Below are 72089 nucleotides of genomic sequence, written 5' to 3'. Positions count from 1 at the left end.
AACCATCAGATCTTGTGAGAACTCACTGTCACGAGAACAGCATGAGGGTAACCATCCCCACGATTCAATTACCTCCCACCAAGTCCCTCTCACGACATGTGGGGATTAGAGAACTATAATTCAAGATGAGATTTGGTTGGGGACACTGCCAAACCATATCAATTATGATGTATTGTTAGTTTCAGATTGCTGGTACTTTTTTGAAGATTTTTGCTTCTATGTTTGATATGCTTTGGCTCCGTGTTCCCACTCAAATCTCATGTAAAATTGTAATCCCCATGTACGGAATGAGGAGCCTGGTTGGGGGGTGATTGGATCATGGGGTCAAACTTCCCTTTTTCTGTTCTCATGATGGAGTTCTCATGAGATCTGGTTGTTTAAAAGTGTGTAGCACTTCACCATTTGCTCTCTTTCTCCTACTCTGGACATGTGAAAATATGCCTTGCTTCCCCTTTACCTTCTATCACAATTGTAAGTTTCCTGAGGACTTCTCAGCCATGTGGGACTGTGAATCAATTAAGCCTCTGTTCTTTATAAATTACTTAGTCTCAGGTAATTTATAGCAGTGTGAGAATGAACTAATACAGGACATTTATTTATAGCAGTGTGAGAATGGACCAATACAGTAAGTTGGTACCAGAGAAGTGGGGCACTGTGATAAAGATACCTGAAAATGTGGAAGCAACTTTGGAACTGGGTAACAGGCAGAGGTTAGAACAGTTTGGAGGGCTCAAAAGAAGACAGGAAGATGAGGGAAAGTTTGGAACTTCCTAGAGACTTGTTGAATGATTTTGACTGAAATGCTGATAGTAATATGAACAATGAAGTCCAAGCTGCAGTGGTCTCAGAGGGAAATGAGAAATTTACTGAAAACTGAAACAAAAGTCACTCTTGCTGTGCTTTAGCAAAGATACTGGTGGCACTGTGTCCCAGCTCTAGGAATCTGTGGAACTTTGAACTTCAGGGAGACTATTTAAGGCATCAGATAGAAGAAATTTCTAGGAAGCCAAGTGTTCAAGATGTGGTCTGGCTGCTTCTAAAAGCCTACACTCATTTGCATAAACAAAGATAACTTATATTTAAAAGGAAAGCAAAACAGAAAACTTGGGAAAATTTGCAGCCTGTTCGTGTGGTAGAAAAGAAAACTCCATTTTCTGGGGAGAAATTCAAGTCTGCTGCAGAAATTTGCATAAGTAAAGAGGAGCTGAAAGTTAATAGCCAAGACAATAGGGAAAATGCATCCAAGACATTTCAGAGACCTTCAAGGCAGACCCTCCCATCACAATCCTGGAAGCCTAGGAGAGAAAAATGGTTTCCTCGGCCAGGGCCAGGGCCCTACTGCTCTGTGCAGCCTTGGGATCTGGTGGCCTGCATCCCAGCCACTCCAGCTCCAGCTGTGGCTAAAAAGGGCCAACGTTCAACTCAGGCTGTTGCTTCAGAGGGTGCAAGCCCCAAGCCTTGGCAGCTTCCGTGTGGTACTAGGCCTTCAGATGTGCAGAAGGCAAGAGTTGGGTCTTAAAAACCTCCACCTAGATTTCAGAGGATGTATGACAATGCCTGGTTCTCCAGGTAGAAGTCTGCTGCACAGGTGGAGCCCTCATGGAGAACCTCTATTAGGGCAGTGCAGAGAGGAAATGTGAGATTGGAGCCCCCACACAGTGTCCCCACTGGAGCACTGCCTAGTGGAGCTGTGAGAAGAGCACCACCATCCTCCAGACCCCAGAATGGTAGATCCACCAACAGCTTGCACCATGCACCTATGAAGGCCACAGGCACTCAATGCCAGCCTGTGAAAGCAGTTGCGGGGGCTTTACCCTGCAGAGCCACAGAGGTGGAGCTGCCCAAGTTTATGAAAGCCCACCCCTTGCATCAGCATACCCTGGATGTGAGACATGAAGTCAAAGGAACTTATTTTGGAGCTTTAAGATTTAATGACTGCCCTGCTGGGTTTCTGACTTGCATGGGGCCTGTAGCCCCTTTATGTTGGCTGATTTCTTCCTTTTGGAACTGAAGCATCCTTGTCTCAAATGAGTCTTTGGACTTGGACTTTTGAGTTAATACTGGAATGAGTTAAGACTTTGGGGGACTGTTGGGAAGGCATGACTTGTTTTAGAAATGTGAGGAAAAGATAAGATTTGGGAGAGGCCAGGGGCAGAATGATATGGTTTGACTCTGTGTCCCCACCCAAATCTCATGTAAAATTGTAACTCTCACATGTGGAATGAGAAGCCTGATAGGGGGCGATTGAATCATGGGGGCAGACTTTCCTCTTGCTGTTCTTGTGACACCATTCTCACAAGATCTGGCTGTTTAAAAGTGTGTAGCAATTTACTGTCTGCTCTCTTTCTACTGCACTGGCCATATGAAGATGTGCTTAATTTCCCCTTCACCTTCTGCCATGATTGTAAGTTTGCTGAGGCATCCCCTGCCATGTGGAACTGTGAGTCAATTAAACCTCTGCTTTTTATAAATTACTCAGTCTCAGATAGTACTTTATAGCAGTGTGAGAATGGACTAATACAACGTGCATCAGTGATATTGGCCTGTAGTTTTTTTGTTGTTGTTGTTGTGTTCTTGTCTACTTTTGGAATCAAGGTAATAGGGCCTTATAGAATGAGTTAAAAAGAATTCCTTCCTCTTTATTTTTTGGAACAGTTTGAGGATACTTGGTGTCAGTTCTTTATTAGTTTGGTAGAATTCAGCAGTAAAGTCATCCAGTCCTTGGCTATTTTGGGGGAGATTTTTTGTTATTAATTTTTTTTCACATTATTGGTCAGTTTAGGTTTTCTATGTTTTCCTGATTCAATTTTGGTAGGTAGTCTGTATCCAGGAATTTATCCATTTCCTCTGGGTTTTCCAGTTTGTTAGCATATAGTTGATCATAATAGTCTCTGATAATATTTTTTTATTTCTGAGGCATCAGTTGTAATGTCTACTTTTTAGATTCTAATTTCATTTATTTTGGTCTTTTCTCTTCTTTCCTTTGTTAGCCTAGCTAGGGGGTTATCAGTTTTTTTCATCTTTTCCAAAAATCTAACTTTTCATTTCATTGTTCATGTGTTTTTGTTTTTTTAGTTTCTGTTTTGTTTAGTTCTGCTCTGATCTTTATTATTTCTTTTCTTCTACCTGTTTGGGGTTTGGCTTGGTCTTGTTTTTCCAGTTCCTTGAATTCATGATTAGTTCATTTGAATTTTTATACTTTTTTGATGTAGGTGTTTATCGCTATAAACTTCCCTCTTAGCATTGTTTGTGTTGTGTTCCACAGGTTTTGGTATGTTGTATTTCCATTTTCATTTGCTTCAAGAATTTTTTTTATTGCCTTCTTAATTTCTTAATTGGCCTAACCATCATTCAGACTGTATCAGTAAGTGTTCTCTAGAGGGATATATATATATAAAATAGGATATATGTATATATGCAAAGGAGTTTATTAAGGAAAATTGATACATGTGATCACAAGGTGGAGTCCCACAATAGGCTGTCTGCAAGCTGAGGAGCAAGGAAACCAGTCCAAGTCCCAAAACCTCCAAAGTAGGGAAAATGACAGTGCAGCCTTCAGTCTGTGGCCAGAGGCCTGAGAGCTCCTTGAAAATCACTGGTGTAAGTTTGAGTCCAAAAGCTGAAGAACTTGGAGTCTGATGATTGGGCAGGAAGCATCCAGCATGGAAGAAGGAAGAAAGATGAAGGCTGGAAGACTCAGCAAGTCTAGTCCTTCCAACTTCTTCTGCCTGCTTTATGCTAGCCCTGCTGGCAACTGATTAAATGGTGCCCAACCAGCCCACTGACTTAAATATTAATCTCCTTTGGCAACATCCTTATGGATGCACCCAGGAATAATACTTCGCATCCTTCAATTCAATCAAGTTGACACTTGATATTAACCATCACAAGTCCACCCCTTGTCAACTGGAACCCATACACATCTCCTGGAATTACACATAATCTTCAAATAAAGATAAAAATAAGGTCATAATTACACCTAACATAATACAGCTATCCTTCATACAACCAGAAGTGCACTAATCTTCAACCTAAATGCTATTACATAAAGTTAACAACACTTAAATGCTGATATAAAGTCAATAAATATTATGTCACAAGATAAAGGAAAAAAAGAAAATGAAGATATTTTCTTGTGTAAGTGTACACATGCACGAACATATTCTTAACAAAATAAGGAGGAAATACTCATGACAATTACACTCGTCATTTCTGCAACTGGTCATAGCTGGTATTGATGACTACCTTCTTCTACTACCCATTCTGTATTCCCTTTGCCTTCAGCAAGCACTTCAGCAGGTCATAGTTTTTTACCTGATGGAGTGATACAAATTTTCATTCCTGAAGGGTTTGAGACATTTGTAGTCCTGCCTGAATTGGGTTGTTGTAGTTCCCCGTTGACCTTAATCACATGGTAATACCAAGAGGTGCCCTAAGGGATCTTCTGTATTACAGGTATACTCTTCCTTACCTCCATTGTGGAGTAGTAGACTGATTTCATCTTAATAGTCTGGGTAAATCACCCCAGCCAACACTGTAACTCCCTTCTTAGCCTGTTGACTTAGAGGTAGGAAGAGCCCAAAGTGTCCAGGTGTCAATGTTAACTTCCAGTGTAATGCAATCATTGTTGTCTCTGAATGGCAGCATTCCTCCCTCTGAAACTAAGACCTCTAGGCCAGCAGAACGTAATGTCATAATGTCACAGGAACAGGAAGCAACTAATTTGATAGTGGGTCACTAGGAGTGATGGTGAGTGGTGCCACTTCCACTTCTGGTAAAGAAAATTATCTTGTCTCACTCTTCAAGACACTGTGCTTATTCTTAGACCTTTAAAATTCCATATAAATGTCAGAATCAGCTTTTCAATTATCACCCAAAATTCTACTAGGATTTTTACTGGCATTATCTTTATTATTTCTACTTCTTTTGAGTTTAATTTGCTGTTCTTTTTTTTTAACTTCTTGACATGGAGTTTTTTTAGTTATTGGGGTTTCTAATTATTGGGTTATTTTAATCATTTAATCCTTTATTTTTGTAGCAGTTATGTTTTCTATTTTAGTAATTATTTTAAATATTAAAATATGTCAATTTATCAGTGCTTCATATTTAATGTTAACTGGCATTTTTATCCTCTTCCTGGATAATGCAGTGACCTTAGAAAAAGTTTTGCAGCCTTCCAACTTACATACTGTAGTTTTAAGTACTTTACCTCTGCTTATTGTAAATCACATGATACTTATTATTGTGCTAAACATTATTCATTATTACTTATCTCACCCTCATGCTTTTTGTTATCCTCAATACTTCTTACATCTCTTCAATCTAAAATTATAAAGAATTATTTTAGTATTTCCTTTAATGGGAGATTGGAAGTAATGCATTCACATAGTTTTTCTTTGCCTTGAATTTTTTCACCTTCATTCTTGAACAATAATTTTGCTGAGTATAGATGCCTTTTTATTAGTAGAGATATCTTGGTTGTCAGTAATTATTTTTCAGAACATTAAAAATATATTTCAATTGTCTTCTGGTTTCTTCTTTATTGTTGAATGCCAGCTGTCAATCTGTTACTCAAGTGAAGGAAATGGTTCATTTTTCTCTGAATGTCATTACATTTTTGTCTTTGTCTTTGATGTTCACTAATCTTTTCATTCGTGCTAGATGTAGAGTTCTTTAAATGTTACCTCTCTTGATTTTTATGGTGCTTCATCCATTTGCGAGTTGATGCTGTTTATCAGTTTTGAAAAAAAAATTAATATCTTTTAAAATATTGCTTCTTCTCCATTCTACCTCTCCTGTCTTTCTGAGATTCCAATTATGTGTTAGAATTTCTGGCTGGATCTGCTGTTGCTTAGCGTCTCTTCTGTGTTTTCCATGCTTTTGCCTCTCAATGAGTCATTCTGGATATTAATACTAATCTATCTTACATTCTATTATCTTTTTCAGATGTGTCCAACAGACTGTTAAATCTATCCATTGAGTTCTTAATTTCACCTTATGTATTTTTCAGCTGTAGAATTTCTATTTAGCTTTCTTTTTCAAATCTGCTATTTCTTTTTGTATGTTCTATATATTTGCCAGGATTTTTAATTTTGTCTTCTACTTCTTTGAATATAGTAAGCATGTTTATCTTAATGTTTGACTATATGTTAATTCAAACATCTGGAGTCTCTGTATGGTTTCTTTTGCCTATGGTTTCTCCTGAGTTTTGTTCACCTTGCTTTATCTCACACTCCTAGTTATTTTTAGTTATGTACTGCAAACTATATCTTTTTTTTTAAAAGTAGAAATAATTAAGGTCTAGGATGTTTTCTTTTCTCAAAGATTTTTATTTGTTTCTCGCAGTTTCATGCATTGAGATAATTAAAATCTGAGCACCTATTTACTTCTGAAAACCTATTTACTTCTAGTCTATTCACCCTTATGTATAGATGTTAGCCTTTCTACGTTTAATCCCAAACAAGAGGTGTTCACTAGGCCTTTATACGTTGGCAGTCTGTGCACTCCAATGTCTGAGCCTCTAGCCTCACAAGGCTTCCAAAACTTCTGACCAGCTTTTCAGCCTATTAGCAAGCACCTCAGGAATTAGTAGATGCTTCCAGGGGAAAAAATAGCTTCAAATAGATTTGACATTTTCCAGTTCTTGGCACAGTAATTCCTCACTGCCTTGTTAGTTTACTCATTACTTTAAGTAGACTTTAAAAAAAAAAAATTCTAAGCTTTTCTATTTATCCTCAGTGGGATATTTGGTTCAAAATGCCAACTCATAAGGAAGGGGCTCTTAAACTAGTTTTTAAGCTTTATATTTTAACTATTAATGCTAGACTGTAGTGAGAAACAAGAAAATACAATAACACTTAAAATTACTATCCATAAAATTTAACCATTGTTAAGACAGGTAATTATCACAAGGTCAGGGAACATGTAAGAGGCATGTGTTGGAACTCCCATGCCACAGATGTATGGTGAGAAATGATGGTGCTGTCTCTAGAGAAACAGTGCTCTGAACAGAAGGAATAAATGCTTAAGGTTGTTTCTTTGGAAGACTGATTGACAGCTTACAGGTGCTTGAAACCCAGCAGAAAAAAAAAGAATAAAAAAGAATAAAAAAAAAGAATAAAAGCTTATTACTGTTACTATGAAACCCCCATTAGTGAAGTCTTTTCACCAGAAAGAGGCTTTAAAAACAAACATTTTAAGTAATACCTTGAGACTACAGGAGAGTACTTACAGGACTTACTTTTATAGCCATTCCCTACAATCTGTAACCACCAAGTTTTCCCTCAATAGGACAAATGTTAGAGAATCTTTGATAAAAGAGAAGCATGGTCACACACACACACACACACACACACACACACACACAACCCATATTTTAGAATATGACACAAAACAAAAATAGGAGGTATCCAGTTATTATGAAACAGGAAAGTATATTAATTATAAATGTCAGGATATAAAATAAACATACAATTTTACAGTTTCATGCATATCAGCAGTTTATTAAAAGAAGACAAAAACGTTCATTCTTAACAACAAATAAAGAGGTAAAATATATGGAAATAAGCCCAAAAAGAAATGTGAAAACCTATATTGCTGGGGATGTCATTTCTATATCTGGCCTCAGATTAGGGACAGAACATCTTTATTCAAGAAAATATCTCCATGAAGCACTTCAGAGAAAAGAAAAACCATGAGGGTAAGGGAAGTTACTTTGATAGTTCTGCATAATAAATAGACACTTGGGGATTGGAAATGTCTGATAAACAAGGAAGGATAGCCAAAGTGTGTATGTGTGTGTTTTTTTTTTAACAACCTAGATGTTTAAGATTCAATTTCATATCCCTTCAATCTTTTAGCCAAGTCTCTTGAATTTAAGATGCCTTTTGGGAGCAGGTTTGTGTGAGTAAGTACATGAATTTGTGTGTGCATGTATATATATGTGCAAATGGGAAATAAGACAAAAAGTCCATAGCCAGGTCAGTGTGAAATAGAATATGAGTAGACAGAGTAAGATGGTAAAATGATCCAGAGCCAGAGATGACTATAAAAACACATATGGTGCCAAAGAAAAGTATTTGAGAGAAGGCCTCAACATTTCATAAATTGTAGAATTGGAATCTGAGACAGAATATATTTAGACTTCTAAAGAAAAGGAAGATACTAAAGTCAGGGTTATATTTATGTGAGGGAAAATCTACCAAACTATTGACAGATATACAAGAAACTTAAATAAGTAGAAAAGCCAGGTTGCTGAATGAAAAGACTACTAAGGAGTGTCATTTCTTTCCAAGTTAATTGTCAGACTTAATGTGTTCCAATCAAAATCCCAACTGTGTTTTAAAATATCTTGAAAACTGATTCCAAAGTTCATCTGAAATAGCTTAAGAAAACGAAAAAGAAGAGTAATAACCTCACTAGATAGTAAAACAGTATAAAGCTAATCAGTATGAAACTGATATGAAAATCAATGGAAAAATCAATAAAATGCTGTATATGACCAGGACATAGGAACTATTACATACAGATTTTTAATATATAATCACAAATCAGGGAGAAAAGGTAGAAGCACTCAATAAACATTGTTAAGACCATTTTTTAGCTATTTGAGAAATAATCTATTCAATTTTTGTGTCATTTTATCCAAATAAATTCAAGATGGGTTAAGAAATTAGATGCTAAAATGAAACAATAGAAAACAGAAGGAAATGTAGTTGAACATTTGTTTGTTCTTTAAGTAGGGAAGACATTCTAGGTATAAAAGAAATCCAAAAAATTTTAAAATATTGGCAGATTTAACACCATAAAAATATTAAATGTCCGTATTTAATTTTATTTTTTGGTTACTTAGTCATATATTTATTTATAGCATTTCCTCTTTATACACAAAAGATATATTCTGAGACCCCCCCCATGGATACCTGAAACCACAGACAGTACAAATCCTACATATACTATGTTTTTTTCTTATATATAATATCTATGATAAAGTTTAATTTATAAATTAGGCACAGCAAAAGATTAACAACAGCACATAATAATAAGTAAAACAATTACAACAATATACTGTAATAAAACTTTTGTGAACATGGTCTGTCATTCTCTCTCAAAATGTCTTATTGTACTGTGCTCACTCTTGTGATGAAGAAGGAATGCAGTGGAACAGAGTGATATTTCATCATTTTACTCAGAATGGTGTATAATTTAAAACTTATAAATTATTTCTGGAATTTTTCATTTAATGTATTTGGACCATGGTTGATCACAGGTAACTGAAACCACAGAAGGTAAAACTATAGATAAAAGAGGACTAGGGTATTAATTAATTTGTTAGACCTTTACTCAGTGGCACATTTGTGACAGATATTTAGTTGAGAGAAGATTCCAAAGTGAATAAGAAGTTTACATCTGTTGGGAAAGGCACACAGGATACATAATATCAAATACAGTGAGATATTTAGGAATAGTTGTACAGGAAGAAATTTTAAGTGAATCCATAGAAAAGAGAGTCTAAAAATTCCTAAGATAGATTTACTTCTATCCTTATGAAGATTTTTCCCTTGTGTGTTTGGTCTTTCCATTTGTCTGCATTTATGGTAGTCTGCCTCCAAGTAAGCTACTAAATCTAAACAATTGCATTTTATAAATTCAATACAAATGTAAGTGGCTTTTATCATGTGTTCTATTATGGTAATTTTTTAAAGGTCCAGACTCTTGTTTTGAAGATTTGAGCATTTGTAATCTAAATGTCTGTAGGTTAGATAAATCTAGTTGAAAGGTAATCAAAAAACGATATATAAATGTTTACATTAAATATAACCAAGTGGTGATATCTCTAAAACCCATATAATTTGATAAGAAAATAGTAATATTGCCCCGTCTTCCCCTTACCTTCCAATAGAAAAAGGATAAAAGACATAAACATACAAGTCACAAAATGCCAATAAATATTTAAAAGTCATTTAAGACCAGCATTCCTGAGAGGACCCACAGACCCTCTGAAGGAAGTGGACTGCTCCTGCAGGACCTGGTAGACACCCCAAATACTATGAGTGCCCCAACCATGGAAGTGGGAAAGGAAGATCCTTCACTCTCAAACACACACCCCCACTGGAGAAACTGAAGGTCTGTTTGCAGGAAAAGTTTCTGACCTTACCTACAGCTAAGTCAATTTAGAGAGTCAAGCAAAATACAAGGACAGAGGAAGCAGCAGAAGGGCCCTGGGAGCTCACTGGGTCCCCTAGCAGGCCATTACTACATGGCACCACAGGGATCCACCAGGAGGGTGGCCGGAGGAGCGAGGGAGAAAACATCACAGAAAAAAAGGAAATCTCCAGTAGAACTTTGCAACAATTTGAAAGGGGTGAGAAGTCTCCTGGCCAGAACTCTGGGGAGGGCACAAATCTGGTTTGTAGACTCCACAGGTAGGAGAAGAACCAAGCCCTTTTTGTTCCCAGCTTGGAGGCAGGTAGCCTGAAGCAAGTTATCAAGCTCAGCTTGCCCACCGCCTGGAAACAGACTCAGGGCTGTTAAGGGGGACACAGTGGGAGTGAGACCGGCCCTTCAGTTTACATGGGAGCTGAGTGAGGCCTGTGACTGCTGGCTTTCCCTCGCTTCGCTGACAACCTGCATGACTCAACAGAGGCAGCCATGATCCTTCTAGGTATACAACTCCATTGACCTGGGAACCTCACCGCCATTCCCCACAGCAGCTGCAACAAGAAATGCCCAAGGAGAGTCTGAGATCAGACATGCCTAGCCCTGCTCCCACCTGATGGTCCTTCTCTCCTATGCTGGTAGCTGAAGACAAAGGGCATATAATCTTGGGAATTCTAGGGCCCTGCCCACTGCTGGTTCCTCTCCATACTACCACAGCTGATGCTCTCTGGAAAATGCCACCTCCCAGCAGGAGGCCAACCAGCACAAAAATAGAGCTTTAAACTACCAAGGCTAAGAAGCCTCATGGAGTCCATTGCACCCCCCTGCCACCCCCACCAAAATGGTATTCATGGCTGAGAGACCCATAAATGGTTCACATCACAGGAGTCTGTGCAGACAACCCCCAGTACCATCCCAGAGCTAAGCAGACTTGCTGGGTGGCTAGACCCAGAAGAGAGACAAGAATCACTGCAGTTCAGCTCACAGGAAGTCACATCCATAGGAAAAGGTTGAGAGTACTACATAAAGGGAATGCCCTGTGGGACAAAAGAATCTGAACAACAGCCTTCAGCCCAAGACCTTCTCCCTGACAGAGCCAACCCAAATGATAAGAAACTGGAAAACGAACTCTGGCAATATAACAAAACAAGGCTCTTTAACACCTCCCAGAAATAACACTAGTTCATCAGCAATGGATCCAAACCAAGAAGAAATCCCTGATTTACCTGAAAAAGAATTCAGTAGGTTAGTTATTAAGCTAATCAGAGAGGCACCAGAGAAAGGCTAGGCCCAATGCAAGGAAATCCAAAAAAGCAATACAACAAGGGAGAGATATTCAAGAAACTAGATAGCATAAAGAAAAAACAATCAAAACTTCAGGTAACGTTGGACACACTTACAGAAATGCAAAATGCTCTGGAAAGTCTCAGCAATGGAATTGAAAGTAGAAGAAAGAAATTCAGAGCTCGAAGACAAGGTCTTAGAATTAAACCAATCCAACAAAGACAAAGAAAAAAAATAAGAAAATATGAACAAAGACTCCAAGAAGTCTGGGATTATGTTAAACAACCAAACCTAAAAATAATCGGTGTCCTGAGGAAAAAGAGAAATCTAAGAGTTTGAAAAACGTATTTGAGAAATAATCAAGGAAAACTTCCCCAGCCTTGCTAGAGACCTAGACATCCAAATACAAGAAGCACAAAGAAAACCCGGGAAATTAATCACAAAAAACTAATCACCTAGGCACACTGTCATCAGTTTATCCAAAGTTCAGATGAAGGAAAGAATCTTAAGAGCTGTGAGACAGAAGCACCAGCTAACCTATAATGGAAAACCTATCAAATTAACGCAGATTTCTCAGCAGAAACCCTACAAGCTAGAAGGGATTGGGGCCCTATCTTCAGCCTCCTCAAAGAAAACAATTATCAGCCAATAATTTTGTATCCAGCAAAACTAACCATCATATATGAAGTAAATATAGTCTTTTTCAGAAAAACAAATGCTGAGACAATGCACCATTACCAAGCCATCACTATAAGAAACGCTAAAACAAGGTCTAAATCTTGAAACAAATCCTGGCAACACATCAAAACAGAACCCCTTTAAAGCATAAATCACACAGGACATATAAGACAAAAATACAAGTTAAAAAGTGAAAAAAAAAAAAAAAAAAAAAAAGAACGCAATGGTACCTGACATCTCAATACTAACATTGAATGTAAATGGCCTAAATGTTCCACTTAAAAGATACAGACCCACAGAATGTATAAGAACTCACCAACCATTTGCTACCTTCTGAGACTCACCTAACATGTAAGTACTCAAATAAACTTAAAGTGAAGGGGTAGAAAAAGGCATTCCATGCAAATGGACATCAAAAGCGAGCAGGGGTAGCTATTCTTACCTCAGACAAAACAAACTTTAAAGCAAAAGCAGTTAAAAGAGACCAAGAGGGACATTATATAATGGTAAAAGGCCTTGTCCAACAGCAAAATGTCACAATCTTAAACACATATGCACCTGACACTGGAGCTCCCAAATTTATAAAACAATTACTAACAGACTTAAGAAACGAGATAGACAGCACACAGTAACAGTGGGGGAATTCAATACTCCACTGATGGTACTAGACAGGTCATGAAGACAGAAAGTCAACAAAGAAACAACGGACTTAAAATATACCTTGGAACAAATGGACTTAGCAGATATATACAGAACATTCCATCCAACAACCACAGAATACACAGTCTATTTAACAGTGTATGGAACTTTCTCCAAGATAGACCATATGATAGGCCATAAAACAAGCTTCAATAAATTTGAGAAAATTGAAATTATATCAATCACTCTCTCAGACCACAGTGGAATAAAACTGGAAATCAATTCCAAAAGGAACCTTCAAAACCATGCAAATACATGGAAATTAAATAACCTGCTCCTGAATGAGCACTGGGTCAAAAATGAAACCAAGATGGAAATTAAAAAATTATCCAAACTGAATGACAATAATGACACAACATATCAAAACCTCTGGGTTACAGCAAAGGCAGTGCTAAGGGAAAAGCTCATAGTCCTAAACACCTACATCAAAAAGACTGAACAAGCACAAACTGACATTCTAGGGTCACACCTCAAGGAACTAGATAAACAAGAACAAACCCAGCAGAAGAAAGGAAATAACCAAGATCAGAGCAGAACTAAATGAAATTGAAACAACAGAAAACAACACAAAAGATAAATGAAACAGAAAGCTGGTTCTTTGAAAAGATAAATGAAATTGATAAACCATTAGCAAGATTAACTGAGAAAAGAAGAGAGAAAACCCAAATAACCTCACTAAGAAATGAAACACGAAATATTACAACTGACATCACTGAAATACAAAAGATCATTCCAGGCTACTATGAACATCTTTATGCACATAAACTAGAAAACCTAGAAGAGATGGATAAATTCCTGGAAATATACAGCTCTCCTAGCTTAAATCAGGAAGAATTAGATACCCTGAACAGACCAATAACAAGCAGCAAGATTGAAATGGTAATTTAAAAATTACAAACAAAAAAAAGTCCAGGACCAGATGGATTCACAGCAGAATTCTAACAGACATTCAAAGAAGAATTGGTACAAATCCTTTGAACATTATTCCACAAGACAGAGAAAGAAGGAACCCTCCCTAACTCATTCTATGAAGCCAGCATTGCCCTAATACCAAAACCAGGAAAGGAAATAACCAAAAAGAAAACTACAGACCAATATCCCTGATGAACATAGATGCTAAAACTCTTAACAAAATACTAGCTAACTGAATCCAACAACATACAAAAAGATAATCAACCATGATCAAGTAGGTTTCATGCCAGGAACTAAAGGTTTAACATATGCAAGTCAATAAATGTTGTACACCACATAAGCAGAATTAAAAACAAAAATCATGTGATCATCTCAATAGATGCAGAAAAAGCACTGTTATTCAATATAGTGGTGGATGTCCTAGCTAGAGCAATCAGCCAAGAGAAAGAAATAAAGGGCATCCAAAATGGAAAAGAAGAAGTCAAATTATCTTTATCTGCAGATGATATAATCTTATATTCGGAAACACGTCAAGACTCCTCCAAAAAACTATTAGAACTGACAAGGAAATTCAGTAAAGCTACAGGATACAAAATCAGCATACAAAAATCAGGAGTGTTTCTATATGTCAACACCAAAGTATCTGAAAATAAATCTAAAAAGTAATCCCATTTATAACAGCCACAAATAAAGTTAAATACCTAGGGATTAACTTAACCAAAGAAGTGAAAGACCTCTATAATAAAAACTATGAAACACTGATGAAAAAATTTGAAGAGGACACCAAAAAATGAAGAGATTCCATGTTTATGAATCCAAAGAATATTGTCCAAAATGTCCATATTACCCAAAGCAACCAATAGATTCAATGCAATCCCTATCAAAATACCAATGACATTCTTCAAAGATATGAAAAAAACCCTAAAATATGTATAGAACCACAAAAGATCTAGAATAGTTAAAGCTATCCTAAGCAAAAATAATAAAAGTAGAGGAATCACATTACGAGACTTTATACTATAGAACTATAGTGATCAAGACAGCATTGCACTGGCATTTAAAAAGACACGTAGACCAAAGAAACAGAATGGAGAACCCAGAAATAAATCCACACACCTACAGTGAACTCATTTTTGACAAAGGTACCAAGAACATACACTGGGGAAAAGACAATTTCTTCAATAAGTGGTACTAGAAAATTGGATATCCATATGTAGAAGAATGCAACTAGATCCTCTATCTCTTACCACACACAAAAATAAAATCAGAATAGATTAAAGACTTAAATCTAAGAATTCAAACTATAAAACTACTATAAGAAGGCATTGAGAAAATTCTTCCAAGACATTGGTCTGGGCAAAAATTTTGTGAGTGATACCCCACAAACACCGGCAACCAAAACAAAAATGAACAAACTGGATCTCATCGAGTTAAAAAGGTTCTGCCAACAGAAAAGGAAACAATCAACAAAGTGGAGTGACAGCCCACAGAATGGGAGAAAATATTTGCAAACTACCTATCTGACAAGGGACTAATAACTAGATTATCTAAGGAGCTCAAACAACTTCATAGAAAAAAATGCAATAATCCTATTAAACAATGGACAAAAGATTTAAATAGACATTTTTCAAAAGAAGATATACAAATGGCAAACAGGCATATGAAAAGGTGCTCAACACCATTACTGATGATCTGAGAAATGCAAATCAAAACGGCAATGAGATACTATCTCACTCTAGTTAAAATGGCTTGTATCCAAAAGAAAGGCAATAGCAAATGCTGGTAAGGATGTGGAGAAAGGGAAATCTTGTATGCTGTTGGTGGGAATGCAAATTACTACAACCACTACAGAGAACAGTATGGAGGTTCCTCAAAAACCTAAAAATATAGCTACCATATAATCCATCAACCCCAGTGCTAGGTACATACCCAAAAGAAAGGAAATTAGTATATCAAAGTGATATTTGCACTCCCATGTTTGTTGCAGTACTGTGCACAATAGCCAAGATTTGGAAGCACTCTAACTTTCCAAAAACAGGTGAATGGATCAAGAAAACATGGGTTAGAGGAAAAAATGGCAGATAGGAGGCAAGATTAACTTGAAGCTCCCACTCAGACAGAGCAGCATGTGGATACTCACATCATGAACTTTTGCTCCAAGAACTACCACAGGAACACACCAGGAAAGCCGAGATAATCCAAAGACCCTTTGAAGGAAGCAGCTTCCCACTGCAGGCTCTGTGATACAGCTGAAAAACTGTGAGCGCCCAAAGTGTCTAAGGGGAAAATTCTGCCCGAGAACACACATCCTAACTGGGGAACCTGAAGGTTTAGGTCACGGGAGAAAGCTTTAACCTTACCTGGAGCTGAGATCAGTTTAGAGAGCCAAGGGAACTATAAGGGTAGAGGAAGCAGTGGGAAAATCCCTGTGGGCACTCTCAGTCCCCAGGGAAGCCATCTGTGATCTATGGCTTTGTCTTGCAGGGGTCCTTGGGGAGGGCTGCAAGTGGAATTGAGAAAATACCACAGGGAGAAGGAAACTTCCAGCTAAACTTTGTAACAATTTTGACCAAACACTGTGTCCTGGATAGAATCTGGGTGAAGGGGCACAAAGGGAGTGCAGATATAAGCACAAAAGCCAAGGCAGGCAGTGAGGTGTGAAATCTGAGAACCCTGCTTGCTTTCTTTGGGGAAAGGCTTGTAACCTGTGGAAAATTCTGAGCCCTGTCACCAGCTGCCTGGAAATAATCTCGGTGTTGTTGGGGGGCATGGTGGAAGTGAGACTGGCCTATTTGGCTGCGTAGAAGCTGGGTGAGGCCTGTCACTGCCAGCTTTCCCCCACTTCGCTGGTGACCTGTACAACACAGCAGAGGCAGCCATAATCTCCCTGGGAACATAACTCCATTGGCCTGAGAAACACACTCCCATCCCTGACAGTGACCACAGCAAGCCAACCCAAGGAGAGACTGAGCTCAGACACACCTAAACCTGTCCCCACCTAATGGTCTTTCTCTACTCACCCTGGTAGCAGAAGACGATGATAATAATCTCTTGGGAGCTACGTGACCATGCCCTCTGCCTGAGAAACCAGAATACTCATCCAGGTGACCCAAGGGCAAGCTTGTGTCCTCCCTATACTACCACAGTTGATGCTTTCTTGAAAGCCCCACCTCCTGGCTGGAGGCCAACCAACATAAAACCAGTACACTAAACAAAAGTACAACCAAGGGCCATTACAGAGTCCACTTCACTCTCCTGCTACTTCCACTGAAGCAGGTGCTGGTATCTACAACTGAGAGAGCTGAAGGCAAGTCACATCAAAGGACTCCTTGAACACATTCCCCAGTACCAGGCTAAAGCCCAGTGGCTCTGCTGGGTGGCTAGACCCAGAAGAGAAATAACAATCACTGCAAGTAAGCCCCATCCCTAAGGGAAGGAGGAGAGCACCACATCAAGGGAGCACTCCATGAGACTAAAGAATCTTAACAGCATCCCTTGAGCCCCAGATTTTCCCTCTGACATAGTCCACCCAAATGAGACAGAAACTGACAAACAAATCTGGTAATATGACAAAACAAAGTTCATTAACACACCCAAAAGATCACAGTAGTTCACCAACAATGGATCCAAACCAAGAAGAAATCTCTGAATTTCCAGAAAATAAATTCAGAAGGTTGAGTATTAAGCTAGTCAAAGAGACACCAGAAAAAAGTAAATACAAGCTTCAAGAACACTTTTAAAATGATACAAGATATGGATGGAAAAATCTCCAGTGAAATAGATTGCATTAATAAAAAACAATCACAACTTCTGAATATCAAGCACGCACTTCGAGAAATGCAAAATACCCTGAAAAGTCTCAACAATAGAATCAAGCAGGTAGACAAAAGAACTTCAGAGCTCAAAGATGAGGCTTTTGAATTAACCCTATCTGACAAAAACAAACAAAAAAAGAAAAAAAATGAACAAAGCCCCCAAGAACTTTGGAATTATGTTAAATGAACAAACCTAAGAATACTTGGTGTTCCTGAGGAAGAAGAGAAATCTAAAGGTTTGGAAAACATATTTGAGGGAGTAATTGTGAAAAACATGCCTGGCCTCGCTAGAGACCTAGACTTCCAAATACAAAAAGCTCAAAGAACACCCAGGAAATTTCATCACAAAAGATCATTGCTTAGGCCCAGACTCATCAAGTTATCTAAAGACAAGATGAAAGAAAAAATCTTAACAGCTGTGAAGCAAAAACTTCAGGTATGCTATAAAAAGAAGCCTATCAGATTAAGAGCAGATTTCTCAGCCAGGCATGGTGGCTCACGCTTGTAATCCCAGCACTTTGGGAGGCAGAGGCAGGTGGATCACAAGGTCAGGAGATTGAGACCATCCTGTCTAACATGGTGAAACCCCATCTCTACTAAAAATACAAAAAATTAGCAGGCGTGGTGGCAAGTGCCTGTAGTCCCAGCTACTTGGGAAGCTGAGGCAGGAGAATTGCTTGAACCCAGGAGGGGAAGGTTGCAGTGAGCTGAGATTGTGCCACTGCACTCCAGTCTGGGCAACAGAGCAAGACTCAATCTCAAAAAAAAAAAAAATTCCAGCAGATTTCTCAGCAGAAACCCTACAAACTAGAAGGGATCCAGGTCTTATCTTTAGTCTCCTTAAACCAAACAATTATTGGCCAATAATTTTCTATCCAGTAAACCTAAGCTTCATAAACGAAGGAAAGATACATTTTTTCCAAACAAAGGCTGAGAGAATTTGCCACTACCAAGCCAGCACTAAAAGAACTACCAAAGGGAGCTCTAATATTGAAACAAATCATTGAAATCTTGAAACAAATCTACCAAAATAAAACCTGCTTAAATAATAAATCTCACAGGACCTATAGAACAATAACACAATGAAAAGAAAAACAAGGTATTCCAGCAAAAACTAGCATAATGAATAGAATAGTATCTCACATCTCAAGACTAACATTGAATGTAAATGGCCGAAATGCTCCACTTAAAAGATACGGAGTGGCAGAATGGATAAGTATCCACCAACCAACTATCTGCTGTCTTTGAGAGACTTACCTAAAACATAAGGACTCACAGAAACTTAAGGTAAAGGGGTCGAAAAAGATATTCCATGCAAATGGACACCAAAAGCAAGCAGCAGTAGCTTTTCTTATATTAGACAAAACAGACTTTAAAGCAACAACATTTAAAAAAGACAAAGAGGAACATTATATACTGATAAAAGGACTAGTCCAACAGGAAAATATTACAATCCTACATATATATGCACCTAACACTGGAGCTCCCAAATTTATACAACAGTTACTACTAGACCTAAGAAACGAGGTTAGTGGCAAAACAATAATAGTGGAGGATTTCAATACTCCACTGACAGCACTAGATAGGTTAGCAGGACAGAATGCCAATAAAGAAACAATGGATTTAAACTATGCCCTAGAACAAATGGACTTAACAGATATGTACAGAACATTCTGCCCAACAACTGCAGAACTGGTACACTCTATTTACCAGCACATGGAACATTCTCCGAGATAGACCACATGACAAACTACAAAACAAGTCTCAATAGATTTAAGAAAATCAAAATTATATCAAGTATTCTCTCAGATCACAGTGGAATAGAATGGGAAATCAACTCCAGAACGAACTTTCAAAACCATGCAAATACACGAAAATTAAATAACCTGCTCCTGAATAATCATTGGTTCAACAACGAAATCAATATGAAAATTTAAAAATTCTTTGAACTGAATGATAATAGCAACACAACCTATCAAAACCTCTGGAATGTAGCAAAAGCAGTGCTAAGAGGAAAGTTCATACCATTAAATGCTTCCATCATAAAGTCTGAAAAAGCACAAATAAACAATTTAAGATCACACCTCAAGGAACTAGAGAAACAAGAACAAAACAAACCCAAACCCAGCAGAAGAAAAGAAATAACCAAGATCAGAGTGGAAGTAAATGAAATTGAAACACACATACATGCCAAAAAAAAAATGAAACAAAGAGCTGGTTCTCTGAAAAGATAAACAAAATTGATGGGCCATTAGTGAGATTAACCAAGAATATAAGAAGACCCAAACAACATCAATTGAAAATGAAACAGGAGATATTACAACTGATACCACAGAAATACAAAAGATTATACAAGGCTACTATGAACACCTGCACATGCACAAACTAGAAAACCTAGAGGAGATGGATAAATTCCTAAAAATATACAGTCCTCCTAAATTACATCAGGAAGAGATAGAAATTCTGAGCAGACCAATAATAAGCATTGAGATGGAAATGGTAACTTAAAAATTTTCCAACAACAAAAAGTGCAGGACCAGATGGATTCATAGATGAATTCTACCAGACTTTCAAAGACAAATTGATACCAATCCTATTACCACTATTCCAAAATAGAGAGAACAAGGGAATCCTCCCTACATCATTCTTTGAAGCCAGTTACCACCCTAATATCAAAACAAGGAAAGGAAATAACAAAAAAGAAAACTGCAGACCAATACCCCTGATGAATATAGATGCAAAAATTCTCAATAAAACATGAGCTAACCAAATCCAACAGCATATCAAAAAGATCATATGCCATGATTGAGTGGGTTTCATACCAGGGATGCAAGGATAGCTTAACATATGTAAGTCAATAAATGTGATATACCACACAAACAAAATTATAAACAAAAATTACATGATCATCTCGATAGACACAGAAAAAGCATTTGACAAAATCCAGCATCCCTTTATTATTAAAACCCTCAGCAAAATCGGCATAGAAGGGACATACCTCAATGTAATAAAAGCCATCGAGGACAAACCCACAACCAACATTATACTGAACAGGGAAAACTTGCAAGCATTCCCCCTGAGAAATGGAACAAGATAAGGATGCCCACTTTCACCACTTCTATTCAACATAGTACTGGAAGTCCTAACCAGGGCAATCAGACAAGAGAAAGAAATAAAGGGCATCCATATCAGTAAAGAGGAAGTCAAACTTTTGGTATTTGCTGGTGATATAATGATATAAACAGAAAACCATGAAGACTCATCCAAAAAGCTCCTAGAACTGATAAATGAATTCAGTAAAATTTCAGGGTAAAAAATCAATGTACACAAATCGATAGCACTGCTGTACTTAAGCTGAGAGTAAAATCAAGAACTCAATCCCTTTTACAATAGCTGCAAAAAAAAGAAATACTAAGAAATAAACCTAACCAAGAACATAAAAGCCTCTACAAGGAAAACTACAAAACACTGCTGAAAAAAAATCATAGATGACGCAAACATATGGAAACACATCCCATGCTCATGGATGGGTAGAATCAATGTTGTCAAAATGTCCATACTTCCAAAAGCAGTCTAGAAATTCAATGCAATTCCTATCAAAATATCATCATTCTTCACAGAACCAGAAAAAGCAATTCTAAAATTCATATGGAACAAAAAAGAGCCTGCATAGCCAAAGAAAGGCAAAGCAAAAAAAAAAAAAAAAAGGCATCACATCACCTTACTTCAAACTATACAGTAAGGCTATAGTCACCAAAACAGCATGGTACTGGTATAAAAATAGGCACATAAACCAATGGAACAGAATTTAGTCCAAATAAAGTAAAATGCTTACAGCCAACTCATCTTTGACAAAGCACACAAAAACATAAATTTGGGGAAAGGCACCTTATTCAATAAATGGTGCTGGGAAAACTGGCAAGCCACATGTAGAAAATGAAACTGGATTCTCATTTCTTGCCTTATACAAAAATCAACTCAAGATGGATAAAAAGACTTAAATCTAAGACCTAAAACCATAAAACTCCCAGAAGATAACAACTAGAAAAGCTTTTCTGGACATTGGCTTAGGCAAAGAATTAATTACTAAACCCCCAAAAGCAAATGCAATAAAAACAAAAATAAATAAATGAGACCTAATTAAACTAAAAATCTTCTGCACAGCAAAAGAAACAATCAGCAGAGTAAACAGACAACCCACAGAGTGGGAGAAAATCTTCCAACAAAGAACTAATATCCAGAATCTATAAGGAACTCAAACAAATCAGCAAGAAAAAAACAAACAATCCCATCAAAAAGTGAGCTAAGGACATGAATTGACAATTCTCCAAAGAAGATATATGCATGGCCAACAGACATACAAAAAAAAAATGCTCAACATCACTATTGAAAAGAAGTCATTATACAAAAAAGATACTTGCACACATATGTTTATAAAAGCACAATTTGCAATTGCAAAAATATGGAACCAGCCCAAATGCCCATTAATCAACAAGTGGATAAAGAAAATGTGGCATAGATATATACACCATGGAATACTACTCAGCCATGCCACAAAAAAAAAACCAAAATAATGTCATTCACAGCAACGTAGATGGAATTCCTGACCATTATTCTAAGTGAAATAACTCAGGAATGGAAAACCAAACATTGTATGTTTTTACTTATAAGTGGAAGCTAAGCTATTAGGATGCAAAGGCATAAAAATGATTAAATGTACTTTAGGGACTTGGGAAAACTGGTGGGAGGGAGGCGAGGAACAAAAGACTACACATTTGGTAGAGTATACACTGATTAGGGGATAGATGCCACAAAATCTCAGAAATCACCACCAAAGTACCTATTCATGTAACCAAACACTACCTGCTCCCCAAAAACATTTTGAAATTAAAAAAAATTAAATACATATACTGTAAAGCTATAAAAATTTACTGGATTTGAACTGTTAGAAGTATAAATATACATTTCTTCAAAAAGTTGTAAGATGTCAATTTCTACCAAGAAGATAGTTTAAGAATCCCCTATGTTTTAATGGTGAACTATGCACATTCACAGTTAAGGTGGTAATAAATCTTATATATTACTAAAATCATAAAATCTTTGTAATAAATACTAAATATGAAAAAAAGGCACATATATATATATAATGGAGTTCTATTCAGCCATAAAAAACAAGAGATCCTGTCATTCACAACATGTATGGAACCGGAGATCATTATGTTAAGTAAAATTAGTCGGGCACAGAAAGACAAACTTCACATATTCTCACTTACTTGTAGGATCTAAAAATCTGAACAATTAAATTCATGGAGATGGAGACAATGATTACCAAAAGCTGAGAAGGGCAGTGGTAAAGGAAATGGCTAAGGGGTATAAAAAAATAGAATGAATATGACCTAGTATTTGCTAGCACAACATGGTGACTCTAGTCTAATATAATTTAATTGTATATTTTAAAATAACTAAAAGAGTATAAATGGATTGTTTGTAACACAAAGGATAAATGCTTGAGGGGATGGATACTTCAATTTACATGATGTGATTATTATGCATTGCATGCTTGTTTCAAAATATCTCATGTACCCCATAAATACATACACCTACTATGTACCGAGAAACGTTAAAAAACAAAAAATAGGATTTCCTTTCCAATGTATATATTGCATATTTTATGCATATTATTAGTCTTTCTTTTCTGAACAAAATGTTGAAGGGCAGATACATGAAAACAATATTAGTCTTATCACAGCTGGGTAAAATAATATGCATAGAAGAAGGAAAATATAAAATGTTACCAATGATTACCCCTGAATGAAGGTATTGTAGGTGATTATTTTATTATCTTAATATGCAGTTTAATTTTTTCCTAGTTTTACATCAATAACCTGTATTATTTTCATCATATCCCGTTAAAAAAAAAGAGAGAGAAAGACTCTGTTTTCTCAGTGCAATGATATGCTGTTGCTTCAGGCACCCTAGTCAGACATGTCTCCCTGTGCATTTATATAAAATGTCAGGGCCACCCTAAAGGAACCATTGCAGAATCCACCCCAGCAAGAACGGCTGGGGATGTCTCAGATTTCTGATCTGGCCAAGCTATTCCCTCTTTCTGGAATGCCTCATGAGCCTCCTCATCTTTCTGGCAATCTCATAATGCATGCTTCAACACTTGGCTAAAATATCTGCTTCCTGAGCCTTTGCACACCCTTCCAGGAAGAATTGGGTGCTTTCTCCTCTGCAGTCCCACGATGTGGCTCAGCCTTCCTTAAATATGAACCACATTTTCCCCAGTCATTAAGCTTTCTCAGAATAGGAGCAGAGTTTTCTTTGCCATTAGACTATATCCCACTGTAGGAGATTGAGGAATATTTTCCAAGTGTTTGGGAATTTAAAGAGTGTTACAAGGTTTAACAGACAAATCTACCATTCCAGTAATGTTTTTGTGAAGGTATTTATTAATTTCTTAAGCCACTACTAATCTGCTATTATGAAATGGTTCAAAGATCAATACAGCTTGATCTCTTTCCTAAAGGGGCCAGTAGTTTAAGAGAACCCATATTTGTAAAGAATTAATTATATCTGGAATGTACAAGATTCTTCTAATTTGCAAAATGCTTCCTTTTGGGATTTCTGAATTATTTTGCTGAAAAAGGTCCTAGGAATTGTATCTGAATAAAACACCTGAAATAGTCTAAAACCACCTTCCTTTTCTGAACAGAAGTTTAAAGGCACAGACATGAAAATAAAGGGTAGGGTGTTGTTTTTTCTTTAATTCCTTCTGGTTAATCAAGAAAGTCTTTCAGGTGAAAAAGGGATTCAAAGGCAGTGAACATTTGGAATGTTTGGAGGTTCTTACTTGTTTTAAAAACCCATAATTTGACCTTTCCACTGAGAAGTTCTGCTTTTGCTGCTACATCTTCAGCAAGGGCTTTTCCCTAGGAAAGGCAGAATATATTAAAGCAAGTTCATATGTTAATGGAGCCAAGGAGTAAGAAGTCTTATAACAATAATAAAAGTACTTTACCAAAATCTGGTTGATCCTCCCACATCCTGTGAGGAAAGTCTACAGACAGTGTTAGACCCCATTCTCTTTGCAGATACAGAAACAATAGGGTTAAGTGATTTGCCCAGGGTCACACCTGAGTGACAACTTGTGGAGGGCCAGGATGCAACAGGTCTCTGACTCTAAGCCCAGCCCTTTTTCAACCACAAGATGCTGCCACTCCTTGAGGGTGCTGCTGGAGTGAGGCAATGACAAGTACAAATGGCGAAATAAACATGAAGAACACAAACATTTCATGGGTAACAAGGCTGCCCTCAGTGACACAGCATTATCTGAGCCAAGATTTTTTAAATACTCAGCAGTCTACAAGAAAACCTCAGCAACGTGAAAGGCGAAGAAATGGTGATAGCAACCACTAGGCAGTCAGGTGGTCAATAAGACACTAACAATGCTTACTTTAGTAGAAGTAAGCCACATTGTCAGCTTAAATAATGATCAGTGTTTCTATTCTCCATTCTTCCTCCCTGATTCTCTATTTGGTCTCCGAATGCTCAGCAGGCAGCAGTCACCCTGTTCAGTGAAGACAGTAATAGAGATTGTAATTGAACATGGGTGGACTCCAATACATTCTGCACATTTATTCAGAGTTTACACACCCTCAGGCTGTGGGTGCAGAGATAGCTCATTCTTGTAGGAGGACCAGAGCACTTCCTGTGCTAGCAGGGCCCTTCCTCATGGAGCCATCCTTGGAAGAGTCTTCTCTGGCTTTGCACTCTGACCCCTGTGAGTCTAGGTTTACACAGAAGGATTACATGATCCTCTGTCTTAGATAGGAACAGAAGGGGATAAGAGTGAGGGCAAGATGTCTGCTTTTGACTTTCACCTACGTCTTCATGGGATTGAAATGGAGAGGGTTAGTGAACATTTCTCTAAGAATTTTTGGCCATTATTGGATAACATGATGTTTTAGCGAATTGCTTCAGGCATTTTTCACTATCACAGGGAACATATTCTACCTACCTATCTAGCTACCTCTCATACACACACACAAGTGCACACACAAAACAGATATATACCCACAAGTTTCAAACATTGATATTTAAAACTGCTTTGGCCACAAATAATAATAAAAGTCCGTACAACACTCCACTCTGGAAAAACTCTCTGGAAGAGACATTGTGGCAGAAATGTAAGGTCACTTAAATATTATACTGAAATGTCATCTAACAACTCTCCTGAAAGCTCTGGAATCCACAGATTGATTCACTCTTTAGTCTCACTCTTCCTGAGAGCCTGCCATGTGTCAGGTACCATGACAGGTGCTGAGCAGACAGAGATGAAGGACCATCTCTGATTTCAATGATATCTCAATCTGCGAGCAGGGGATATGAGGCTCTCATAGAAATTAGCCAATGATCTTAACCCAATGTGCTAACAGCTTCAAAAATAATAGTATACGTCTACTGAGTTCCTATTATGTCCCAACTGTATTAGGTTTTCTGTGTATACCATTATCATTTAATAGAATCTTCACCCAATCTTTTGAGGAAATTACCAACCTGTCTTATAGACGAGGACACTGAGACATGATGACATTAAAGAATTTGTCCAGAGTCACACAGCTTGCCACAAGTGGATCTTAGATTTGAGCCCAAGTAATGTGGTTCTACAGCCTGAGTTTCATGCCAGTTAGCTACATCATGGTAGAACAAATGACAGCTGAAAAGGATAAATAGAGTTGCACAAGCTTATCCAGATTAGAAAGTCAAGGAAGCCTTTCTAGAGAAGTTGTGAAGGATAAGAAAAAATTGGCCAGACAGGAGGACAGAGAGAAGCACTGCCAAAGACCCAGAGGTATGAACCAACAGAGCTTTCTGAAACTTATTGTCTCTACAATATTGTCTGATTTTAAAGTGTTTTCAAATTTAAGTGTATCTACTCACAAAAACATTCTCTTGTCCCTGGAAAGTAAGTGGATAGAAACAAACACAAAAATTAGGCTCACGTAATTGAAAATTTTTTTATACTTTTGGTCAAGAGGCAGAATCAAAATAAGAGATTTTATCAAGAGAGACTTCAGAAACAAACCTAAGAAGTATCTTTGTATGTGTAATACTAGAATTACTACTTGGTATAAATTTATTTCTTCATTAAAAATAGTATCCATAGGTCAACTTCACTTCAAAGAGCATCATCCTTCAAAACAAAGTAAATATTTATAATTACTTAATAGACACATAAATGTGTAAATATAAAATGGCAACATAGTGAACACTGGGCAGAAAGTTTAAAACCCTAAAATAAGTCAGAATCATTGTATTCCAAGTACCAAAGACGTAAGTCAAGAACAGACTGCCTGTAACCCCATGGCTGAGCAAAAGCAAAGCACAGATAAAATGCCATGAAAGGACAGGCTCAGCCTATGACTGAGAAAGTTCTTGGCTGCCTTCCTATCAATATTCACTTGAAACCATGTCTAACTGGGCTCATTTTCATTCTAATTCCTTTTATGAGTTACACTTGGCAAATATATTTTATGTAGTACAAAAATGACCTCAATCATATTATCCAGAGGTATGTAACCCACTGTGGCCTAAGGGTCAAAAACATGAAAGGAAATTTTAAGGTCCCCATACATTTTGCTAAAAAAAACACTAAAGAGTGAATTGACAATCAGATACAGCTCTTCAGACTGTCCCAAGGTGGTCACTTTGCTTTTAAACAATAGTATTTGTAGAAAATATTTGTAGAGCTCTCTGTTCAGTAAAAGCGTTTTTAAAAAGTGGATACTTTCTGTTTTGGCAATACAGAAGAGAGTTTAAAAATAAAATTTCCTGCTACAAAACAACAAAAACGTCAGTTAAAACGTTAAAAGCACATTTTAAATGCATTTTGTTCTAGTAATACCAAGTTAAGTTATAGATATTAACACTTCTACTGAAAACAATGCTTATATGTATTATTTACGTATACACTTCACCTTAAAAGTGGTGAATTGGTGGCATCCACTAGATAGTGTAATAAGAGGCTCAAGTTCTCAGCTCCCCACAAAAACACCAATTTAACAACCATCCACTAACAAAAACACCTTTACACAAGCTCCATAATCTAAGAAAGAGGTTATAGCACTCATGTAGAGCATGTAAATGAGAAAAGACATATTAAAGGGGGTAAAAAAAGAATGTTTCACTTTACCCATGTCACTCCTTCCTTAAGAATGTACAGTGCAGTGCTGATAGTAATCCTCTTGGCCTGTGAGTTCTCTCATGAGGAAAAGGAAGAAAGAAGTGAGTTTCTGATACCTCCATGGAATCTGGCGTGAGGCTCTTCATCACAGACCCTGGCAACAAGCCTAACCCACAGGCCCTGGCATCAGGCATGCCTCTGCCAACTCAAGTACCAGGTGTACTTCTATGGACCCTGGCACCAAGCCAATCCACCTATGTACCCTGACAATGGTCCACCCACCCACAGACTGTAGCAGAAATGCCTACTCAGAGACCATTATAGTCAGTCCACTCAGAAATCCTGGCTGGACTGACCAACAAAGTGCTTTGCTTGATGAAGGCAATGTGTAAAACTAAAAGAAGTGACAACTTCTTCAAATGCACAGATACCAAAGCAAGGCTACAAGATTTACAAAGAATCAGGGAAATAAGATACTACCAAAGGATCAAAATGAAGCTCTAGTTACCAACTTTAAACAAATAGAGATCCATGAATTGCCTGACAAATTATTCAAAGTAATTATCTCAAGAGTGCTCCATGAGCTAAAACAGAACAATTATAAACAACTAAACAAACACAGGTAACAATACATTGGGGGAAAAAGAGATGCTCAACAGAGATACAAGCCACAAAAAAAAAAAAAAAAAAAAAACCAACAGAAATTCTAGAGCTGAAGAACACAATGGCTCAGCTGAAAAACTTAATAGAGAGCTTCTACATTAGACATGATCAGCCGAAGAAGGAGTCAGCTAGCTCAAAGACAAGTAATTACCCATTTCAAGGAACAAAAAAAATTCTTTTTAAGAATGAAGAAAACCTTATAGTATTTATTAGCCACCACTTAGCAAAATAATGTATGCATTAAGGGAAGCTCTGGGAAGAGAAGGGAGAGAAAGGGGTAGAAAGCTTATTTAAAGAAATAATGCACGTAAAATGTAACACTGCAGACTTGGGGAAGCCAGCCAACCTTGGAGATCTGAGTGTGAGAGAAAAGAATATGAATAAGAATAAGAAGAGAAAGAGTAAGGAGAAGAGGAGAAGGAGTAAGAGGAGGAGGAGGAGGAGGAGGAGGACAAAGAGATAGAAGAAAGAAGGAATGGGTAAAACTTCCAAAATCTCAGGAGGGAACTGGATATCTAAATTCATGGAACCAAAACGATCTCAAATAGGTGACACCTAAAGAGGTCTGCACTGAGAAATGTTAAAATTAAATTTTCAAAAGGCAAAGGCAAAGACACAATTTTAAAAGCAGGAGAAAAGCTGATCACATGCAAGAAAATCTCTGTAAGTCTATCAGCAGATTTCTTAGCAGAAATCTTGCAGGCCTGCAAGATTCAAAGTACAGAAAGGAAAGAAAAAAAACAAAAAACCTGCCCACCGAGAATACTATACCTGACAAAACAGTCCTTTTAAAATGAAGGAAAGATAAAGACTTTCCTAGATAAACAAAACTGAGAGTTTGTCACCACTAGACCATCCTGACAAGAAATTTCAAAGGGAGTAAATAGAGTCCAAAAACAAAAGAATGCTAAAAGGTAACATGACGAATATAACAGTATAAATCTCACTGATAAAGGCAAATATATAAGCAAATACTGTAATACTGTAATGATGATGAATAAGTCACTTTTACTCCAGTATAAAAGTTAAAAGACAATGGTGGCTGAGTGTAGTGGCTCATGCCTGTAATCCCAGTACTTTGGGAGGCTGAGGCAGCTGGATCACTGGTGTCAGGAGTTCAAGACAAGCCTGATCAATATGGTGAAACCTTGTCTCTACTAAAAATACAAAAATTAGCCATGCGTGTTTGCACGCATCTGTACTCCCAAGTACTTGGGAGGCTGTGACAAGAGAGTTGCTTGAACCCCGGAGGCAGCGGTTGCAGTGAGCCAAGATCATGCCACTGCATTCCAGCCTGGGTGACAGAACAAGACTCCATCTCAAAAAAATAAATAAATAAAAAATAAAGACTTGGTATTACAACTATAACCACAAAATTAATTGATACACAATATAAAACGGTTAAAATTCTGACATCAATAACAAAGTCTTGACGGGGGAATAAAGTGTGTGTACAGCTTTTCTATACAATTGAAGTTGCTATCAATTCAAAATAGACTATTACAAGAATAGGAAGTTGTATGCAAGCTTCATGGTAACCACAAATAAACTACAGCCAATTCAAAAAAAAATATCACTACAAAAAAATTAAATTGCAAAGAAGCTAGCAAGAGAGAAAGAGTGGAATTGAAGAACTACAAATCAGACAGAAAACAATTAACAAAATGGCAATAGTAAGTCTTTACCTGTCAATAACTATTTTAAATGTAAATGAATTAAACTCACCAATCAAAACACAGGATACATAAATTTTTAAAAGAGGATCCAAATATATGCTATCTATAAGAGGCCCACTTTAGATTTAGGGACACACAATTAGCTGAAAGCGAAGGAACAAAAAAAGATATTTCTTGCAGATGGTTACCAAAAGAGATCAGAGATGCTGATACTTATATTAGAAAAAAAAATAGACTTTAAGTTAAAAACTGTCACAAGAGACAAATAATGTCATCACCTAATAATAAAAAGGTCAATTCCGTGGGAAGTTATTGCAAGTATAAATATGTATGCATCCAACATTGAAGCATCTAAATAAAATAAAGCAAACATTGACAGATTTAAAGAGAGAAAAAACAGCAATAAAATAATAGATCTCAATACCACACTTGCAATAATAGATGTAATGCCCAGGCACAAAATTAACAAGAAACATCAGACTTAAAAATATTGTAGTTAAAATGGAACTAACAGACATATACAGGGCATTCCACCCAACTGCAGGAGAATACACATACTTCCCAAGCACACACAGATATTCTCCTGAATAAATCACATGATAGATAACAAAAAAAAAGTCTTAGCAAATTTAAGAAGAAAGTATCTTTTCTGACTACAAGGGAATGAAACTAAAAATCAATAACAAAATGAATAGAAAAATTCACAAATACTTGGCAATTAAACAAACATTCTTGAACAATCACTGGGTTTAAAAAAGAAACAAAAACATTAGAAAATTTCTAAAATAATTAAGAACAAAAGCACAACATACCAGAACTTATGGGATACCATAAAAGCAGTACTGAAAGGGAAGTTTATAGCGATAAAGTTTATAGCTATTAAAAAAGAAGAAAAATCTCCAACAATCTAACATTATACCTCAAGAAACTAGAAAAAGCAAAACAAATTATGCCCAAAGTTAGTAAAAGAAAGAAATTAATAAAGATTAGAGCAGAAATCAATGAAATAGAGAATAGAAAGACAACAGAAAAAAAAAAAAGAAAAGAAATTGAGTCAGTCTTTGAAAAGATTTTAAAAATGCAAAATCCTTAGCTAGGCTAAGAAAAAAGGAAAGAAGCCTCAAATAAATCAGAAATGAAAAAGGAGGTATTACAACTGACACAACAGAAATTTTAAAAATCATAAAGGAATATTATGAACAATTATTAATCATTAATCACAAGGGACTATTATGTTGACTCACTGGGTAACCTGGAAGATATGGATACAATCCTAGAAACATACAACTTTCCAAGACTGGAAAAAAAGAAATAAAAAGCTTGGCCGGGCACTGTGGCTCACATCTGTAATCCCAGCACTTTGGGAGGATGAGGCGGGTGGATCCCGAGGTCAGGAGATAGAGACCACCCTGTCTAACACAGTGAAACCCCGTCTCTACTAAAAATACCAACAGTTAGCCTGGCATTGTAGTGGGCGCCTGTAGTCCCAGCTACTCGGGAGGCTGAGGCAGGAGAATGGCGTGAACCCAGGAGGTGGAGCTTGCAGTGAGCTGAGATTGCGACACTGCACTCCAGCCTGCATGACAGAGCGAGACTCCGTCTCCAAAATAAAATAAAATAAAATAAAATAAAATAAAATAAAAAGCTTGTAAGACCAATAACAAATAAGAAAATTGAGTCAGTAATACAAACCTTCCAATAAAGAAAAACCCATGGCTTCACTGGTGACTCCTTCCACATATTTAAAGAAAATCTGATACTAATTCTTCTCAAATTCTTCCAAAAAATTGAGATAAAAAGAATACTTCCAAACTCATTTTATGGGGCCATCATCACCCTGATACCAAAGCCAAAGACACAATAAGAAAAAAAAAAAAAAAAACCTGAAGGACCATATTCCTAATGAACATGGATGCAAAAATCCTAAAAAAAATTAGCAAACCAAATGTAAAAGCACATTAAAGGAATCATACACCATGACCAAGTGGGATTTCTCTTTGGGCTGCAAGGATGGTTCAGTATACACAAATCAATCAATGTTATATTCCACATTAACGTAATAAAGAATTACAAAATCACATGATCATGTCAATAGATGCAGAAAAAAATATTTGATGATAGTCAACACTGTTTCATATTTAAAATTCTCAATAAAGTATAGAATAAATTTACTTCAACAGAATAAAGGCCCTATATGAAAATCCCATAACTAATAGCATACTAAACCACGAAAAACCAAAAACTTTCCCTCTAAGATTAGAAATAAGGCTGGTATTCCCACAAAATCAACATGCAAAAATCAGTAGTGTTTCTTTATACACATTAACAATGAATTATCCAAAAAAGAAATTAAGGAAATCTCATTTAGAATAGCAATAAAAAGAATAAAATACTCATGCATAAATTTAACAAAGGAGGTGAAAGACTTGTACACTGAAGACTATAAAATACTGATGAAAGAAATTAAAGCAGACACAAATAGATGAAATACATCTCATGTTCATTCTTTGGAAAAATTAGTATTCTTAATATGTCCATACCACCCAAAGCAATCGATGCACTTAGTGGAATCCCTTTCAAAATCCCAATGGCACATTTAACAGAAATAGGCAAAAATTCTAAAATTTATATGGAACCACAGGAGACGCCAAATAGCCAAAGTGATTTTGAGTAAGAACAAAGCTGGAATCAACATTGTACTTGATTTTAAAATGCATTACAAAGCTACAGCAATCAAAATAGTATGGTACTGGCATAAAAACAGATATATAGAGCAATGGAACATACTAGAAAGCCCAGAAATAAACCCATATATACACAGTTAAATGATGTTCAACAAGGGTGCCAAAAATAAAAAATGGAGAGAAGAGAGTCTCTTCAACAAATGGTGTTTGGAAAACTAGATATCTACAAGCAAAAAAATGTAATTGCATCCTTAATTTACACCATACACAAAAACCAGCTCAAAATAGATTAATGACTTAAACATAAAACCTGAAACCATAGGCTAAAACATAAGAAAAAAGCTTCTAGATATTAGGTTTTGTAATAAATTTTTGGACACGACACCAAAAGCATAGGCAACAAAAACAAAGACAGACAGGTGAGATTACATCAAACTAAAAATCATCTACACAACAAAAGAAATAACAGAACAAAAAAGAAATGCATGGAATGGGAGAAAATATTTGCATAGCATTATCTGATAAAGAGTTAATATCCCAAATATATAAGAAACTCCCACAACTCAAGAGCAAAAATAATCAAATAGCACAGTTTAAAAATAGGCAAAGGAACTAATTTCTTCAAACGCATACAAATAGCCAACAAATACGTGAAAAAGTGCTCAAAATCACTATTAGAGAAATGCAAATCAGAACCATAATGAGGTATCCCCTCTAATATAGTTTGGATATTTGTCCCCGCCCACTTCTCATGTTGAAATATAATCCCCAATGGGCTGGATGTGGTGGCTTATACCTGTAATCCCAGCACTTTGGGAGGCCGAGGTGGGCGGATCACTTGAGGTCAAGAGTTCAAAGACCAGCCTGGCCAACATTGGGAAGCCCTGTCTCTACCAAAAATACAAAAATTAGCTGGGCATGCTGGCACAAGCCTGTAGTCCCAGCTACCCAGGAGGCTGAGACAGAGAACTGCTTGAACCCATGAGGCAAAGGTTGTAGTGAGCCGGAATCATGCCACTGCACTGCAGCGTGAGTGACAGAGCGAGACTCCATCTCAAAAAAAAAATAAAGTGTGTGTGTATATATATATACACACACATATGTAATATAAATATTTATATAGTTTATATTATATATATTATAAATATATATAAACTCCCTGAGATTTCACCAGAAGCCAAGCATATGCCAGCACCATGCATCCTATAAAGCCTGCAGAGCCATGAGCCAATTAAACCTCTTTTCTTTATAAATTACCCAGTCTTAGGTATTTCTTTATAGCAACACAAGAATGGCCTGACAATCTCTCATCTGTTAGGATGGCTATTCTCAAAAAGTCATAAGGTAAGTGTTGGAGAGAATATGGAGAAATTGGAACCCTTGTACATTGTTGGTTAGTACAGCCATTATGGAAAATAGTATGGAGGTTCCTCAAAAAATTAAAAATAAAACTACTAAATGACAAAGCAAACTCACTTCTGGGTATATTTTCAAAAAAAATGAAATCAGGGCCTCAAAAAGATATCTGTGCCCCTATGTTGACTAAAGCATTATTCACGGTAGCCAAGTCATGGAAGCAACCTAAATGTTGATTGATGGATGAATGAATCAATAAAGTATTATACATACATAAAGTAGAATATTATTTAGAGTTAAAAAGAAGGAAATCCTACCTTTAGCAACAACATGGATGAACCTGAAAGTTGTTATGCTAAGTAAAATAAGTCAGACACAGAAGGTCAAGTATTACATGATACCACTTATATGATGAATCTAAAATAGTTAAACTCCTAGAACAAAATAAGACAATGGTGATTGCTAGGGGCTGGGAGAAATGGGAAATGGGGAGATATTAGTCAAAGGGTACAAGTTTCAGTCATACAAGATGAATAAGTCCCAGAGATCTAGTGTACAACATAGTGCCTATAGTTAACAATACTGTATTATATACTTAAAAATGTCCTAAAGTGTAGACTTTATGTTGTGTTCTTATCACAAAATAATAACAATAATAAGAAGTAAGAGAGCAAAAGGAAACTTCTGGTGGTGATGAGTAGGTTTATGGCATAGATTCTGGTGATGGTTTTACAGCTTTATAGTTCCATCCAAATTCATCATGTTGCACACATTAAACATGTACAGCTTTTTGTATTTCCCCAAAAGGAAAGTGTTGAACTGCTAGAAGATGGTGAAGACTGCCAGGCCCTATCTCCTGATGGGAAGACGGGTGGAACCCTGAAAGGAAAGATGAATATCCAAGGAGTACCTAAACTGCTTTCATCCCGAGGACATGTGCCAATACCAAAAAACCAGGCTTCAGGTGGAACCTAGCTCAACAAAGGTCACAGAGCCAAGGGCAGGTCATCCAGAGGTAAGGCATCTTAAAAGAGACCTTCCCAATTTAAGCTGAGACCCCCAGATGACTAAAGAAGAAGTGAGGAAGAAGAGGGGAAGAGAAGGAGAATGGAAGAAAGGGAAGAAGGAAATAGAGGAAAAGAATGAATAAAAGGAAGAAAGAAGGATAAGAGAATGCCTGAGAGTTTGTTCGCACATCTTGGCAAAAATCCTAAATGAAATATTAAGAAACTAAATCCCAAAAGATACATATGTGATAACATATCATGATTAAGTTGGATTTACCAAAGGAATCTTAGAAATTAATCAACTCAAGTCACCATATTAGCAAATAAAAGGAAGAAATTAGATGCTCATCTCAGTAAATGCAAAGAGAAAAAAAAAACTTCCAAAGAAAGCATTCATTTCTTATAGAAATTCTTAGCAAATATGAAAAAAGTCTCCAATCTAATAATGTTTATGTGCAACAAATGTGCAACAGGCATCATAAAAGGTAAAACCTTGAGAACTTTCCTTTGAGATTAGAAACTAGACAAGAATGTTCTATTCAATATTGCACAGGGAGTTCTCAGCAACGTGGTAATAAAAAAGAAATAAAAGAAATAAGGATTAGAAAGGAAGCAAGATAACATTTCAAAAGATATGATCGTGTATGTAGAAAACCTAAATAAATCCATAAATAAGCTATTAAAGCAAGAGAGCTTAGCAAGTTTGCTGAATGCGAAGTCAATATACAAAATCAATTCTATTTCTATGCTCCAGCAACAAAAATTTAGAAAATTAAAATTTTAATATACTAATTATAAGAGGATAAAAGATATCTGTTATATAGAAATACATTTTTAAAGAATGTGAAATATCTCTTTAAGGAAAATTCTGAAACCTAATATTGAGTTATATCTTAAAAGAAAAATAGAATAAGAAATAAATCTTATTTATTAATCTGAAAAACTTAAAATTGCAAATATGTCATTTCTCTCCAAATCAATTAATAAGTTCCCTGTAATGACAATAAAATCCCACTCTTTCAATTAAACTAATTGTTAACAACACTGCTGCACGCACACACACACACACACACACACATACACACACACACACAGAGTTTCTGGTCACCTTCAGAGGCCAAAGCAAACACAGAGAAAATATATAATTTAAATAAAAAAGAGATTGTGTTGTGAAAAGAAATGTTTTTAAAAAATGATACTATCATGAAATCCTCACAACAATGAGAAAATGTGGCATCCATGAAATAAGAACACGATACTATAAAAAAGAAAAATATCAATAACAGGAAAATAGCATTGGCTATTAAAATTATAATAGCATAAATTAAAAACTTAATAGAGAAGTTGAAAGATCAAGTTTTAGCAAATCTTCCAGCAGCTGGAGCATAAAAAGAAATTGAAAATAAGAGAAATGGTATAAGAAAATTAGAGGACAAGTCCAGCAGGTCTTACATCTTTTTTTTTTTTTTTTTTTTTGAGACAGAGTCTCACTCTGTCTCCCAGGCTGGAGTGCAGTGGCACGATCTCGGCTCACTGCAGGCTCCGCCTCCCAGGTTCACGCCATTCTCCTGCCTCAGCCTCCCCAGTAGCTAAGACTACAGGTGCCTGCCACCACGCCCAGCTAATTTTTTGTATTTTTAGTAGAGACGGGGTTTCACCGTGCTAGCCAGAATGGTCTCGATCTCCTGACCTTGTGATCCTCCTGCCTCGGCCTCCCGAAGTGCTGGGATTACAGGCGTGAGCCACCGCACCTGGCCAGGCCTTACATCTTATTAACAGGTGCTTCAAAAAAAGAATCACAGAAGAATACACGAAAAAAATTATAAAAATAGTGAACATGATACCCCCATCAAAAGTGCCTCTTAAATGTTCAAAAATATGAGTTAAAAATTAACCCAAATCAAGACATATTATCATGACATATCAGAACACTGAAAACAAAAAGATGATCCTAAAGCCTTCTATAAGGGGAGAATATATTGTTCACACACAGGATCAAAGATCAAATGCCTTTACCATTGTCAACAGCCATACAAGACACTAAAAAACAATAGAATGATGCCTTCAAAAGTCTGCGGAAAAAAAAATTATTTACAATCTAGAATCCCATACCCAGTCAAATTATCATTTAATTGTGGCAGGAGCTGGGGAGGGGGAGACCAAACTACAGTAACTAAGACAGTTGATATTAAGAAAGGGATAGAAAAGTTGATGAATGAAACAGAAAACCTATAACCCACATGTATACAGGTTTCTGCATCTAGAACAATGTCTGGCATATATCAGGCACTCAATAAATATACCTTGAATGTTGACTGAATACACAAACTTGGTACATGAGAGAGGCTGTATTGCAGGTCAGTGGGCCAAGAACAGACTGTTTAAGAATTGGCTGGAAAATGAAATATTCATATGAAAATAATAAATCCAGATTAGTTATTTATAATAGACAAAAATTAAGTAAATTCAATATGAAATAAAGACTTAAAGTAAAACTTTTAGGAAAAAACATACAATTTTTTAGACTTTGTATCCATAAAGATTTCTTCAACAAGACACAAAAATGTATCATACAAAAATAAAATGGTTAAGTTTGTCTACATTAAAATCATAAACTTTTATTTATCAAATGATATATTAAAGAGAGTATAAGGCAAACCTCAGATTGGTGGAAGATATTTGCACACGTATGACCAATGCAAGATTAGTGTCCAGGATATTCCAAGTTCATGGATTGGGAGAATTAATATTGTTAAAATAGCCATACTACCCAAAGCAATCTACAGATTCAATACAATCCCTATCAAAACACCAAAGCTATTCTTCACAGAAATAGGAAAAAAAGCTAACATTTGTACAAAACCACAAAAGAACATGAATAGCCAATGCAATACTGAGCAAAAAGAACACAGCAGGAGGCATCACACTACCTGACTTCAAAATATACTATAAAGGTATAGTAACTAAAATGGCATGGTACTGTGACAAAAACAGACACATAAACCAATGGAACATAATAGAAAACCCAGAAATAAATCCACACATCTACAGTCAACTGATTTTTGACAAAGGCACCATGAAAATGTATTAGGAAAAGGATAGTCTTTTCAATAAATGGTGCTGGGAAAACTGTATAATCACATACACAGTAATGAAACTAGACTCCTATCTCTCACCATATACAAAAATCAACTCAAGATGGATTAAAGACTTAAATGTAAGAGGTAAAACTATTAAACTACTAGAAGAAAACAGACAGGAAATGCTTCACAACATTGGTCTAGTCAAGAATTTTTTGGATAATACCTTAAAAGCACAGCAACAAAAGCAAAAATAGAAAAATAGGATGACATCAAATTCAAAAGCTTCTGCACAGCAAGGCAACAATCATCAGAGCAAAGAAACCACCTACAGAATGGGAGGAAATATTTGTAAACTATATGCCTAACAAGGGGTTAATATCCACAATATATAGATAACTCAAACAACTCAATAACAACCCGATTTAAAAAATGAGCAAAAGACCTGCATAGACATTTATCAAAAGAAGACATACAAATGACCACAGGTATATGAGAAAAATGTTGAACATAACTAATTAATAGAAAAATGCAGGCCAGGCACGGTGGCTCATGCCTGTAATCCCAGCATTTTGGGAGGCCAAGGCAGGTGGATCACCTGAGGTCAGGAATTCAAGACCAGGCTGACCAACATTGTGAAATCCCATCTCTACTTAAAAAAATACAAAATTAGCTGGGTATGGTGGCAGGTGCCTGTAATCCCAGCTACTCAGGAAGCTGAAGCAAGAGAATCACTTGATCCCAGCCTGGGTGACAGAGTGAGACTCCATTTCAAAAAAAAAAAAAAGAAAGAAAAATGCAAATCAGAACCACAGGGAGATATCACCTCACCCCAGTTAGAATGGCTATTATCAAAAAGATACTGGTTAATGAGTACAATGTATGTTATTCAGGTGATGAATACCTAAAAGCCCTGACTTGGCCCCTACAATCAATACATGTAACAAAATTGCATGTGTACCCCATTAATTTGTACAAATGAAAAGAAGATTTAAAATAATAAATGCTGGTAAGGATGTGGAGAAAGAGGAACTCTTATATAGTGTTGGTACAGATGTAATTAGTACAGCCATTATTATAAACAGTATGGAGGTTCCCTCCCAAATTAAAAATGGAACTTCCATATGATCCAGGAATCTTGCTGCTAAGTATATATTCAAAGGAAATGAAATCAGTATGTTGAAGAACATACTTCCATGCAGTAAACTTCCATGTTTAATTGCAACATTGTTCCCAGTAGTCAAGATATGAAATCAACCTAAGATATGAAATCAACCTGAAGATATGAAAAATTCATTAACAGAAGAAATTTTAAAATGTAATATGTATCCACCATGGAATACTATTCAACAATAAAAAGAATAAAATTCTGTTATTTGAGACAACATAGTTGAACCTGGTGTACATTATGTTTTAACTAAATAAGCCAAGCACATAATGACAAATACCACACAACATCACTCATTTGTAGAATCTGAAAAAGTTGATCTCATTAAAGTAGAGGGTAGAGTAGTGGCTACCAGAGGCCAGGGGAGAGGAGAGATAGAAGAGGTTTGTCAATGGGTACTGTTAGAGTTGGATTGAAGAAATCAGTTCTGGTGTGATGTTGCACAGGGTGATACAGTTAACAATAATGTACTGTTTATGTCAAAATAGTTACAAGTTTTGAGTGTTCTCATTCCAAAAAAAATGTTTCCGATGACGAACATGCCATTAACTGATTTATTCATTACACAATGTATACATATATCAAAACATCACACTGTACTCCATAAATATGTACAATTATATGTCAATTAAAAACAAAACAAAAAATAGGCTTTTGAAAACAACACTCTCAATAATAAGGAAAAAAGAAAACACAATAAAAGAATGGGCAAAAGATACAAGGAACTTAACAAAACAAATATGAATGAAAAAATATATACATGAAAAGGTTTTCTATCTCATTAGCAATCAGAGAATATAAATTTAAACTATAACAATATTGACAAGTCAGTCTGATACATACCTGACGGGAATGTGGAGAAAGGAATTCTTATATTCTTATAGGCATGTATACTGAAATAACCACTTGGATAAATTAGAAATTTTCAGTAAACTTGAACATTTACATAATCTATAAAACTCTATTTTTAGTTTTCTGCTCCTATGTAAAAATGGACTTTGAACCATGTAAATAATGTTCATAACATTATGCATAATAGACTAAACAGAAAAAAAGCCAAAATGTACATCAGTGTTGGAATGGATAAATAATGGTTTATTCATACAATGTTATCTTACACAACTGCGAAAAAGGAAGAATTACATCCACATGTACCAACATGGATGAAACCTAAAAGCAATACTGTGAGCCAAAAGCCAGTACAAACAGAAGAATTCCTAGTGTACTATTGACTTCATGTTCAAAAACATTCAATATTGGAAATTATATTGTGTAGGAATTGTTATCCATGAAAACATAAAGCCATACAGAAAACAGTAACTAAAAATTCAAGTTAATGGATCCCTGTTGGGAGAAATGCTGAAGTTGTGATGGCAGAAGCAAATGTAAGGGCCTTAAAAACTGAGACTATTCTATGTCTTAACTAACTCTATGTCTGAAACAAATGTTAGTAATATTCTGTGTCTTAAAAGAAAGGTGGGCATGTAATCTTTATTATCATTTTTATTTTTTCATACACTTTTTTGATGTGTGAATATTTTACACTTTTTAATTTTAAAAAATATAGAAAAATTAAAACAATGGAACTGAGATATCAAAGCATTTTACAGAACTGAGGATTTTCAGAAACTGTGCTTCTGGAAGCTTGCCCAGTCACTACCAGGAGAATTCTAACCCAACAAGTAATGAGAAAGTTCTGCCTTGACCGTTCTGATACATTTATACTATACCAGTTACCCTATGCTAAAAGCATTGGCTTTGGAATAACAGTTCTGTTTGCAGTTTCTGAAACTGAGTGAGTCCCAGTTTGCACATTTATGCAGTTAGGATTGACAGCAAGGATTGTTTAAAGATGAAATGGGATTGTGAGAGATAAATACCTGGCATACTTCTAGCACCAACAAATGGTGGTTCCCTTCCCTTCACCATCTGTGCCACCCTTTCTTATTAAGCTCCCCAGTTATTACTACCAACTCAGTTTTCTGAACTTTCAGTTTGCTTGCCATGTTATTTATTTGAAAGTATGTTTACAAATATTATTGCATTTGATCTTCAAATTTAGACATCAGAAGCAAGAAATTGCTATGTGAATTCGAACACTGACATTCATAGAGATGAAAGACAACAGCAGCAATGTCCAAAATGTTGGAAAAATCCTGGTTGCAACTATTACATCTGTTATTCCCAAAATATATCTTTTAAGTCAAGAGAAAAGCTCTAATACTGGACACCTAAATGATATCTCTTAGGCTACTACTTGACCCTAAAAACATATCCTGTCAAATGCTCTTATTTGAGATTGGGAATTATATAATCACTAGACTGCTAAAAACCTAAAATTACAGAATCAAAGGGAGAATATCTCCAAGATTTACCCCTTTCAAAAAATAGAAATATATTTAAGCATGTTTCAGATACATTCACATCTTTATGGAAAAAAAAAATCCTCAACTGGAAATAGTGTAATTGCAACTCTGTGGCCTATTTTAGATACATTCCCTTGGGAAGAGCTGCCACTTAATTATCAGTCCCATGAATTTAGAAGAATGTTTTATTCAGGCATCATCCCCAGAGCTCAAGACTTCATAGAGCTTAGAAGGAAACACTAACATGTGACAAGGAATGCTCATCTAACAGCCTCATTCCCCAATGACTACCTAACCTTTGACCTAATTAATTTTGGTCTTTTATTTTGTGACTTATCTACATTGAGATTAAGTCACCAATAGCCTCAAATGCTAATTATGCAACCCACAAGACACCCAGGAAAAGTAAAGTGTACTGAGAAGGCATTAGCTTCTTTTATCTTTCGTTTTGAACAGTGTTTTTGAGAGCAAAGCCTATAAAGAAAAGCTATGTGTCTCTATCGGGAACACTGTGACAGGCCTGTTCCTACAAGACTCAAAGGATTATTTCAGAGAATTTTATAGAACCAGGATGACCCATCGAGGGAAAGTCCCTTTCCTAATTGGCAGTGAAAAGTGAGTGTCACCAAAGCCCTGCACTGAGACCAAAGTGGTGGTGAGGAAGAGCTGTGCAATGAGCCATAAAACCTGACAAGCTGTGGTGACCCGGAGTGACTTTAACAGCCACTCACAATCCATCCACATCCACTCACATATTTCATTTATTCAGGCTCCTGCAAGAGGTGACAAAAAGGAAGTTGCCTATTTCCATTCTTCTCATTTCTATTTTTACCCCTCTTTGAGTCCTGGGTTGTTCCAAGAAAATCTTTTCCCTGGCTGTCAGACAAGATGTTCTGAGTTTTCATCAGCAGAAGAAGGCTTCTAGTATCAGGACTTCCTAATCAATTTATAAATGAGAATAAATCAACTTTTGTTGAACTTTGAGTTTCACATGCTGAGCAAGGCACTTCACAAGTTGTCACTGAATTTTTCCAAGAACCAATGAAAGATGAGTCAAAATTATATACCAACCCTCATCTGTACAGTTAAAAAAAAAAAAACCCTAAATAACTCTGTTATTTTAATGCTCTCCCTTTGCTCTTAAGCCCAAGTTCCACTGAGGGCAGAAATTGCAAGAAAAAAAAAACTTTATCTTGACAATCCAAGTAGCTATGTTCTGAGTAATTACTCAGTCTTTCAGGATTATCCCCCATTCTCAAGTGTTTTTCTTTTCTACTTCTCCTCCCCAAGCTGATAGGTAGTAAGGTTCAGAGAAAAGCCTATCTAGTCTATTGACCTTCAGAGGAACCTAGGGTGAATCATAAATAAAAGTTTTCCAGAAGAAGAAAAAAAATGGTTTAACAATAAAGACAAGGAGAAAATTCCAGTTTAGGAGCAGAGCAACATTTGCACAGCTTAAAAATGAGAGAGGAGCAGGGACAATCAAAAGCCAACATGTCTCCTGAGTGAAACAGAGAGCTGTTCTCCTTGAGATGAGGATAATGAGAACTACAGGTTCAAAGGTTTCCCTGACCAGAAAAGAGTTATAAGGTCCACATGAGATAAACCAAAGAGTTAGCGTCAGTACAGGGTGGGGAAAAGGAGAAGGATATTGCTAAAGTGAAATATAAGCTAAGTGGCAGGGGATGTGACTAGGCATTACATACTAGCAATTGTCCTGACCAACACAAGGATGCAGTTCAGGGCATTTCACAAACCAAAATTTGAAGAGAAACGTTTGCTGGACATAGACAGGCATTATCAAAGGAGGAACATGAGTGGGATGAGTGAGCAAACTGTGCCTGCCAGGAGTAACCAAGGAAGCCAACCCTGACTGGAGAAAATCTGGGGAAGTCAAGTTTAGACAATGATACCATATTTTCTTTCACAGATTCAGTTCAATCTGAGAGAAGATTGACAGCTGGAATTTTTCCTCTGAAGACTGTGAGAAAAACACAGATACCCACTGATGGAAGCTAGTTTTGGGTAAGTTACTAGATATAGAAGAAAAAAACAAAGCTTTTTTTCTGGTGAGAAATTCAGATACATTTAGATTTGAATGTATCTGAAACATGTTTAAATATATTTCTAGTTTTCAAAGAGTTCATTAAGAGCATGCCACATCTGAAGAGAGGAGAGCAAGAAACTTTTGAAACTTCTACTCTAGGAAGAGTAAGTCAAGCTAAGTTTGAAACTAGAAGAAGAGAAAACTTGAGCAATAAATTAATGAGAAGTGAACCTTACATTGAGAAAACAAACTTACCTGGCCTTAGCTGTATACAACAGTCTCCCCCTTATCTGTGGAGGCTACATTTCAAGACTTCCAGTGGATCCCCAAAACTGCAGGTAATACTGAACCTTATATATACCATGTTTTGTTTGTTTCTTCATTTGCTTGTTTGTTTGTTTTCTGAGACAGAGTCTCGCCCTGTTGCCCAGGCTAGAGTGCAGTGGTGTGATCTTGGCTCACGGCAACCTCTGCCTCCCGGGTTCAAGCAATTCTTCCGCCTCAGTCTCCTGAGTGGCTGGGATTGCAGGCGTGCACCCCCACACCCGGCTAATTTTTGTATTTTTAATAGAGACAGGGTTTCACCATATTGGCCAGGCTTGTCTCAAACTCCTGACCTCAAGTGATCTGCCCACCTCAGCCTCCTAAAGCGCTGGGATTACAGGTGTGAGCCACCGCTCCCGGCCTATGTTTTTTCCTATACATACATACCTACAATAAAGTTTAATTTATAAATTAGAATCACTATGAGATTAACAACAATAAAAAAAATTATATAACAATATAATAAAAGTTATGTGAATGTCATCCCTCTCTCTCTCTCTTACTGTACTGTACCCTTCTTCTTGTGATGATGTGAGGTGATAAAATGCTTATGTGATGAGATGAAGTAAGGTGAATGACATAGGCATTGTGAGGTAAGGTTAGGCTATGATGGAGCTTCTGACGATTTATCAGAAGGAGGATCATCTGCTTCTAGTGATCCTAGATCATGGAGCCATGGCAATGTTGATGGCTGAATGTCAGGAGCAGACGACATGAGTGACTTATGGATGGGTAGCATGCACGATGTGGATACACTGTACAAAGGGTGATTCACATCCCAGTGGACAGAGCTGGATGACGAGGCTTCATCGCACTACTCAGAATGGTGGGCAATGTAAAACTTATGAATTGTTCATTTCTGGAATTTTCCATTTAATATTTTTGTACTGCAGTTGACCTACAGATAACTGATACCATGGAAAGCAAAGACCACAGATGACAGGGGACTATTATGTTTCTTCTAACGAGTACTCTTAGCTGTGACTATTATTGACAGAAATGTGTCTGTCATTGTCTATATTTAAAGATATCTCTACACTCAGTTTGGCAAACTTATATTGTGTTTGTAAGGAATTTAATTTTATAGGAAAAACAATAAAGCTAGTGATCAAGAGTGTGGCCTCTGGTGTTTGGATTTTAACCCTGGCTCTCCATTTAGTGCCTGTGTGACGTAGCTCACTTAAACTATCGAAACTTCAATATCAGCACCTAGAAAGTAGGATCATTTCCACACAGCAGTCTATTATCTTTAACGAATATGAGTTTTCCCAATTTACTGAGTCTGCTGATTTTCTATCATTATTTTTACATGTGCTTTGTAATTTTTAGCTCAGCTTATCTTCAGCAAGAGTTATTTCCTGTGGGAATTCCATGCAAAGTAGGCTGAGAGGAGACCCCATGGGACAGTTTTTTGTTTCTTTCCACTAAACCAATTTTTCTAAGGAAGTCATTATCAGGATTAAGTGGGTCAGTATTTGTGAAGGACTAAAAATAGTACATAGCCATTCTCAGCAACATAATTACTCAATAAGTGAATATTTGCTGAAAAATATTTCTTGGTTTGTAACTCCAGAGGAGCCACAGGGTTCCAATTTCTCACAGATGATTTTTTCTACCAGTGATGCCCACTGTGACTGCTGTGTCTTCTGGTCAAAGGAAAGAATTCTAGAACCTGTTTAAAAGGCAATACAGCCTTTCCCAACTTCTGGCTTAGACAGAGGGCTCACTTCCAGACACACAGAACCCTTGGCCTTGACTTCTAACCAACCCCTCCCATTGTTTGTAAAATTCTAGCCTCTTAGGCCTATAGCAAGTTTCTTTTTTTTCTTCAACTTTTAAGTTCTGGGTTACATGTGCAGGATGCGCATGTTTGTTACATAGGTAAATGTGTGCCATGGTGGTTTGCTGCACAGATCATCCCATTACCTAGGTATTAAGCCCAGCATCCATTAGCTATTCTTCCTGATGCTCTCCCTCCCTGGTCCCCCTCAGACAGGCCCCAGTGTGTGTTCCCCTCCATGTGTCCATGTGTTCTCATCATTCAGCTCCTGCTTACAAGTGAGAACATTCAATGTTTGGTTTTCTGCTCCTGCGTTAGTTTGCAGAGGATAATGACTTCGAGCTCCATCTATGTCCCTGCAAAGGAGATGATCTTGTTCTTTTTTATGGCTGAAGAGCATTCCATGTTGTGTATGTACCACATTTTCTTTATCTGATGGGCATTTGGGTGGATTCCATGTCTTTGCTATTGTGAATAGTGCTGCAATGAACATATGCATGTATGTATCTTTATAGTAAAATGATTTATATTACTTTGGGTATATACTCAGTAATGGGATTGCTGGGTCAAATGGCATTTCTGCTTCTAGATCTTTGAGGAATCACCACACCATCTTTCACAATGGTTGAACTAATTTCACTGCTTCCAACAATGTAAAAGCATTTCTTTTTCCCCACAACCTCACCAGCATATTTTGTTTCTTGACTGTTTAATAATTGCCATTCTGACTGGTATAAGATGGTATCTCATTGTGGTTTTCATTTGTATTTCTCTAATCATCAGCGATATTGAGATTTTTTCCATATGTTTGTTGGCCACAGGAATGTCTTCTTTTGAGAAGTCTGTTCATGTCCTTTTTCTACTTTTTAATAGAGTTGTTTGTTTTCTTCTTGTAAATTTGTTTAAGTTCCTTCTAGACTCTGGATATTAGACCTTTGTCAGATGGATAGATTGCAAAATTTTTCTCTATTTTGTAGGTTGTCTGTTCACACTGATGATTGTTTTGCTGTGCAGAAGCTCTTTAGTTTTTTCAGAACCCATTTGTCAATTTTTGTTTTTGTTGCAATTTCTTTTGGCATTTTTGTCATGAAATCTTTGCCCATGCCTATATCTTGAATAATATTGCCTAGATTTTCTTCTGGGGTTTTATAGTTTGGGATTTTACATTTAAATCTTTACTCCAACTTGAGTTAATTTTTGTATAAGGTGTAAGGAAGGGGTCCAGTTTCCATTTTCTGCCTATGGCTAGCCAGTTTTCCCAGCACAATTTGTCAAATAGGGAATTTGTTCCCTGTTGCTTGTTTTTGTCAGGTTTGTCAAAGATCAGATGGTTGTAGGTGTGTGGTGTTATTTCTGAGTTCTCTATTCTGTTCCTTGGTCTATGTGTCTGTTTTTGTACCAGTATCATGCTTTTTTGGTTTCTGTAGCCTTGTAGTATAGTCTGAAGACAGTTAGTATGATGCCTCCAGCTTTGTTCTTTTTGCTTAGCGTCGTCTTGGCGATTTGGGCTGTTTTTTGGTTCCATATGAATTTTAAAACAGTTTTTCCTAATTCAGTGAAGAGTGTTAATGGTAGTTTACTGGGAATAACACTGAATCTATAAATTACTTTGGGCAGGATGGCCATTTTGAAAATATTGATTCTTCCTCTCTGTGAGCACAGAATGTTTTTCCATTTGCTTGTGTCCTCTCTGATTTCCTTGAACAGTGGTTTGTAGTTCTCTTTGAAGAGGTCCTTCACATCCCTTGTCAGTTGTATTCCTAGGTATTTGATTCTCTTTGTAACAATTGTGAATGGGAATTCATTCATTATTTTGCTCTCTGCTTAGGCCAGTGGCAAATTTCAATAGCTCTGTGGGCTTTTCAGATTTAACCTACTCTGACACTCTGACTTTGTTTCCTCTTTATTTCTAACTCCTCAAAATTTCTCTTTTTTTTTTTTTTTGCTTTTGACCTGGACTGTGGGATTTCTGACTTTGTTACATTGTAACAACTCCGCAAGTTGGGAATGTGCTATCCTCACTTCCTACATCAGTTCATTCTACCATATGGATTGGAAGTCACCTGCTCTACACATATAACCATCAACACCAATGGTAAAAATACAGTAGGATGCACCACAGAGACAGCTCCCAAACCAGAAAATACCTAAAACCCTATGGTGAGCAATAATTTTTAACATTCACACATAAACTGTTATCTTAACATTTATTAGTATTAAGTTATTTCATGCAATAATAATATCTGATCATGTTTGCATTATTATCTGAAAACCAAATTCATTCACCCTTCTAATGCATTTCCATTGTTAGTTAAAAATTCAGGGCATAATTGTTCACTCTTAGGGATAAAATCGCATTTCTTTTTAGTTGTTTTCTAGATTTCCCAAATTATTTCCATAGAGTTTTTTTTTTAATTAGACTATTAGCTTCTTCATTAAGATTTCATGCTGTTCTAAGTTAATACCTAATAAGCATTTTCAAAATACTGTGTGCAAAAGCTCAGTGCATTTTTATCTTTCTGAAGTAGACAGAGATCACATTTTAGACTGATTTAAAAATTCTAATAAGGATAATATTAATTGAAAATTTTAAATAAACTTACCAGATAGAATTATTTTAATTATTTAGCATATTAAAGAAAATTGAGTAGATTCTAACTAAATGAGTCACCTCAAACTCCACTCAAACCACAGTTCTACAGGAAGAGACAATATTGAGGAAACAAATTCTTCACCCAGTATTTTACTTCTACTCCTAGAAATTAGCACGTAGAAAAGAAAACTCCACAACTCTCGACCAGAGCATGCTGGGTAATTCGTACTTTGTAGGAAGAGAGCCACAGCACGAATTTAATGAATATCAAACTCCAATAGAAAAAAATATTTTTCCAGCCTGAATGTCTCAACAATGGTCACTTAATTAAATACATTATGGTGCAGGCATATGACAAAAGATACTATCCCATAAAAATCGTATTATAGACTATTCAACAGCATGGAAAGATATTGGTAATATTTTGAGGTGTATGATTCTATTCGTCACAAAATGAAATTTCCCTGCAAATAAAGAACCTGAAAATAAGGGTGGATCCAGGTTTCGTACAATCTAAAGTTTAAAAAATAAGAAGAGAAGCCATTTTAGGAAAAAATACAAAATGATGAATACAAAATTACCTAAGTCCCAATCAGGGCCTGGAAAAGGACCTATAGGCAAGCTTCATTAGTTCCATATAAATCTGTCTTTGTCTGAAAGATTCTACCACAAAATTTTAACAGGTATACATCTAGAAAATAGGATTGTCAGTTATCTTTTTAATATTCTCTCTGCCCACCATTATTTTTTAAGTTTTCTATAATAAAAGAAATAATTTCTTATTTAATAGGAATTAAAATATTTTTAAAATAAGCTTTTACAGAGGAAGGTACAGGTTACCTATTTTGCCCAGCCAAAGCAAGAGAATATTGATTTCAAATGTCAGATAGAGCCCATCTGGGCCAAGTATATGCTTATAACAATATCTGGAAAGATTGTCTGAAAAAATATTAAGACAACAAACGGTTAAGAATGACTGAATCCACATTCTGTAATGAGAACTCCATGGTAACTACACTAAATATAAAAATAATCAACAGATACAATGTTTTCTGATACAAAATGGTCACATATCCTTTATGTCACTTTTTCACCACACACTGTATGGAATTACAAAGTCCTTATTAATTCTGTCTCTTAAAAAATTAAAGTCCAAACTGTTTCTCCATCCCCTACTATTCTGGTCCAATCTATCATCAGCTCTGGCAGGGACTACTGTAATAGCCCTGTCAACAGTCACTGCTTTCACTCGGCCCCCACACACCATCACAGTCCATTCTGCACACAGCAGCCACAGTAGTCCTTCAGAAGCACAAACCAGATCATGCTGCTCCTGCCTTAAAACCCTTCAGTGGCTTCCCAACGCAGTAGGAATGAAATGCAAATATGATGCACAGGGCCTGCAGGCCTCTGCATGTTTGGCCTCCTGCCTACTCCCCAGGCTAACTCCTTACAATTCTCCCTTGGCTCATACATTCCCATCACACTCATGTCCTGCCTACACCTTAAGCAAGAAGTTTTCCTGCTTCATGTGTTTGCACTTTCTGTTCCCTCCCTCTGGGCTGTTTAACCCCCACTTCTTCAATTGTCTGACTACTCCTCACTCTGAAGATTTCTGCTCGTTTCTCATGCCTCACTCTCTTAAAGCTATGACTTTACCCACCAGACCTCCCTACTTTCTGATGCAGCACCGAGAATATTAATGGAAGTTATCCCTTAGGGGTGGAATTACAGACTTTTTTTCATCTTTGTACATTTGATTTACTGCATTTTCTAAAATGAACATTTATTTCTTTTATTAGAGGAAATTATTAATTAAAAAATCTCTAGACCAGAAAAGACAATTCACTTATTTGTCCTTGTATATATTCACCTAACTCTACTGAAAATAATTTACCACATGGTCCAGAATTTTTAAATCTTCCATGCTCCAAGGATGTTCCAGTTCATCGAAGGGCCTGTTCAAATGTCAATCCATTGTGAAGGTTTCACCCAAGAAAATATGTATGATACTCTTTTATATTCCCATAGCATCTCATAACTAGTACTACTGTAGCTCTTATCATACTGTTATAATTATTAATTTATATTTATTTCCTCCACCACTCAAAATTACTTCATCATTGTATCCCTAGTATCTGAAACAGTACAGCACTGACGACATTTAAAATCTCCGATATATGTTTGAATAAACGAATATGGAAGCAATTTACCCCTCATTTCACAACAAATAAGAAAATGTAAGAAAATCTAGAATTCGGGGACTATATGGTATAAAGGACTTTAGAAACTATTCAGCTGCATTACTCAGCTTTGGCTTGGACTTTTCCAGGGACTGGAAACTCACTTTCTGGAGGAAATCAATTCTACCTAGGATACTTCTGGACAGCAGGATGTTCTTTCTTTTTCTGATCCTTCAAAGGCCTCCTGTAATTTCTACTCTTTCTTTAATAAACAAGGTATAACATCTGAGAGGCAGCTATCATGACCCCCTCATACACCCAGAATATCTCTAATTACTTATATAGGCATGAATGAATGGTTTCTAGATCCTTCGAATTGCTAGTCCTTCTCCTTTGAACATGTCCCAGCATTTCTCAGAGCATGGACAGTTCAGCCTAAGGTGAAGGAGAATTATTACTTCCTTCATTCTGGAGTCTACTTCTAGCAATATATCCAAGATCAGGAGTGCTTCAGCTTATTGGCAGCCACATCACTCTGCCCATGCTTAACCAATTATCAGCCAAGACTAAGTTTTTACTAATATGCATGCTTCCCATACTATAGTTCTATAGCTGATTTTAAGGCCTTTTGTGAATAAGGCACATTTTTCTTTATTTTCATCTTGTTAGACTCAGTTCACTTTTCCTGCCCCTAGGCATTCTTAAATATCAAAGTATTGGCTACTCTTCTAGCTTCATGCCATCTATAAATGTAATAAATATGCTTTCTACTTCTTTGCCTAAATCATTTAGAAAATGAGGCCAAAGAGAGTCAGTACAAAATGTCCATTGCTAGTTGGAGCATAGACTCATATCCAATATGTTATATACTATATATGTGTATATGTATATATACACATATATAGTATCCAATATATGATGTCATTTTATGTTAAATGACATGAAGGAGCTTCAGAGCAACCAGGGGGAGGAGGAGAAGAACACACTCAACTTGGAAAGCAGAGAACAGAAACACAGATAAGATGAGAAGGGAAACAGTTTAGGTAACAATTAATAGAAGGCATAATATTTGGACAGCCATTGAAGGATAAATAGTATTGCAATCAGCAGAGTCATAATAATGGATATTCCAAGCATGAAAAGTATATTCACAAAGTTCTCTGGCAGCAAGTCAAATAATATATTCATTCATTTAGAATGTATCTACTATGCTATGTGGTAGACACTGTATTAGGTAGGAGGATATGGTAATGATCAAAAGCAGACACAATGCCTATCCTTGGTACTTACGGTCTAATCAATGAGACAGATACAGAAACAAACAAATGAGAAGTTGCTAGTTTGACACAAGAATATATTTAAATACAAGAATTTTCTAGTTGTGTAAACACCTTGGGTATTACCGAGGAATAAAGCTGGAAGATGTAATGAATCTAAGAATGGTGTGTTATGGATGTTTGGCTATTAATAAGAAGCAGTGGGAAGCCATTAAGCATTCTTGAATAAGGAGGTGGCCTAATCAGAGATAAGGTTTAAGACAAATAATTTGTCAGCAACTTGCAGGATGGGCTGGGTGAAAAAGAGCCTGATAATTGGGAAGTTTGGTTGTTAAACTAGGGCAAAAGTCTGAATGAGAGATGATGAAGATCTACACTATGGTTATATAATTGGGGATGGAATGTAAGAATTATTAAGGAATAACATATCAATAATTTATGAACTGTAGGTTGGATAAAGTAAAAAGGGAAAGTAGTCACAATTGAGGCCAACGTGTAAATCCAACTGACTGAGAAAATGATAATTCCTTCAACTCTAAAGAACCTGGGGAGTTGGAGCAGGGAGTTGACCTGGTTTATGAAGAAAGATACAAAGACAATATCTAGGAGGCCACATCCATCAAGAAGCTGAAAGTAAGGTGACAGAGCTTAGGAGAGAAAAGGAGGCTAGAGAGGGACGGGAGATGAAACCTTGAGAATGGATCCTATTACTGAGAGAAAAATTAAAGAGAAAGAAATGCTAACTTTCTGACCTAGGACTTGGATAGGGCCCTCTAGAAATAGGCCAGAGCAGAGAAAGAAGGCAGCAAAGGAGATTGAAATATGTATTTGTGAGGATTTTCCAGAGAAACAGAACCAATAGGATGGAGATAGATGTAGATATATGGAGAGAGGGAGAGAGGGAAAAATAGAAGGAGAGAGAGAGTATAAGGAATTGGTTCATGTAACTATAGAAACCAAGAAGTCCCACAATCTTCAGTCAGCAAGGTGGAGATACAGGAAAATCAATGACGTTAAGTTCCATTCTGAGTCTGATGGCCTGAGAACCAGGAAAGTCAATGGTCTAAGTCCCAGGCCAAGGGCAAGAGAAGACCAATATCCCAGCTTATGTGATCAGGCAGAAAAAGAACAAATTCTCCCTTCCTCTGCCTTTTTGTTCTATTCAGGCCCTCAATGGATTGGATAATGCCCACCCATATTGGGGAGGGCAATCTGCTTGCCTCAGTCTATAGATTTAAATGCTAATCTCTTCCATAAACACCCCTACAGACACACCCAGAAACAATGTTTAACCAAGTACCTGGGCATCCCATGGCCCAATCAAGTTAACATATAAAATTAACCTTCACAAAGGGAAGGTTCTAGAAAGTTACATCCACCCTCTTCTTTCAGAAGGACAAACTGCTAACAAAGAAGAAAAGAAAGTTCAACATCAGATTCTTTCACTATTCTCTTCCTACTATATTTATGAGGCACCTGTCATTGCAGCACAGCCTCATATGATACCTGGTTGCCATCATCTTGCAGTAGAAATAACCATCATCCTGTAGTCAGTCTACATGGAGTCACTGGCAACAGGCTCCATGTGCAGCACCCCAGTCAGTTCACAGGGCAAGATGGACACATTAGGTTTGATATGGAGCATGCTGGAAATCCTCTACACCACATTATATTAGATGTTGCCTCTACAAATTTATAGGCAGTATGGCTTCTCACTTTGTTTTTTTGTGTGTTTTCCACTACTATCTAGTTTCATTGGAAGTATAAGCTCTCACGTGCTCATAGGAACATCTAATTTAGTAATGCTGGGGCACTGTAAGCATGATTTGCATCTTAGTATCTTATGGAATGTAAATGAATTCATAATGCATTTCTTCTATTAAATCAAGAAGACATAAGAAGAATTGTAATATTCACTTCACCAAAGAACTTATTACTTCATATAACTTGAGTCACATAAATTATCAGTGGACATGAAGAGTCCAGTATCTATAGACACCTCCCTACATGTACATACACATGCACTTGTGCATACAAGTACAGAGTCAGGATAAACAATAGGAGAGACACAGCAGGCTTTCCAGGGAAAGATGCCCAAATCTGAAATTTTATACCTCAGGAGGAAATAATAGCAGTTTCCACCCATATTATTTCTTCAGTAGCTATACATACACACAAATTCGAGCAGGCAACATGACCACAGGGGCCCGATCTGCTTGGAACTAATCCATTTAGTACTTTCAGAAATAGATTCAGATCAAAGTGCCAACTAATTCAAGTGAAGAGGCACACAAAACATACACACACACAAGTGTTAATGGAAAGAGATCATAAGGGATTGCAGTATCTGGCAAAATGCCTCACCAAGAAACCCACACACCAATAAACATTCTGAAGCAGATGAGTTCACCTAGATTTGGTTTCCATGGCAATAAATACTGAATGGAGGTCTGCTACCACCTATCCTAAAGAGAAGGGTCAGAAATCAGTAAAATGCTTCATTTAATAATAAAATATAATTATCAAAACCAACCACAATTGCATCATCACTGTCAAAAATAACTATTTTCTGAAATTGTAGATTTTTACCCTGATTAAAAACAGAACAAAAGGAAGAATTTACAAAAGTCTCCAAATAGCAAGGTAATTTCATCTTGAACCCCAACGGACCTACAAAAAAAAACAAACAAATGATTTCGGGCTGACCCCAAGCCATTATGCTTGAATTTTGCCACCTTGAACAGTGCTTAGCAAGCATCAGAATGGGCTGTAACAATGGGGTCCCCTACAGACATGGTCTTCAGAATGTCACAATTTCCCTGTAAAGAATGACCTAAGGGTTGCAGGGCTGTTGCCAACAAATGCTTAACACAAGCACTTCTGACTACTTATTTGCTAGAACTAAAATTTAACTGTTATGAGGATCCAACAACAAAGACGTCATACACTCATAGCTGGCAGGTATGTTCCCAACGACCTATGAGTTAACTTTAACTTCTTGTACTTTTTCCTCAGGGATATACTGGAGAAGACGATATCCTAAGAACAGAGTTCTAGAACATCTCGGAAATTTATCTGGCCTACTCTACAGAAATCACTTAAATCTAATATAATAACATGTGTAAAGTAAGCCTGGCTTCTTTCAGAGGCTGGAACCAGGGAGGGTGGTGATAATGATTTATGATTAACTGAATCACTCATTCTGCTTTCAATGATTCACTACACACTTGGTCTGTGTCTGGCATGCTGTTGGACACTCAGTACACAAAGATGGAAAATAATAGAAAGCCTTTCCCTCAAGAGTTTACAGTCTAGCAGAGACTTAGGATGAAGTCAGAACTTCTTCATGTGGCCTTCAAGGCCCTCTGGAAGCTGGGATTGAGGCCCTCTGCCAGTTCTTCATCTCCCTTCTCTCTCCTGACCATGTTCCAGCCATTACTGTTCTTTCTTGGCTCTCTTCTTCCAATTTTCCCACACTGTTCTCTGTGCCTAGAGTGGTTTTTCCCTGTCTCTTCATTTGGATAACTCCTAGTTATCTTTCAGGTCTCAACTTAAGCATCACTTTCCAGAACCGTTAGGTTCTCCTCTCATATGTTCTCATGGTTTCATATTCTTCCTCTATAATAACTTCTCACTTCAATGGTTTTCATTTTCAATTGTCTACCAAGCTCAGAAAGGGTTGTAATTAATTCTTCCGAGTTATCTTGTATCCCCAGATGTAAGCACTGGGTCTGGCACAAATCTCAAATATTTGTTGAATGAATGAAATTGCTGTGGGATAGCTGAGCACAGAAGCAGTAATTACGATAACATGGCATGACATTCAGCACAGAGATGCTGCTGCTGCTAATAGCAATGTTTATTGTGATGTAGCAATGTAGCTAAACAAATTATGAATTAATCTGAATGCCTTTTATGGAATGCAGACATTTCTATAGTGCAGGATCTATATCTAGTTAATTCATTTTCTACCCAGCAAGACTGCCTGAAACTTCTGATGGCTTAGTAATAACTACAGTAAAAACCACAAATTAGACTTCAGATATTTGGAATTAAGGGTAATTCTCACAGTGGGCTGAAGTTGTCATGCTTCCTCAATTATAAAGGTTTACTAAGCAAATGGTGAGATGAGTGATTTTAATAAGCCGAACCATTAGCTATGTTCTCAGGTGTAATATACCGAACATTCAACCAAGAGTCAAAGAGTTGATTCTTTTACTAACTCTGCCACTAGCTAGCTCTCATGGACTTCTCTGCATTTGAATCTCCTCATCTGTAAGGTAAGCAGATCTGACTCCATGATTTCCATACAGCCCAAGCCTTACCTGAGTCTGAAAAAAACTCATCTAATTAAAAACAAATGGTTAATAGGCTAATTATTTTAGCTAATCAAGTCTCCAAGGGCTTTTAACACAACAAACATATACTGAAAAGCAGTTACAATATTACTCTTAAAGGGCAGCATGGATGCTCATGCCTGTAATCCCTGCACTTCAGGAAGCCAAGGAGGGAAAATTGCTTTAGCCCGGGAGTTCAAAACCAGCCTAGGCAATGTAGGGAGATCCCATCCTGACAAAAAATATAAATAAATTAGCTGGTGTGTGGTGCACACCTGTAGTACCAGCTATTCCGAAGGCTGAGGCAGGAGGATTGCTTGAGCCAGAGGGGTTAAAGCAGCAGTGAGCCATGATTATGTCACTATACTCCAGCCTGGACAACAGAGCAAGAACGAGAAAAGAGAAAAGAAAAAAGAAAAGGAGAGAGAGAGAAAGAGAAAGAAAGAAAAGAAGGAAGGCAGGAAGGAAGGAGGAAAATTTATTATATTACATAAATATTCTCTGGTATTCACTAGATCTCACTATACTAGCTCAGATTAGGAAGTTTTGCTGAATTTATGATTGGAATAAATCTATGCACCCTATCAAAGTGGAGCAAGAAGCAAAGAAATCACACTCACAGACATCAATCATCTCATCTCATCTCTGCAGATTCAGGGACCAACCCATAGAAACAGACACAACAGGATCAGCTCAACAACATCAAGGAATGTAGGCCCCTACAATTCATCTCCTGACAATAAATTGGCTCCCTATCACAAAATCCTATAACAAGACAATAACTTTTTAAATCATTTAATCTACCCAAGACATGAATTTTACTAACAACAAAGATAACTCTTACCAAAATAAATATCAACTACATCATCTCAAAAAATGGACACCAACTCCTGTTAAAATATAACACAATAAAACAGTCTTAAGTTATGAACAAAAAGAGTATCAGCCAGCCAGTTGGGTAACTGAGTTCACTGAATGTAATTTAGGAGGTCACTGACCTTTTGTTTTTGTTTTTTTTTTTCTACATTATTAGCATGGGGACACCCAATTTCCTCTGCTTTCTCTTCCTAGTTTAATTATCCTCCAACATTTAGATTAGTTTCCAATAAACATATAAATTGAAAAATGTAAACTAGAAACATTTTCTAGGGAGAAAATTTGCTTCATTCATCCATCCATTTATTCATAAAAATAGCATTATTTTACAGTTCAAGGTCCCAAGGGCAATCTAATTTTTAAATTATAAAAATCTAATGGTGCAGCACACCAACATGGCACATGTATACATATGTAACAAACCTGCACGTTGTGCACATGTACCCTAGAACTTAAAGTATAATAAAAGAAGACTATATATACACCAAAAAAAATAAATAATTATAAAAATCAGGCCTTGGTTTTGCAATACAAATTATTGAAGAGATAAATAAAATATATAAAACAACTAGAAATCAATTTCAAGTGTAAGCAAGAATTAGAGAATTGAGCATAATTTGTACACAAATGTACAGAAAAATAAAACCATCTTTGGGGCAAAGTTAGTGTTGGAGGTTGCCCTAGAAAAAAATGACATATTAGACTTTAAACAAATGGTTGGATTTGTTACAACAGAAACCAAGGAAGTGCTCAGAAAATGGGAAGAGGGAGCATATAACAAGGAAACAGGAGCCAGCTTGAAGGGGCTCTCACTGGCCAAACCAGAGACAATTTCAGCACCAAAGAAACTTAAGCTCAGAAATAAATTATGAACAATTGAAACAAAAAGGAATCCATGAGCCCATGTGGATAGTAATTAGATAAATAAGGGGTTATTTAGATAGTTAGATATTAAATAAGTAACTTTTGTAGTACAGTAATGAGGGCCAACTGGTATTTCAATATCTTTTTGACAGATTGTGAATATTTCAAAACCAGGGACTGCTTTTTTATCTAAAAAAGGTCCTTTTGTACCTTAAACTTCTGTGGTTATCAGATCAATCAATCAATGCTAAGTAATTCTGTTTTCATGAATTGAGTGAATAAATAAATGAATGATTCACAGCCTTCCTAGAAAATTGTTTGTATTTTACACTTTTCAATTGATAACACTAGTGCTGGAGTTGGAAAATCATCATTTTGCCACGATTATGGTAAAGACCGGATCAGACAAAAAAATCCTCAATGGACACTAATTCAAGAAGAAAATTGAGAAGAAATAGTGTATTTCTGTGTCTTCATACAGACTGCTTATTAGTTGCAAAGCAGAAAAATAAACAGTAATATACACTGGAGAAGTGGGCAACTATAGGCTGGGTGATCAAAATTAACACGGCGACTGAGGGACATATGGACATAATGTGTCTCCAGATGTGACACCCTGAGAAGAACAAGGTGTCATATGTGCAGTGCTCTAGCCAAACCTACATAATCCCATTCCAACCATGATTAGAAGAAACAGCAGACAAACACAGGTGAGAAATGTTATTTTTAAAAGCAGAGAGGACAACTAAAGTCTTCAAAAATATCAATGTCATAAGACAAAGAAAAACTGTGGATATGTTTCAGATTAAAGGAGGCTAAAGAGACATGAGAACTAAACGTAATCTCTAATCCTAGACTGGATCCTGGGCTGAAGGAGTAAATGATATTAACTTTATATTATACTGTCCTTTATTATAAGAAACATTATTAAGTCAATATAAAAAATTGAAATATGAATTATAAATTAAAATACTGTATTGATGCAGATATAGATATACATATATGTGTGGAAACACACACAGATAAAGGAGGAAACACAGAGCAGACAGGGCCTTCTGTAATCTGGTAATGCTCTATTTCCTGACTTTGCTGGTGGTTACAGGTATATACGTTGCATGCAATTTTTTCATATTCTACACTTTTAAAAGTTAAAAAAATGATATAAAATACATGCATCCACAAAGTGCCATCGATTTATCTAAACAAATGCCAATTGAGATTTGTCTATGTTGTTGGCATGAGAGCCACAGAAAGGAAGAGTAGGTGGGTCCCTGCTGGGAATTCCAAATAAAGGAAAATTAAAAACTTCCCTCACATCTCTGGACACTACAGCATCCTGAACTGGCTTCATTCGCCCCACACAGCTCGTCATCCTCTCTCAGAACAAAGTGGAGACATAAAGATTTTTTTTTAATCTATAAGATTTTGGTGGCATATAAATATAATACAGATGAGAGGTAGACAAGGATTGTGGATCAATTGCTAACTCTGGTTAGGGGTATAGGAATAAGTTATCAAAGCAGCTGTTTTGTTGTTACTGATATATAGTTTTATATAGACAGATAGCAAAGAGTAAAACCATGCATATCCAGCTCTATGAATTTACACAAAGGTAACATGAACATTTATGTACCCCTGAAATACAGAAATAAAACATTACCAGAACTTTCATTTCTTGAAAACTACATTTATCCTCTTGAAGACTACCATTATTTTGACTAATACCATAGGTTAGTTTTGTCAGGTTTTGAATTTTGTGTAAATGGAATCATACAGTGTGTATTGTTTTGCATTTGTTATCTTTCACTCAGTGTTATTTGAGTTTCATATACTTTGTCTCAAGTTTGTTGATTTTCATTGCTGCATTGTATTTGAGAAAATTATGAATAGTAGTGCTGTGAAAATCTTTGCACGTGTTCTTGGTCCATATATGTATGCTTTGTTGCTTCATGTAAAGATAGAAATAGAATTTTTGGATCATGGGGTATATGCATGTTCAGTTTTCATGGACACTGCCTAACAGTTTCACAAGTAGCAGTGCCAATTTATAATCACAGCAGCATGTATGACAGTTCCAGTTGCTTTACATGTTCTCTAATGTTTAGAATTGCGAGTCCTTTTGATTCTATCCCTTTTCATGCATATTAGTGTAATTTTAACTTCAGTTTGCCTGATGACTAATGAGACTGAGCACCTTTTCTTATGTGTTTTGGCTGCCTGGATATTTTCTTTTGCAAAGTGCCTGCTCATGTCTTTTGCCCAGTTTTCTTTTGGGATGACTCTCTTTTCCTCAGTGATTCCTATGCGTTTGTTACATATGCAAATAAGTTCTTTGTTGAATATATGTATTGCAAGTATCTTCTCTTAGTCTGTGGCTTATCATTTAACTCTCTTAGTGGTGTCTTCTTATAATTAGAAATCAATAATTTTATTGAAATCTAATTTTTCAATCTTTCCTTTGTTAATGCTTTCTGATATTAAGAAATACGTGTGTATCAAAAGGTCATGAAGATATATCACTATTTCTTTTAGAAGTTTTATTGCTATGTCTTTTAGTTTGGTATAAAGTAGGGGGTCAAGATTTATTTCTTCCTACATGACTTTCTAATAGATCCAGTTGGAAGGATAAATCTTCTTGATAAGTCATCTCTTCCACAGAGCATCACCTTTATCATAACTCAAGTGACAATATACATGTAGGTTTGTTTCTGGACTTCTATTCTACTTATATGGTTATTCCCCTATCCATATGTGAATACTACACTCTGTTAATTACTATAGTGTTAAAAAAAAGTCTTGATAATCAACAGTTCTTCAACTTTGTTCAACTTCTTCAAGATTGTCTTGCTATTCTTGGCCCTTTACATCTCCATATAAACTTGAGAATTGACTTTTCAGTTTCTGATAGAAAATAAATAACTTACTGGAATTTAGATAGTAATTAAATTGAATCTATAGGTCAGTTTAGGAGAGTTACAACACCACTACAATATGGAGCATTCCAATCTATGAACAACCTATATATCTTTCCATGTATTTATTTAGTTTCTCTCAATGCTATACATTTTTTCTGTGCAGAGGTTTTACAGATATTTTGATAGTATAAATAACATCAAATACCTAGGAATAAGTCTATCTTAAATTTTATTATTCCTAAGTTTTATTTTCTACATGTTGCAGGTATATAGAATGAAACTGATTTTTGCATATTCACTTTATATCAAAAGATCTTGCTAAATGTACTTATTAATTCTATCAGTTTGCCCGTGGATTTTCAATCATGTCATCTACGAATAATAACAATTTAATTCTTTTTTACCCAGTCCTCTATACCTTGTACTTTTAAGTTTCATTCTGTCCTGCTTTTCCATGTTTCCATTAGGGAACATTTTATTCTGCATGAAGAATTCACTTCTGGATTCCTTTCACCTCAGGTCTGCTGGCAACAATTGTCTCAGGTTTTGTACTGTCTGGAAATAGATTTATTTCACCATCTTATTTTTTACTTTTTTGTTAAACTACTATATGCATATAAAAAAGTGTACATATCATAATTTTGTAGCTGGATGAATTTTCACAAACTGAACCACCATTTGAACCAATCACACTGCTGCAGCTCCCTCAAGAATAATTGTGATCCTGACATCTAACAGCTTAGCTTTCCCTGTTTGAACTTTGCATAAAAAATTTAAGTATGTATTTCTTTGTGTTGGCTTCTTTTACTCAACATTATGTTTGTGAGACTCACTCATAGTGTTGCTTATCGTGTCCTTTATCCCCATTTCTGTTGAGTCTTCTTTTGTGATTATATTTGGATAGTTTCCAGGTTTTGACTCTTTGAATAGTAGAGCTCTAAGCAATTATATATGTGTTTTTTGGTGGCTAAAAGCAGTCATCTCTGTTGACTTTATGCTTTGGAGTGGAATTGCTAGGTTATAGAGTATGCATCATTTCATTTTTCAACACACATTTCCAAAGCAAAAATACTAATTTATTCCCCCAGCAGCAGAAATAAGAGTACGAATTTTTGCCATCCTCACCACCTCATAGTCCTTACCATCTTTTTCATCTTAGTCATTCTGGTGGTTGTGTAGCAGTACAAGATAGCAGTTTTAATTTGTATTTCCCTGATGACAAATACAGTTGAGCATTTTTCATGTGTTTCTTAACCACTGGGAAGTTTCTGCTTGAATTGTTTTGGTTTTGCCTGTGTTTTTAATTGGGTCTTCTGTCTTTTTCTTCTTGATTTATACAAGCTCTTTACATGTTCTGGATATGAGTCTTTTAACAAATTTGTGTGTGGTAAACATTTTCCCACTCTGTGGATTGTGTCTGTAGTCTCTTAATAGCACATTTTCACAAACAATATCTTAATTTCAGTAGAGTTAAATTTTAAAATTTTTCCTTTACGATTAACATATACTATAGCTCATTGTTAGCACATGAAAATATACTCACGTGCTGTATAATGTTTCAGACAATAATGGAGCACATATATGACAGTGGTCACGTAATAGTATAAATGAGCTAAAAAATCCTATCACCTAGTGACATCATAGCCATCATAACATTGTAGCACAACCCATTACTCATGTGTCTGTGGTGATGCTGATATAGACAAACATACTGCACTGCTAGTTGCATAAAAGTCTAGCACATATAATTATGAAGAGTACATAATACTTGATAAGGATAATAAATGACTACGTTAACTGGTTTACATTTTTACTATACTTTTGATCATTATTTTAGTGTATATTCCTTCTACTTACATATATATATATAGACAGTTGACTATAAAACAGCCTCATGCAGGTCCTTTGGGGGTATTCTAGAAGAATTCTAGAAGCGTTGTTATCATAGATAACAATTCCATGCATGTTATCGCCTCTGAAGACCTTCTAGTGGGACAAGATATGAAATGAAAGAGAGTGAAATCGATTATCTTGACCCTGAGTAGGGTTAGCCTAAGGTCTGTGTCTTCATTTTTATCAAAATATTTTAAAAAGCAAAAAATAAAATGAAAATGTTAAACTAGAAAAAAGCTTATAGAATAAGGATATAAATATAGAAAATATTTTTACATTCATACAATGTGTTTGTGTTTCAAGCTAAGTGTTATAACAAAAGAATCAAAAAAGTTTTAACAAAATTAAAAAGTTTATAAAGAAGTTACAATAAGCTAAGGTTAATTTATTATTAAAGAAAGAAAAATATTTTATAAATTTAGTATAGCCTAAGTGTAGAGTGTTTATAAAGTCTACAATAGTGTACAGTAATGTCCTAGGCCTTCACATTCACTCGCCACTCACTCATTAACTCACTCAGAGCAACTTCGAGTCCTACAAGTTCCATTCATGGCAAATGTCCTATGTAGGTATACCATTTTTTTAATCTTTTATACCACATTTTTGCCGTACCTTCTCTATGTTTAATACACAAATATTTACCATTGTGATACAATTGCCTACAGCATTCAGTATAGTAACATGCTGTCCAAGTCTGTAGCCAAGGAGCAATAGGCTCTACCATATAGCCTAGATGTGTGTAGGCTATACCATCTAGGTTTGTGTGAGTACAGTCTATGATGTTTACACAATGACAAAATCACCCAGTGACATATTTTTCAGAATGCATCCCCATAACTATCCACTTAATTTTTGCAATTGATCTCATATTCTACAACCTCTCTGATCTCTCTGTTTCTACAATCTTTTTGGTACATTTTATTGGATTTTCTATATATACAATCATGTCATCTGCAAATAAGGGCAGTTTTACTTGTTCATTTCCAATATGGTACCTCTCATTTCATATTCTTGCCCACCGCACTGTCTGGGACATCTAAAACAATGTCAAATTAAAGTGGTGAGAGTACGTATCTTTCTTCCTGATCTTAGGGAGAAAGTATGAAGTCTGTCGCCATTGCATATGATGTTAGGTATACATTATCAGTACTGAGGCTTTCCCAGAAATAGCAGAAGAATTGGAGTTGGAGAGTAGGGAATGGAGTTGTGAGAAAACTGAGATGCTGCATTCAAGGAGTGGGACACTTAGAGGTACTATAACTTGAGAATTAAATGTTAATCCTGCATTCATTTTACTTACAAATTGAGGAAGATATTCTGAGAACATAGGAACAGTTTACCAGGTAGCTAAAATCCATGGTTTGAGTTCAGAGAGAAAATCTGGAAGTATTTCATAGCCACTGAATGTTGACTGGCTAGATTCAACCAGAACAAATAATTACCAATAAAAAAGACTCTGTGAACTCAACCAGAATCTGTCATCCTCTAGAAATATACCCAAGGAATAGAAGGGATTGTGAGATATTCATCTACAACCTAGACAGCATCCTTCACTGAGTTTCTTGAGCAGAACACTCTGATGCAGACAGTGCTTCAGGAATAACGCTTGGGTACCAATCACCTGCTTCTATCTTACACTCTGGGTGTCATCATCATTTGAATTGTACCTGTAACTCCACAAAAGCATATTCAGTTTGAGTTTCTTTTAGGTTGCCTCCTACCTCGCCTCTCAATGGGCAGTATCATTTTATTCCTCCTTACCTTACTATAGAAAACTACAATTTAATAAAAGCTTTAATTCACATTGTACTTTAACCTTGAGCTATTCAACAATGCTGTGATGTTGGTAAGGCAGTATTATTAGTGCTTCTTTAGACATGTGGGCATGGGCCAGGAAGCCTGAGTGTTTTGTTAAGGTCACAGGCTAATAAAATAAGGACCTAGGATTAAACCCAGATAATCTGATTCTATTTCTAGTCTTCTTTTCAGTACATTATACTCCTTAATACCTGTCCAAAAAAGAGACAGAATTAGAAACAAGTTTTATCCAAGGATTTTTCAAAAAGGTTTAAATCTACTTCACAAAAATAAAATCTGGTAGCTTCTACTATATACCTTACTAAGGGCCAGGAAGTATGTTAAGCATTTTAGATACATTATATCATTTATTTTCTTCAACAACCCTCTTAGGTAAATATTGTCCTCATTTAACAGGTGAAGACAGTGCAGCTTATGATGGCAAAGAACTTTCCCATGATCACAAATTAGTAGTGAAAGCAGTAGGCTCCCCTTCACCAGACTTCTTAGATAAATAAACACTGCCTTATGCTCTGCCACCATGTTGGAACGTGTGATTCTTATTATATTCTGAAGAGTTTATATTCTCATATTCAGTTCTCAAATATTTGAAGGGCTTTGAAGGGAAAAAGAAATCAGGCTGAATATGCATGATTCCAGAAAAGAAAAATAGGACTAGCATAAAGAAATTTCAGTCAGATTGTGCTTCAACATAAGAAATAATCTTTTTAATAATAACATCTGTTTGAGAAATGAAAGGATAATGTTCTATATCTTGTTTGCAGGGATGGCTACAGAGGCAGATATACTTATCAAAACTCTAATTGTAACTTCAGATCTGTGCATTTCATTATATATAAATTTAACATCCATTTAAAAAAAAAAATAAGGAAACTGCTTCACGAGATAATGAGCTTCACTCACAGACTTAATGATAACCGGCCAGAGATAGAACAAGGAAGATTCCTGAATTAATTGTAGAGGTGATACTGGACAGTATCTTTATATTCTTTCAAACCTAAGACTTTATAATATATTCATTGGCATATATATATGAGAATTCGAGGTCACTTGCAGATCTAAAACTCTTGAGATTGTTTTTTATTGATAACTCTTCATACCATATTGTCTGTTCAAATGTATAATGAGTTTCCAGGTAAATTGCCTTGTGAAGATGTTTCAAGTAGTAAGAGAAGAGCCAGTGATGAGCTTGTGGTGTCACTTGGTGAGCTAGCCTTTCATCTTCCTAGAGACCGCCCAGAGTGGATTTCCCAAATGAATTTCATTAGTCAAGAGCTTCAGCCTTAAAGACCCAGAAAAGTAGTTTTGTCTGTACATCAGAGCATATCACAGTAACAAAGTTTACAAGGCTAAGAACAGTCTTTATTATTTTTAAAGGAGAAGTAAAGTTTTCAAGGATATCACACCCACTGGATCCTGCACCAGTATCATTCTTGTAGCATGCCAAAGAAGAAAATAGACTGTAGGCTGGGTGCAGTGGCTCACCCCTGTAATCCCAGCACTTTGGGAGGCCAAGGAAGGTGGATCACGAGGTGAGGAGATCGAGACTATCCTGGCTAACACGGTGAAACCCTGTATCTACTAAAAACACACAAAAAAAGTTACCCGGGCGGGGTGGCGGGCCCCTGTAGTCCCAGCTATCGGGAGTCTGAGGCAGGAGAATGGCGTGAACCCGGGAGGCGGAGCTTGCAGTGAGCCGAGATTGCGCCACTGCACTCCAACCTGGGCGACAGAGCCAGACTCCATCTAAAAAAAAGAAAAAAAGAAAAAGAAAATAGACTGTAATCAGAGTGTTGATTAATAATCATGAGGTCAAAACGAAGGGTGTTGTTTAACTCAAAATTTTAATGGCATATTTGGGCAGCTTAGCTTTCAATCAGGTTGTGGTTCCTAGGAGTAATCCTGACTCTAAAACAGAACTGCATATGTTTGCTGTCCTGGTTTGTTATGGATTAATATTTTAGTTTATCTAACAGGGAACTCTATTTCCTTTCTTTCCAGGTTCCTACAGAGCACTGTAGTCCTCATGTACTACAAAAGATGAAATCAAGTTAAAATGTTACCATACCTATAAAATATCCAGAGAGTGCTGTGTATGGTCTAGGAAATGTAAAACCATAGAAATGACACAGACCTTGTGTTAAGGATACTTGAAATCTGATAATGAAAACTGAATGGGTGACATGTCATCGGCAGACAGAGATGGTACTGAAATCAGTTCCTACTTGAAATAGAAAGATGGAAAAATGGAAATTAGGGTTGTTGTGGCTCCCTTTGAATTCCGTCTATTCTTTTACAGGGACATGTGCCTGCATTTAGTTGGCTCTCTTCATTTTCTTTGCATGTTCATTTTCTCAGAAGTAGTCAAATATTCATTAATTGTTGCCTATGCCAGATTCCCTGTGTCTCACAATATGTTTGACTATGAGCAATGCCAAATTAGAGCATGGACACAGGAGGTAAATGCTTTTGGAGAGGAGAGAGTTCTTCATTTTCTTGTGTCAAAAAATAGGATAAGAATAAAATTAATACTTGTTGAGTACCTAATTTGAGACAGGCCCTATCCTAGACATTTTAATCTCATTCAATCCTTAAATAGTACATCAAATATTATCCTGACTTTATAGAGGCAAAAATTGAACTAAGAGAGATTATCTGAGTAATTGATAATTGCATAACCAGTGACAAGCAGAACTAGTATTTGAACATAGTCTGTCTGATTTGAATGCCTGATTTCTATTCATATGCTGATCTTATCTGTTGTCCTGACTCTCTTGCCATCTTTTAACAGTAAAATATTTTGCTTCTTAAGAAGGGAAAGCCTATTGCTCCTTCAGCTGCCTGAAAGCTTTCTCTGGCACACACTGAGGAGTTATGCACATAGAAAATTGACCAGAATCATTATCCACAACCACTCGCTCCCAACCACCAAGATTGCTGTATAATGAGATGGCAAAGCTCTGAAGTATAATTATACGGTATTGAGTAAAATTCTAAATTGTAATTAGACAACATTGGGTAGAATTCTGTGAATATTCTCAGCTGTGCCATAAAAACTTTACAAAGCAAAGGAAGACATAGATCTCAAGTGCCAGCTGCTGCCTTTTGGGGAAGCCGCCTGCCATGGCCACTTCTCCAGGGAGCTTCCCAAAGGAAGAGTGCCAAGCTTGCAAGGGCAAAATGAACACTGGGCTGTTTCAAGAACTGGTATGTCTTATAGGCCTCCCAGTGTCTAGGAAAGGATTATCCAGAAGAGGTATCTTTTCATTCCACAGATGTTAGTAAACACCTACCCCAAGCTAGTGTTTTTTTCTAGGCACTGGGTCTGAGATAGATGAGAGACGTTACCTTATGGAACAATGGAATTCTTTCTCTTTTACTATAGTCAAGTGCACTGCATCCAGCCTACTGCCTGCTGATTGATATAGAAGTGAATAAAATTAACACAAATTCCTGCCCTTGTAAAGCTGACATCTAGAATAGATGAACAAATAAACAAAATGTATATTATATCAGATGGTGATTAGTACTAAGCAGGAATACTGATGTGATTACATCACTCTCCACAGCATGAATGGGGAATAGAGTCCTGGTAATGAAGAAAAGCAAAAATCTAGGACTTCATGAAGTTATCAAGGTAAACAGAGATGGGGAAAGGTTGAGTAATCCTGATGGTTCCAATGCTGTCAGTGGTGCAAGGTCGTGAGTTTTGAAGGGTCAAGTAGTCTTGCTGGGTGCATGCAGAGTTTTGGGACCCTCTCTTTATATCTGATAATGGAATTAAAGATGAGAAAAGGGGTAGTTTTACATGGAAAAAATGGAGTTCCACTTAAGAAAAAAGTGTTTGAGAAATGAAAATAGGAAGATATTATCAGTCTATTATAAATCTTGTATCAGTTCCAAAATGATACCGTAGTAACACAAGTATCAATACATCAGTGGAACAAATTTGACAGCCCCATAATGCATTCAGAATACATGAGAATTTATAATTTACTTTTTTATTGAAGTAGAACCTACATACAACAAAGTGCCCAGATGTTAAATATGCAAATATTTGTTCCTGTTTACCAACACACACATGAAGATACGGGACATTTTCAGCACCAGCAGTTTCCATCATGCCCATTCTCAGTCAATATACTGCTCCTGCAAAGATGACCACTGTTCTGGCCTCTATCACCATTGGTTTTGCTTATTCTTGAATCTCATATATGTGGCTTTATATAGTACATACTCTTTCGTGTTAGTACTCTTCCACTAATCATCACATCTGTAAGATTAATTCCATTGGTGCATAAAGCAGTAATTTGATGATTTTTCATTGTTGTGGTGCATAACTCCATATGAATATGCCACAATTTAGTAAATCTATTATTTGGGTTGTTTCTAGTTTACAGCCTTATATAAAGCATTGCTATGAACAGTTTTTCACATGTCCATTAGGAGATATCAGCATTCTTTTTTTTCTTTTTTTTCTTTTTTCTTTTTTTTTTTTTGAGTACGTAACCAGGAGCAAAATTATTGGGACATAGAGTATTCATGTTTTGTTCTAGTACAGAGTGCCCAAGGTTGTCCAAAGTCCTTACACAAATTTAAATTTGTGACCCTGACCCATCCTTCCTCACTAGGCGGGGCCTCCCTGTAGGAACTCCAACTCTGGCCAGGGGATCAGGGACAGAACCCTCATCTCCCTGGGCCTGAGCCCCTAGTGGGAGGGGTGGCCATAGTCTCTGTGGACCAGCAGACTTAGTCTTTCCTAGTTCTGAGGAATTCGGGCAGCCCAAACAGGTGGGTTTCTCCCCAGTGCAGCACACCACCTCCACCAAGGGACAGCCAAAGTGTTTCGTTAAACTGGTCATGCTCCCTGCGCCACCCAACTGGGTGAGACCCTCCAACAGGGGTTGTCAGACACCCCATACTGAAATGTTCCTACTGGCATCAGGTAGGTGCCCCTTGAGGTGAGAGATCCCAGAGGAAAAAGCGGGCACCCATCTTTGCTGTTCTCCAGCCTTCTCGAGTGACATCTCCAGCCATGGGAGTGAAACAGATGAATAGGGCCTGAAGTGAACCCCCCAGCAAACTGCAGCAGCCCTACAGAAGAGGGACCTGACATTGAAAGAAAAACAAACAGAAAGCAACAACAAAGCATCCACAAAAAGTCCTCACAAAAACCTAAGGGTCAGCAGCCTCAAAGATCAAAACTAGACAAACTCATCAAGATGAGAAATAATCAACAAAGAAACACTGAAAACCCAAAAGGCCAGAGTGCCTATTCTCCTCCAAATAATTGTGACACCTCTCCAGGAAGGGCGCAGAACTGGATGGAGGATGAATTGGATGAAGTGACAGAAGTAGGCTTCAGACAGTGGGTAATAACAAGCTCCACTGCACTAAAGAAGCATGTTCTAACTCAATGCAAAGAAGTTAAAAACCTTGATAAAAGGTCACAGGAGCTGCTAACTAGAATAACCAGTTTAGAGAGGAACATAAATGGCCTGATGGAGCTGAAAAACTTAGCACAGGAACTTTATGAAGCATACGCAAGTATCAATAGCTGAATTGATCAAGCAAAAAAAAAAACGAATATGAGAGTTTGAAGACCATCTTGCTGAAATAAGACAGGCAGACAAGACTAGAGAAAAAATAATGAAAAAGAACGAAAAAAAACCCTGAGAAATATGGGACTATATAAAAAGACCAAACCTACAATTGATTGGAGTACCTAAAAGAGATGGGGAGAATGGAACCAAGTTGGAAAACACTCTTCAGGATATCATCCAGGAGAACTTCCTCAACCTAGCAAGACAGGCCAACATTCAAATTCAGGAAGTACAGAGAACACCACAAAGATACTCCACGAGAAGAGCAACCCCAAGGCACATAATCATCAGATTCTCCAAGGTTGAAATGAAGGAAAAAAATGTTAAGGGCAGCCAGAGAGAAAGGCCAGATCACCTACAAAGGGAAGCCCATCAGACTAACAGCAGATTTTTCCGCAGAAACCCTACAAGCCAGAAGACATTGGAGCCAAAATTCAACATTCTTAAAGAAAGAATTTTCAGCCCAAAATTTCATATCCCGCCAAACTAAGCTTCATAAGTGAAGGAGAAATAAAATCCAAAGACAAACAAATGCTGAGGGAATTCATCACCACCAGTCCTGCCTTGCAAGAGCTTCTGAAGGTAGCAGTAAATATGGAAAGGATAAAATGGTACCAGCCATTGCAGAAACACACCAAAATATAAAGACCAATGACACTATGAAGAAATGGCATCAACTAGGGTGCAAAATAACCAGCTAGCATCATGATGACAGGATCAAATTCACACATAACAATATTAACCTTAAATGTAAACAGGCTAAATGCCCCAATTAAAAGACACAGATTGGCAAATTGAATAGAGTCAAGACCCATCAATGTGCTGTATTCAGGAGACACATCTCATGTGCAAAACACACACAGATTCAAAATAAAGGGATGGAGGAAAAATTACCAAGCAATAGGAAAGCAAAAAAAAAAAAAATTAGGGGTTGTAATCCTAGTCTCCGACAAAACAGACTTTAAACCAACAAAGATCAAAAAAGATCACATAATGATAAAGGGATCAATGCAACAAGAAGAGCTAACTATCCTAAATATATATGTACCCAATATAGCAGCACTCAGATTCATAAAACAAGTTCTTAGAGACCTACAAAGAGACTTTTACTCCTACACAATAATAGTGGGAGACTTTAATACCCCACTGTCAATATTAGACATATCAACAAGACAGAAAATTAACAAGCATATTCAGGACTTGAACTCAGCTCTGGATCAAGTGTATCTAATAGACATCTACAGAACTCTCCACCCAAAATCAACAGAATAAACATTCTTCTCAGTGCTACCTGGCACTTATTCTGAAACCCACCACATAATTGAAAGTAAAACACTCCTCAGCAAATGCAATAGAGTGAAATCGTAACAAACAGTCTCTCAGACCACAATGCAAACAAATTAGAACTCAGGATTAAGAAACTCACTCAAAACCCCACAACTACATGGAAATTGAACAACCTGCTCCTGAATGACTCCTTGGTAAATAATGAAATTAAAGCAGAAATCAAGAAGTTATTTGAAACCAATGAGAACAAAGTGACAATGTACTAGAATCTCTGGGACACAACTAAAGCAGTATTAAGAGGGAACTTATAGCACTAAATGCCCACATCAGAAAGCTAGAAAGATCTCAAATCAACACCCTAACATCACAATTAAAACAACTAGAGGAGCAAGAGCAAACAAATCCAAAGGCCAGCAGAAGATGAGAAATAACTAAGATTGGAGCAGAATTGAATGAGATAGAGAAACAAGAAACCCTTCAAAAAATTAAGGAATCCAGGAGCTGGCTTTTCGAAAAAATTAACAAAATAGATAGACCACTATCTAGACTAGTAAAGA

This window comes from Pongo abelii, chromosome 9 (assembly GCF_028885655.2).
Source record: "Pongo abelii isolate AG06213 chromosome 9, NHGRI_mPonAbe1-v2.0_pri, whole genome shotgun sequence".
Lineage (NCBI taxonomy): Eukaryota > Metazoa > Chordata > Mammalia > Primates > Hominidae > Pongo > Pongo abelii.
The sequence above is the reverse complement of the archived record's forward strand: the minus strand, read 5'-3'. Positions refer to the sequence as shown.